This window comes from Bubalus bubalis, chromosome 20 (genome assembly GCF_019923935.1).
Source record: "Bubalus bubalis isolate 160015118507 breed Murrah chromosome 20, NDDB_SH_1, whole genome shotgun sequence".
NCBI lineage: Eukaryota > Metazoa > Chordata > Mammalia > Artiodactyla > Bovidae > Bubalus > Bubalus bubalis.
The window spans coordinates 50,856,226-50,926,592 of NC_059176.1; the positions used below are offsets into that span (position 1 = coordinate 50,856,226).

The following is a 70,367-nucleotide window of genomic DNA, read 5'->3' on the forward strand; positions in this document are numbered from 1 at the left end:
GTGTGTCAAAATGTCTATTAAAAAATGTGATCTGCACACTTCAGGTAATTGACATAGTGCCTGACTCTGCAATTTCTACATGTTTCTTATAAATCAGTTATTTCTATTTTATTTTAATCAGTTCATTATTTAATCTGAATAAGCAAAAACAGGGACGGCTGACCCTTGAAGAACACAGGTTTGATCTTTGAGGGTTCACTTATACGTGGAGTTTTTTTGTTTTTCCACTAAATCTTTTCAGTACTACGATGCCCAAGGTTGAATCCGTGGATATGGAACAGTGGATCCAGAGGGTCATTGTGATGTTTTGTGTGTATCTGGGAGTGCGTGGAAAGTGGGTGCCCCTAGGCCTGGTGTTCAAGGTCAGCTGTACATGGCACCTTCTTCTGAAGGTGGAAAAGGTAAAAAGTCTTCTTGTTTCCCAGTCACATCATTTCTCTCCCTGGAGAGAATGTTACCATTTGTAGTATGTCTTTCCAGATAACTCAATGCATACGCATTTATGTATACAAATCCTGCCCTTTTCTACAACAATGCATGACTGTCCTCCACATACTCTTCTGCCCGTCCCGCCCACAACCTCTGCTTTTTCACTTAGCAGATACATCTTGGCTTGTTTCAGGGCTAACACGCTGTTATACAGATGGACTGTAATTTCTTTAGCCTCTGTTGATGGGTGTTTAGGTTCCAGTCTCCTTCCATTACTCAGTGCGTCAGTGAGCGTGCGTCTCTGCCTACGCGCACCCACGTGGAAGCCTGTCTCAGCCGCACTGTCCACTACGGTAGCCAACGGCCTCAAGTATTTATTGGGTTGGCCAAAAAGTGTGTTCTGCTCTTTCTATGGCATGTCACGGAAAAAACCCCAAACGAACTTTTTGGCCAACCCAATACATTCCAATTAATTTGAATGAAATAAAACTGAACTCTCAGCTCCTCGCACATGGTCATGCTGGCCACACTGAAAGTGATGGCGCATCCTGGAGGTGCTGGGGGTGCTGTGCTGGCCCTGTGGCCCCAGGGCACGTCCATGAGCCGGGACTATACTGCTCCACTGAGGGAAATACCTCAGTGGGAACTGTGAATTCCAGGCACAGAGGAGCACTGACATATGTACACTACCACGTGTAAAACATAGCTCGTGGGAAGCTGCTGTGGAACACAGTGGGCTAAGCTCCATGCTCTGTGATGACCTGGAAGGGCAGGATGGAGGTGGGGCTCGAGAAGGAGGGGATATATGTACACATGGGGCTGATTCATGATGTTGTACAGCAGAAATGAACACAACATTGTAAAGCAATTATATTAAAATACCAAAACCAGAAAAGCAATGGGTCTATCCAGAGTAGGAAAAGGAAAGAACAAAGGAGGCCGGGGAAGGCGTACACGCATTTTTTACAAATGGACACATCAGAGTCAGGTTGCAGGCACAGGCGATTGGAAAGTGGTTTCTTCTAAAGTGCCCGGTTATATTCTGCGAGCATCCAGGTACCTGAGTTTTGTTGTTATTCAGTCACTCAGTCATGTCTGACTCTCTGCGACCCCATGGACTGCAGCATGCCAGACTTCCCTGACCTTCATCATTTCCTGGAATTGGCTCAAACTCATGTCCACCCAGTCGGTAATGCCATCCAGCCATTTCATCCTCTGTTGCTCCCTTCTCCTCCTGCCCTCAATCTTTCCCAGCATCAGGGTCTTTTCTAATGAGCTGGCTCTTCCCATCAGGTGGCCAAAGTATTGGAGCTTCAGCTTCAGCAGCATCAGTCCTTCCAGTGAATATTCAGGACTGATTTCCTCTAGGATTGACTGGTTTGATCACTTGAGTGTTAAACAGGCTTATTTTGATGGTGACGGTACAGCTCAGTGTCAGTGACTGACCTTGACCGAAAGGAGGGAAAACATTGCATCTATGCTGAAAGAAACTACATTTGCCTTTTCGCCTGCAGAGGAGAGGAGAAGCAAGGGGAGAGGGGAGGAGAGGCTTTCTTCATGTAGCCAGTCCCAGGCCACCAGCTTTGAGCTGCAGACAAACTCATAGCAATAACCGGAGGCCCTGCTGCCAGGAAACAAGGAAGTGTGTCACACGTGCTAATGCCAACACTCTGCTTGTGCAAACCCTCAGGACCCAGGGCCGGGCTCTGTCTTCTTTGCCCAGGGGAAGTGCAAGCACATGGCCACCTGTGTCTCAGGCCTGGCAGGCTGGCTTCAGACAAGGGCTTGTGCCAGCGGGGACAAGGCAGCCTGGCATTTTGGGTGAACAATAAAGCCTTAAGTGGTCAGTGAAGATGCCTTAGTGCCCCCTGAGGAGGAGCCACTCTCTGAGGCCAAGACCCCATGATTAAGAGGTGATAGTTTAAGAGGGGCTTCCCAGGCGATGCTAGTGGTAAAGAACCCACTTACCAATGTAGGAGACGTAAGAGATGTGGGTTTGACCCCTGGGTCAGGAAGATCCCCTGGAGGAGGGCATGGGAACCCACTCCACTATTCTTGCCTGGAGAATCCCCATGGACAGAGGAGCCTGGCGGGCTACAGTCTACGGGGTCGCACAGAATCGCACATGACTGAACTCATGCGTAGTCTGCTGCTGCTGCTAAGTCGCTTCAGTCGTGTCCGACTCTGTGCGACCCCATAGACGGCAGCCCACCAGGCTCCCCCGTCCCTGGGATTCTCCAGGCAAGAACACTGGAGTGGGTTGCCATTTCCTTCTCCAATGCATGAAAGTGAAAAAGTGGAAGTGAAGTCACTCAGTCGTGTACGACTCTTAGCGACCCCATGGACTGCAGCCTACCAGGCTCTTCCATCCATGGGATTTTCCAGGCAAGAGTACTGGAGTGGGGTGCCATTGCCTTCTCTGATGCATAGTCTAAGAAAGCACACATTCACTGGCTTCTTAGAGCCTGGACCCAGCAGGGCCCTGGGGCTCCCAGCAGTAAAGCTGTGTCATCTTCCAGGGCACCCTGACAGCAGCCCCAGCCCAGCTGGCTCCTAGGTCTCCGCTGTTTCTGGTCTGAGATCAGTGATCCTTTAAGGTCTCCAGCGTGCTACTTGTAGGCACTCTTAGTATTGTCCTTTTCAAAGCCCTCTTGGGAATAACACTTCCTAAAACTACAGTGTTAAGGAGGATTTCACTTCTGGAATGATGGAGACCACCTGTGCTTCCTCTTCTCCACATGCCCCTCCTGAGCTGTTCCACACCCGCTCCCTCGGAGGCATGCCCTCCAAGGATGGACCAGAAGCTCCTGTGTGTTCTGGTTCTTGTTGGATTCAGCCCTTGGGGATGTTGGGTGGTCAGAGGCTGGAGCAGTCAGGGTGTTTCTTCACTCTGCCTCTGCGGGGCCGAAGTTTTGGCAGAGGCTGCGTTCCTGTGACTGGAGCTTTGGCCAGGCTCGGGGGACGGGTCCTTCTCCTGCCCCTGCTGGTCCTCAAGGGCTCCAACGTGCTTATCCCCCGACCCTGCCCGCACTTCTGTAAAGTGAAATTGTTAGTTGCTCAGTTGTGTCTGACTCTTCGCGAACCCGTAGACTGCAGCCCACCAGCTCCTCTGTTCATGGAATTCTCCAGGCAAGAATACTGCAGTGGATTGTCCTTTTCTTCTCCAGGATATCTTCCTGACCCAGGGGTTGAACCCAGGTCCATCTGAGCCACCAGTAACCCTCTTTTGAACCATCTGCCTCTTGCTCTGATTAACTGCTCCAGGCCCTCATGAACCCTGTGTTTTTTAAGCATCGTGTTTACATGCAGTTTTATGGTGAAAAGTGTTAACTCCCTCCGGCAGTGGCTTTAACACCAGAAACCTTCAGTTGGGTTCCTCAGTCATTGGTCACAAGTTATCCTTCATAGGTCCTTCTCAGGCTGGAGGAGGCAGCAGGGAGACACTTTCCTCCTAAATTCACATCTAGATCATGGTCTTTCTCCCTTCTCTAGCCAGTACAGCACAGCAGCTTTCCTATTTGAGAGGGCGTTTGTGGACTTACTACACGGAGCTCAGGCAAATCGCAGCGCTTGGCTGGCTGGGCCCACGTGAAACCTGTCAGAGGTCAGCAGGCCCTTCCTGTAGACTCTCCTCTGAGGGTCGTGCACCTTTTCATCTCCTGTGATGCTTTCATCCTTGGTCCTCTTTGTCCGAGGAAGGAGGGGTCTCTCCGGCTGGGCCCCTGGAGCCCCCACCTGTGGCTTCTGTGTGGCATCCAGCAACCCCAGAGCCCAGGCTGAGCAGGCAGTGCTATCTGGTGGGGCCGGCTGAGCTCACCTGGGTGGGGACTCCCTTTCCTGCACTTCTGTCTGGGCTCTGTGCTTGCCCATCCCACCATCCACACTAATTCCTGTTTTATACCACTCTCCCTTCCCTCCTTCAGGGCCACACAATCTTGGGTGTTCGGACTGCTGACGCCCATGGAATGCGGACAGATGCCTTGACTGTGGGGAATGTCTGATGGTTCATGCTGGTTTTTTTTTTTTCACACGTAAGGGTTGACATCTTTATTTTTAAAATTTGTATTGGAGTATAGTTGCTTTATAATACTGTGTTGGTTTCTGCTGTCCAGAAAAGTGAATTGGCTATATACATTCCCTCTTTTATTGGATCTCCTTCCCATTTAGGTAACCACAGACCATTTAGCAGAGGTGATGGTTCACACTTAAGAAAACCCGATCCCAGGGCAATTCTCCTGTATTGTTAGGGCTAACTTTAGACGTTTCCATTAACAGTGATACCTACTATCAGAATACTCCAGAGGTAGGGGGCAAAAACCTCTCAATTTGCGGTCATATTACAAGTTAATAAGCAAAGTTGCTAAAGAGCTCTGGAAACCTTGGTTTAGGGGCTAACAGAGGAAATACTTGAAGCCAAGGAGGAAGGTGTCTGGTGCTTAGTTGCCCATATTTACATCTGACTCCTTCCACTGAGGGTCTCACCTCAATTCACAGTCTTGTTTTCAGGAACTGTGGGGAGGTTTAGGTCTGCAATGCTGGAAGCAAAAAAATTAACCAAAAACTCACAAATTACTACAGATGGTGGAAATAATTTTATTTTTTCAGAAGAGAAACAGCATTTACTGTTGGGAGTCTGGGTCAAGCTGCCCTTTAACTCCCCTTGTGTCCAAGAGAGGCACGGCCTCACTTCTAGCCACGCCGCTCTCCAGTCAGAGGAACAAGCAAAGGCCGCCAAGTAAGGAGGTGAAGCTCTCCCTTACTGCCTCAGGGTCTCAACGAGCCCTGCCTGGAGAGGCTGGACAGTGCGTTTTCCACGAGGCCCAGCTGGAGGCAGATGGTGTCAGGTGCAGGCTTCCTGGCCCTCACAGCCTTCGCGCCTTCCTGGGGCGGCAGCCGTTGTGTGGGATGGGGGTGTTGTCTGTGATTGAGATCACTTCCAGGCCCCCCATGGTCAGGCCCTTGATGGCAGACTGGAAGGGGCAGGAGGAACAGGAGGATGGCACGGACCAGAGACGATGCCCCGGTGTCCAGACAGGGCTCGGACAGGGATGAGGGGTTGCGCCCGCAATCCAATCCCCTCCTCCCAACCCCTCCCCCAGGCCCTCAGCGCTGCCCACGTCCGGTCCCACCTGCCACGCCCCACCCTGCCCTTTACAACCTAAAGACAAAAACTACTGTAAACCTCAACACGTCTTAAGCATTACGCTTTTGTAGTTCTCTCTGCCTGGAATGAGCCCCTCACCCCCAAACTCATAAACACACCTGGCTAGTCCCTCGTCATTCTTGAGAAATCAGTAGAAATGTCACCTCTTTGGGGACACTTTGGTGATCACACCCAAGGGGCTCCCAGCACCTGGGGCACAAGCTTCCCCGCTGTACCCACGAGTCTGTCCCGAGGGACTCATTTGTGACAGGCCCCAGGGACCCCCTTCCCGTCCCCAGCAGGCACTCAGTAAGTGTCTGGGAAACTGAAACTATGTGATCAGGGCTGGCCTGGAGAGGTTCAGTGGATCAGAAGCAACGGAGACAAACTTCAAGCCATCAGGGAAATCCAGTCCCTCCTCTGCTCCCACCCCCACTTCTCTCACTAACTGAAGGACGAAGCGCACAGGCTGGACTGTGAAGAAGCGAAGTCACCAAAAAAAAAAAAAAAAAAAAGAAGCGAGGTCACTTACCAAGCGCCCGGGCCCCAGGCCTTTGACCACAACTCGGACGTGGGTCACGCCTTTCCCTGTAGCTTTCTGGAGAGAAGCAGCAAGTGGTTAGTGCTCCTGGGAAAGAACTGCAACAACCGCAGCCCTTGCTACCACCCCCTGGAGTGACAGGGTTATGAGCTCCAGGGGACAGGCACCCACACAGGCAAACAGGAGAGGACAGGGAAGGAAGCAGAGGGCTGACGGCTACGGTGCAGGACACACCAGCGCAGTCAGCTGGGGGCCCTTTCCGCCCGGGACGGCACTGCCACCTAGTGGATACTTCAAAATATTGCTCAGATTGTTCTCCGGATAAATGCAGAATTTCAGACCACAACAATCCCTGGATTCCTGGCTGAGCCTCAGTATCCTCTTACAGCGTATTTTTTAATCATTTTAAATCTTTCATTACAGTTGAAAGCTTTCTTTCTTGATTATAAAGGCTGTTTATTACAGAAAGTCTGGAAAGCTCACAGAAGTCACTCAACCCACCGTGCGGAAGCCACCGTGAACACGGACATTATTTCCTAAGCGTATATAACGTGCCCATTTAGTGGCCGTTGGTGGCCTCTTGATGGCCACTAATACAGTGCTGTCAGTATTGCGGGCGTGGCGCTTTGTTCGAGGGTCAGGTCTCCCGCAGGGGACACGCCGGGTTTGGCAGCGTGAACCTGTGGAGCCTGTCACAGCGGCCAGTGCACAGGCTCTGGGCCCAGACCTGGGCGGTCAGTTCAGGGAACCTGACTGGCTGTACGGCTCTGAGCAAGCGACACACTCTGAATTCCAACTGACTTAAAAACGTGGGTAATACTGAGGGTCTTCAAGGATTCAAGATAATGAACATAAAGTATCTGGTGTGTAGTAGATATGCTCTGCCCTGCTCAGTTGTGTCCGACTCTGTGTGACCCCACGGACTGTAGCCCACCAGGCTCCTCTGTCCATGGGATTTCCCAGGCAAGAATACTGGAGTGGGTAGCCATGCCCTTCTCCAGGGGATCTTCCCCACCGAGGGACTGAACTCGTATCTCCTGAGTCTCCTGCATTTGCAGGTGGATTCTTTACTGCTGAGCCGTAAGGGAAGCTTGTATAGTAGATGCTCCATAAACACACACTAACAGCAAGCACCCTGCCAACTTGCTTCTAGAAAGATCTGCAGCAGTTCATGCTCAGTCTAGTCCTGCAGAAGCATCCTCACCACACCACACCTTCTCCAGATGGACTCTCACCACAACCCCACCCCACCCAGCCCTCTGGTCTTTAAATCCAGGAGGCCTTGGGAGACTTCGGCACCTGGCCCCTGCTCCTTCTAGCTACCCTCACGTTAGGGGACCCGACACGAGTTGGCAAACTCGTGCTTCTCAAGGGCTAGTGCAAGGACAATCCTCCTCCCGGTGATCAGCCGTGCAGAAAGCGGAGCCCAGCACAGAGGGAGCCGGAAAGAACACGCATGCACGCGCACGCGCACACACACATACACCTACCGCCGCGGCAGCTATGCCTGCTGTCTGTGCTGCGATGCCCGTGCCTTTCTTGGCATTCCGAAACCCCTCTGTGCCACAGGAGGCGCGGGCAAGGGGCTGGTGAGCGGCCGAGACCACCTGGATCTGCGTGCTGGGGACGGAGGAGAGGTGTACAGAATATGATGTCTGTTCAGGGGAGTGAGAGAGCACCAACCTATGCCCAGACAAGCCCCAGTGAGCAAGGAAAACACCATTTAGCTGCTTCCACCCTGAGCTTATCAGATTTTGAACTCCAGTAGGAGGCGTCAGGAAAGGTCAGAATCAACCCTTAAACCTCTGAAAACTGACAAGTCGCAAACTCTACAAGAAGCTATTATGCATAGAAAGTCTGTGTTCCCCCACCTAGATTCATGCTGAAATTTGAACCCCTAATGTGATGGCTCTGGGAGGTGGGGCCTTTGGGAGGCAATGAGGTCATGAGGGTGGAGCCCTTTTGAGTATCAATGCCCTGTCAGAGGGACCCCAGAGGCCTCAGCAGTCTCTTCCACCATGTGAGGACATGAGGAGAAGCTGGCCACCTGCAGCCTGGAAGAGCTCTCGCTAGAACCTGACCCTGCTGTCACGCTGATATCTGACCTGCGGCCTCCAGACTGTGAGAAATAAACGTCTGCTGTTTCAGCCACTCAGTCTGGTAGTTTGTTGTAGCAGCCTGAGCTGACCAACACCAGGGCCATGATCTGAGGGCGCTGAGTGTCATCCACAGGAGGGGTGGCGTATTTTCCCCCTCACATCTTCCCTGCAGACAACGTTTAAAGTGGATTCAAAATCCTTTTTGGCGTTCTCCAGCCCCCCACCTCCCCAATAAATTGAATTTTCACATCGCGTAATTTTTAATGACTTTTCATCGTTAAAGTTTCAAATATACTCAAAAGCGGATACAATAAAGTCTGAACTCCCCTGGGCTCACCATTCAGCTTCAACAATTAGTAACTAACATCCAATCTGTTTTCATCTATAAACTTTGTTTCTTCTACTCCCCTCTACTCTCTACTAAGGGATTATTCTGAAGCAAATCTTAGACCCATCATTTCATCTGTATTTCAGTATATATCTCTAAAAGATAAGTAGTCTTCAACAAGTTAAATTAAAACTAAGAATAACTTCCATAAATCCCTAGACTTGCTTTCCACTCCCCCCTTAATCACCACCTGGTCTCATGGGATGAAAAGCCCTTGAGAACTCACAAGCAGGGGAAGTGGAAGGTGGTTATAAGGTGACCTGCTGGAACCAGCCCTGGGCTGGGGCCATCTGCTGTGGGCCTGGCTACGGCTGCCATTTCCCTCCCACGGCTTCTTGGGTCTTCTACACCAAACAGAAGCACAAGAGAATTGTTTGTTCCCAAGACAACCTCAACAGAGCTCTACAGAGTAGGCCTCTCTAAAAAAGCAAAGACACAAAGAGAGCTAGCCTATACCGTTATCAGCCTGAGAAGAGAGGGACACCCAGGGGCTCTGACTCTGGGCTTGTAAGATGACAGCTGAAACGCGTCCTACGGCACCTCACCTGGTGCCTCACCTCTAGCCCTGACCATCCACCGTCTTTTGTACTGTCCTCTAAGTTGCTTCGCAGGCCACTGCTGACCAAATACCAACCCCACCTCTAAGTGCGGGCTGGTCTGTGAGGATGTCACTGATGTCAGCAAGCTTTCCGCTGCCAACACACAGTTGGGAACTTCCCCGGCACCATCTGAAAGCCACACAGAATGCGAATCTTCCAACCTCGCTCAGCCCCACAAAGGCAGAGACCTGGTCCACAGTGGACCAAGGCCAAGTACTTTAAGTCGACCCTTATTTGGAGGTTTCCCTTTGCTTAGTTTGTTAGTAAATCCTATATTCTGAAATAATCTCCCTCATTTATTAATCATCCATCCCCAGTACCAACACTTAACAACTACACTTTCACAGGAAGACCTTCTGGCCCTAAAATATACTCTAGCTCTGTAGCAGAACCAGAAAATACAATTCCCAAGGATAGCAAAGGAATCTTTAACAATATGATACAGGCACCCAGTTCACATTTCCATTTATTCTGAATCAACTTTATAAAGAGAGAGGAGATTTCCCCAAACAAGAAGGAATACTGGGTGGGGTGCTGTGCACCAGGACCCATGTGACTTGCCTGCCCCCCTGCAGGGGAAAGAAGCCTCCCCTCAAGCCCTGCCCAGGAGTCCCTTCCCCACTTACTTGTTGTAGGATGCTTTAATATGTGCGATTGGGATCTCCTCGAATTTCTTTCCTGCCCACCTCAGAGAGCTTTCTTGTCCTGGAATTGGAGGGTAAATGCTGCAATTAGAAGAAAAATTTTAGGTGAAGTTGTTCTGATATTTTTCAATTAAAAAAAAAAAATCACATAGTTTAAAAAAAGCCAGCAGCACAGACAAACTGGTAACAAAAGACAGTAGCCCTCTGCCCCGACCTGCTGCTGAGGTTGCTGCCCCAGCCCTTCTGGTGCTGCCAGAACACGGTATCTGTGAACACAGTCCTTCAGTGAGTGTTTCCCCGAGTTGCTAACTCTGGACACAGCTAATGACTTTCTGCTGGAAAGAGAACTTAATCCATACTCCCCATCCTCCCTTATCTCTTCTAGCATAATCAGATCACTCTTTTCTGTCCTCTATAAACTATTCTTTCTGCAATTAAATAAAACATGGGCTTCCCTGATAACTCAGTGGTGAAGAATCTGCCTGCCAATGCAGGAGACACAGGTTTGATCTCTGATCTGGGAGGATCCCGCATGTCTTGGGCAACTAAATCCATGCGCCGCAACTATTGAGCCTGTGCTCTAGAGCCCAGGAGCCGCAACTACAGAAGCCTGAACACCCTAGAGCCTGTGCTCCACAACAAGAGAAACCACTGCAACAAGAAGCCTACACAGGACACCTAGAGAGTAGCTCCCACTGGCTGCAACAAGAGAAAGGACCATGTAGCAACAAAGACCCAGTATAGTCAAAAATAAATAATAAAATAAATAAGTAAAATTATTTTAAAAATTAAGTCAAACCTCTATTTCTTGCTGTATCAACCACAGATACCTCGACTATCTTTGTTAAAAACAAAGACAAAATAAACTTACAGTAATACTTATAAAGATCATTGTTGTTTGAAAAAAAAAAAAAAAATCCAGTATCCCCTAGAGTGGAGGCCTGCAAATTTTTCTGTAAAGGGCCAGAGAGTAAATATTTTAGGCTTTGCTGGCCATGATGCTTCTGTTGTAACTACACAACTTTGCCACTGAGGTGCAGAAACAGCCACAGACAACAGTGAGTTAATAGGTGTGACTATGTTCCAATAAAGTTCTATTTATAAAAATCACTCAACTGGCCACAGGTGGGTGGGTAGGGGCCAACTTGCCAGTCCCTACCAAGACCAGTGGATATCAGGCTGGCTGAATGGCAGGACCGTGTGACTCTGATGCTTCCACTCTGCCCTAGATTTCTGGATGGGACCTGAGAATCCATTTCTGAAGTAGCCCAGATGAGTCAGATGTGAACTCAGGGGTTCAGCATACTGGTCCAGACACTGCTGAGTTGAAGATCCCCCTGCTCCCCACCCGCCAGTCTGCTCTGTCCTCTGGCTATCTCTTGCTCAGGACTCTTCATTTTCAGGTCGAGAAACAGTACTGATAGGGGAACAGGGAAGCCAGGCCTTGGGCTGAGGGGCTTTACCTTGGTTCAGAGTTTTGCTCATCACCTGTGTTTTTAAATTCCAGACTCAGGCAAACCTGCTGCTGCAGCCTGCCCGCGTGCCCAGATCAGATCCGTGTTTGTACCTGCTCCGCCACCTGAACTACAGTGGGCTCTGATCCAGAGAATACTATTATCTGAGCACCATCCTGTCTACTGGCTTTCCTGGAGATATTTAACAAAACAAAACTGTAACACTGTTGGGTATTCAGGAATTACAAGTGTATTCCTTCCTGCTCTGCCTGATCTTAGAGATGATTTAGCATCTCGGCAGGTTGCCAGCTTATCGGCTACACGCTGAGACTAACTGTGGAGGAGGCTCTGTTGTTATTTAGTCAGTCGCTCAGTCAGTTGTGTCGGACTCTTTTCGACCCCATGGACTATAGCCTGCCAGGCTCCTCTGTCCTTGGGATTTCCTTGGACAGAGTATGAGGCTCTGAGATGACATTAATGTTTAAAACCTTAGAAGGTCCCCATTAATAATTTCTTCTATGGACTTGCAGGTCAAACACTTAAGCCTTCTGAAGTCTGAACACGCCAGCATTGTGCCTTTAATAGGGCAAGATTTTCCAACTAGAAAGGATCCAGAGCTTGAGCCATTTAACTTAGGGTGCAGACAAGATCAAGCTTTTAAGCTTTCCACGTCCAGTGAACAAGTGGTTCACCCCAAGGCAGCCCAGGAAAGGGAAAGACAAAGCTTTCTGGTGCTGCTCTGCTGGCTCTTCACACCCATCCTCAAAGCACATCTGCGCACACAGCATCTCTTTCAAACGGCTGACAGGGACTGAAAATAGGAGGCACAGGTGGCCAGAGGAAAATACACAGGAGTGCCGACCATCCTCTCGCCATGTCATGGTTTCTTGACCTCGGTGCCACTGACATTTTGGGTGGGGGATTCTCTGGCGGGGGGGCTGTCTGAGCACTGTGGGTGCTTAACAGCATCCCTGGCCTCTACCCAACTAGGTACTGACCCTTAAGCTGTGACAACCAAAAATGTCTTCAGATGTTGCTACAAGTCTCCTTGGAGACACAGTGGCCCCAGGCTGGGAACTGCTGGTTTACTTTAATGACTTCCAGCATCAAGTGGGCCCTCAGTACAGCTGGCAATCACACAGCGCATCCCCTGCTCAATTGCCCATTCACTGTCCTGGATGACTAGTTTGTACTTTCTTTTGTCCCCTCAGATCTTCAACTCCTTCCTGCTTCCTCGCTGCCAGCTGATGACCTTCACAAAGAAATAGAAGCAATCAGGCTTTCCTTCAGCTCCCACTGCTGAACAGCTGTGCCTCCAGTCTCTGCCTTGTCTCCCGTGATGACACTCCACCTGTGTGTCTGCCCCTCAAGGACAGCACTCCGGCAACGTTCCTGCTCCAGCATCTGCATTCTTCCCCCTCTCCACCGCATCATTCCCATCGGCAAAACATGCAGTCATTTCCCCAGTCTAAAACCAAACAGAAGCCTCTGGATGCCAAAGCCTCCTTGAGCTCCTGCCCGTTTCTCTATCCCCCCCTTAAAGGACTGACCATACCTGCTGCTTCTTCCTGTCTTCTATTCTCCCTGAACCCACACCATTCAAACCTTAGCCCCTCATACTCCACCAAAGGTGCCCTAGTCAAGGTCACCACAAATTCACAGTATTAAGCCCTACGAGCAGTTCTGTTATCAGTCTATGGACTAGTCAATCATATTAGTAGCATGTGATAAAGCTAATCTACTTTTGAATTACAGGAAAAAAAAAAAAGTCTCTCCAGGTTTTTTTTAGTCTCTCTCTGGAGGGTCCTTCTTTCTCTTCTGCTGATTCCCCAAATCTCTAAAAGCCAGAGGCTCCAGGGTTCAGTCCTTAGACCTCTCCTTCACTTTACCTTCCCTTTCTCTCTTGATGATCTTGTATCTTATGATTTTAGACATCATCTAGGGAATTCCTTGGTACTCTCATTGCCAGGGGCCCTGAGTTCAATCCCTAATTGGGGAACTAAAATCTCAAAAGCCGTGTGAGGGAAAAAGAAATCATCTATGGATTGTCTTCCAAATGTGTATGTCTACCTCAGATCTGTGCCCTGAATTCCATTTCTAATTGCTAATATTGTATCCCCACTTGGATGTTAATTAAACATCTCAAATCTACAATTCAAGCTCCTGCAGTCTTCCCCATCTTCACGACAACTCTATCTTTCTAGTTGTTTAGGCCAAAAATTTTAGAATGTCCCTTCAGTTCTCTCCTTTGCTCATACCTTACATTAACAAATTCTGTTGGTTCCACCTTCTAAGTGCATCTGTCTGACCATTTATACTATCTCTACAGCTGCCACTCTGGTCCCTGCCAGCATCGCTTCTCACTGAGATTATCTCAGTAGTCTTCTGATTGCTTAGGAGACTTCTCCCATCTTCCATCCTCGCTCTCCTACAGTTTAATATCAACGCAGTTGCCAAAGGAATCCTTTAAAATGTAAGCATGAGCATGTCAACCCTCCACTTAGAATTCTCCAGTGACTTCCCTTTTCTCTCAGAATAAGGTGAGGTTGTCTCCTCACAATGGCCCACAGGGGACAACAGGATGTAGCCCTGCATGCCTGACGCACCCCTCACCCTCTTCTTCTCACCACTCATTTTTACTTTTCACTCCACTGCGGCCTTCTTGCAGTGGAGTGAGACCTGCTCAGACACTAGACACACTCCTATAATCCGTCATACTTCTTTTTCTTATTTTCTATTTACTGCCCCCTATCCCCTCAAATTTAAGTTTCACCAGAGCGGGGAGTTTTGTGTGTTTGGTCATTAATGTGTCCCCAACATCCTGAACAGTGTCTGACATTGTTGAGTGACCACAACAGAATCTTCGCTTCAATTCCTTTGGCAGCTCCCCACTGCCCACAGTAGGGAGTGGGTAAAAGCCCACTGTATCTTGTAGTTTTAAACATCATCTATGTGATGAGTCTTCCAAATGTCTATGTCTGACTCACATCTGTCCCTTGAACTTCATCTCTAATAGCCAATATTGTATCTCCACTTGGATGTTAATCAAATATCTCAAACTTAAACATACAAATCCAAGCTCCTACAGATTAATGACAACTCTGTCTTTCCAGTTGTTTAAGTGAAGTCGCTCAGTCGTGTCTGACTCTTTGTGACCCCCATGGACAGTAGCCTACCAGGCTCCTCTGTCCATAGGATTTTCCAGGCAAGAGCACTGGAGTGGGTTGCCATTTCCTTCTCCAGGGGATATTCCTGACCCAGGGATCGAACCTGGGTCTTCCGCGTTGCAGGCAGACACTTAACCATTTGAGCTACCAGGGAATCCCTTCCAGTTGTTTAGGCCAGAGGTTTTAGACTGCTTGTTATCTACAGATAAGGCTCTTAGCATTCTGATTCCTTCTCACCCTGCTGGCCTCATCTACCATCACACACACACACACACACACACACCCACACCCACACCCACACCCACACAGACTTGACTACACAACATTCATACCGCGTGCCTTACACAGACTGTTAACTTTGCATAAAGTGACCTTTCATCTTTTCCAGCTGAGCTCCCATTCAATTCAGCTCTTAGCATCACATTATCTTCCTGGCACTCTTGTCTGATTTCCTCAGAAGTTAGACACTCATTCTTTCATACTTCAAAGCAACCAGCTCTTACCTCCAGTAAACTACTGATCAGATTACGGTAAAAAACGTGTGCATGTTTGTCTTTCCTGGTTGACTGTGAACTACTTGTGCGAAGGAATGATCGTCTGCATTTGTACCCTCAGAACCAAGCAGGTTCCTAGTAAATGTCTGCTAAATGCATGTGAAGTACAACTAGCACACAGAGGCAGCGTCCCTGGCAGGAAGCAAGATGCCAGTTGCTGGCGGAGGCTGAGTACAAAAACCATCCTGGACCTTAGACCAACTCTAAAAAGCGCATAACAACCTTTACCTTACTACCCCTTCCGCCCATTTTGTATCGGAGACCCTGATCCCATGAGGGAAACAAAAGTGGTGATATTTATTATACACCTTCGACATCCACTCATTCATCAAAAGTTCACTGATCCTTACAACCTTTTCCAGTATTCTTTCCACTTTAAAAGGAAAAAGCTGAGGCTCTAAAGTTAATCTGCATAAGGTTCCACAGTGACAAAGAGCTGGGAATTCACTGGGGTTCTGACCCTGGAAGGTGGTGCCAGTCGCCAGAGGGCTGGACCTAAGTGGCCCTTACCTGAAGCTGCTGCGGCTCGGAGCTGGAGCCGGAGTCTCCGCCTTCTCAACCTCCTCCTTGGCCGCTGCGTCTTGCATCTGTTGGGCGCTCATGTGGATGGTGGGGGCCGGCACTCCGGCCACGACCCTGCGGAGAAAGAAAGCTCAGGGAGGTCCAGACCTAAGCGAGTCCTAATTGGATTCTATTAGTCCAAGTGGCTCATGGGACACGGGCAGGACCGCATTCCCCGGTGACTGCAGGCTCGGAATGAATCGGAAGGAATCTTACCTGGTCGTCGGCGGCCAAGCCCATGGCCGCAAGAGCCAGGACCCAGCGTTTCTTACAACCTGCATGACTTAAAGTTGACCTCAGTCAGCTCCCGTCCGCGGCGACCGCGGGACTTGGCTCTTCCCGTCATGCCGCTCCCGCGCTGCCTTGTGGGAACATAGGATTGGCCCAAGACCTCGCCGGGAACCGCGGTGCGTTGTGGGAAGTTTGAAAGATGGCGGCGCCCACAAGGCGCACTGTGTTAGGGCTGGCGAGGTGCTGGCGGCGGTTCGAGAGCCCCTGGAGTCTGGGTTCTCGTAGCTTGACCCTTGCGGCTGCACCATCGAATAGCGCGTCTCCATGGCGCCTGTTGGGTGCGTTGTGCCTGCAGCGGCCACCGCTGGTCTCGAAGCAGTTGACCCCGATGCAGGAAGAGATGGCAGCCCTGCTACAGCAGGTGGGTTGAGGTGCGGGTTGTGGCTTCTAGGTGCATTTGGGGACGCAGTAGAGGTACGCTGGCTTGGGTTTGATCCTGGCCCCACCACTGATTAGCTTGTGTGACTTTGGGCAAGTCACTTCACTTCTCTGAGCTTCGGTATGCTTTCCTGCAAAATGGTACCTACCTTCTGGGTTCCTGCGGTACGTTGTACGCGTTCAGTAAGAGGCACGTCGTTTTCATTGATCTCTGTCGTTACCTTCGGCAGCTCTCTGGAGAGGCTCTTCTTTTTTTCCGACACATACAGGTGCGATGGTGAACTAGACGGATTCAGTCCCCATCATAGGTGGTTGACAGTTTGGAGAGGAAAATAGCTTTGTCATGTGATGAGCGTAAAGAAAAGGCAAAGGGCACATCCGTAAGATGTCTGTGATAGAGTCTGTTTATGTGAGGGGCAAGTGAAGAAACATGGACAAAAACGGTGTATTGGCAACGAAGGTCCTAAATCCCTATAGGTAGTGATTATATTATGTCTACCTAGAACCTGAGGCGTTTTTGTCTTAGCTACTGAGAGATACAAGCTTCATTTCTGTGCCTTTTATTTGGCTTGTTAACTTACTCTGCAAACATTTAAAAATCACCTTTTAAACTTTGTATAGACACTGTGCTAGTGGTAGGGATGTGGTGGTGAATAAGACATAGCCCTGGTTCTCAGAGGGATTCAGTTTGGTGGAGGGGGGTGTCAATCAATAACCAAATAACTACATGGTTATGGAATCGCAGTCTCTGGTAAGTGTAATAAAGGAAAACACAGGGTACTGTAATAGTGTTTAACAGGGATGTTAATTTGATTTTAATGGAAGGTGTCAAGGAATATCTTTTAAAATAAGTGATATTTAAATTGAGATCTGAAGGATGAGTAGGAATCTCCCAGGAGAGCATGAGGGAAAACATTCTAGAAAGAAGGAATAGTATCTGTAAAATGCCTGAGGCAGGATAGTCCATGGAGAGTGAGATTCTGGGCAAAGACTGGCATGACTGGAGGGTGGTAAGTGGGCAGGAACTGCCTGTCCTAGTCCTCTCTTGGTTGTGGCAGTCTTGATGTTTGAACACATTTTAATATTTCAGGAAATGCAGCTCAAGCCCACAGGGCAGTTTTCCTCTGTTTTCTTTGTGGTGTTTTGATCGTGTGTCTGGTTATGTTGGGGGTAAACTTCTGAATCTGTCAAGTGCACTGTAACTGTGTTTTATTGTTTTTCTTTTCTTTTAATTTTCCCAGTTTGGGGTAGATTTTTGCTCTTTTAATTTTCCCAGATTGAGATAGAGAGAAGCCTGTATTCAGACCATGAACTTCGTGCCTTGGATGAAGCTGAGCAACTGGCCAAGAAAAAAAGTGACCTTTATGAAGAAGAAGATGAGAAGAATATATTGCTGGTGCAGGACTTGGAAGACATGTGGGAGCAGAAATTCCTACAGTTCAAACCTGGAGCTCGAATAACAGGTTTGTGGTCTCTTCAGGCCAGTTAGAGGTAGGAGGGTGGATATTCTGATTTGCAAATAAAGAATACTTGCTTACTCTCTGCTTTGTGTTTTAAATAATAATTTCAAACGATAAAACTTTTTAACATGGGAGAACAATTCTTTTCACAGTTCTTCACATCCATCCTAATATAATATTTTAAAAGTCTGTGTTATTTTTGAGTGGGGTGTATGGTTATTGAGGGAACTCTCCAGGTGGCTCGGTGGTAAAGAATCTGCTTGCCAGTGCAGGAGCTACAGGAGAGGTGGGTTTGATCCCTGGGTTCGGAAGATCCCCTGGAGAAGAAAACGGCAACCCACTTCAGTATTCCTGCCTGGAAAACTCCATGGACAGAAGAGCCTGGTGGGCTACAGTCCTTGGGGTGGCCTAGAGTCAGACACGACTGAGTGACTGAGTACACATGGGTGTTGGGACAGCTGTGTCTCAGTTAAGCCTCAGGAATGTTATCTGGATTTAACTCCTGGTTTGGGACTGAGAGTAGGGGAAGTTAAGCCTTTCCCACTCATTTCCTGTGTTTTATCTGAAATCCCTCCCAAAGCAGGGGGTTAAGTTCTCTTATTCTTGTTTCACAGTGAAAACTGAAGTAGAGACTGGTTAAGTCAGTTATAGTGTCAAAACCAAAGAATTAGTAGTGTCTGGGAATTGCTTCTTTTCCAAAGGCTCAAAGTATTTTGTGTTCTGCTCTTCAAAGGAGAAGTGCAGCTTTGGGTTTCTTCTTGTTAAATTTTAGTTTCCTCAAGATTATGGGACTCTATCCTGAGAGAGGTCAGAGTTAGAGAGATGGGGTCAGGGTTCTAATTTGGTTATAAGTTCTTTGAGGGCAAAGATTGTGGCCCTGCCTTACAGGAGGATCCTAAAACCCTAATCTTGGATCTGGCAGAACATGCTCCTCCTGTCTCCTGTGACCCCCACATCTCTTCTGTACAGACGCTGACGTAAAGAATGACCGAAGCTCGCTGCACCGGAAGCTTGACAGGAACCTTATTCTGTTGGTCAAAGAGAAGCTTGGAGACCAGGATGTTTGGATGCTGCCCCAGGCCGAGTGGCAACCCGGGGAGACCCTCCGCCAAACAGCTGAACGAACCCTGGCCACACTCTCAGGTGAGCTCTCTGCCTCACTGCTAAATCCCGCAAGACACACTCCAGACTCAGCCTCAGGATTTGCAGGCTGACTGTGGGCCTGGCTTTTAATAGTAGGCTAATGGAAACTTGGGCTTCCCAGGTGGCTTTGCGATAAAGAATCTGCCTGTAATTCAGGAGACCTGGGCTTCGATTACTGGGTTGGGAAGATCCCTTGGAGAAGGGAATGGCAACCCACTCCAGTATTCTTGCCTGAAGAATCCCATGGACAGAGGAGCCTACCTGAAGAATGGAGAGTTTCAGCCTCTGCTCACTAAAGCTTGTCTTCCCAACAAAGTGCAAAACATTCACCTCTCAGTTTCCAGTTTTGCATTCTTTAAAATTTTTCAATTTATAAAAATAGGTGATTCTAGTACTTTTTCTGGCTTAAGTGGCCCAGATCTTTGGGGCCCAGTATCATAAAATATTTTGTCATCATAGCTATGCGAGATCCTGTTGCTTTAATAGGTTCTACTCGCCTTCCCTTCAGTGGCATTTCTGCCCCTCCACTTGGAGCACCAGTGAAGCTATTTGTTCCAGCGGGATCTGGTGATCAACACTTACAATAAAATGTGCTTCAGTTTTTATGGCACTCAAAGTTTCATTTCTCATTGTTCGTGGTTTCCTGTCACAAAATTGATTAGGATTAGTTATATGGTTTTCTCCTTTCCTACATTTTTGATTCTTATAATTGATGGATTCTTGAGGAAGTGGATTTTCTGTGTGTGTGCTTCTACATAGTATGAATCTTTTCCTGATCTGTTTTGCACAGTCACTCCTTTCCCCTCTCCCTTATTAAGGCAGCGTTTTTGTGCTAAGGATTTAGAGGATGTGGAATTTCTTTAATTCTGTCACATCTAGAGCATGGTCTGTCGTACTCCGTTCTCTTCTCATCTCATAGTTCAGATCCTGAACAAGTGTTGCAGAACCTGATTTTAGGTGACCCACTGCCTTCTCAAATTGACTTTGAATTTTGGGTGTCTCACTGAAAAATTAGATTTTTCATTCCTTGGCCATCTGGTATCATTTTGAGGAAGATCCCTTGGTTGGTAATTATCTTTTGCTCCATATTGCTCAGCATTTGACAATATGTGTTGTCCCTAACAGACCTGTGATTTAGATTCTGTCCCAGGGCCCAGCACAGAGACAGCCAACCAAGAAACGCTCAGACTTTTCTCTGAAAGAGGTTCATTTGCTTAACGTAAAGCATCAGCGTGAAGGACAGTTCACACATCTAGGGGCCTGCAGAAACACCCTTCGGGGACAGAGGTCGAAGGTGCTATCCCTGTGCTGTTCCTTGCCCCGTGGAGGTTTTAAAATTTAGTTCATTCAGAACTGATGCTCCTGCCAGTCTCAGCCTGCTTCTCTTTTTGTCCTTGCAGCCTTGCTTGTTGGCAGCACCACTTAACACGTTCACCCAACTAGACACCTCAGAGTCATCTTTGACCTCATTCCGGTATCCCCTAAGTTCCTGAGTCCTACCTGGTCTGTTGTAAATAGTCCCATCTTTTGCCTGCAGCTCTTCAGGGAGTCATTTCACTTCCCACTAGATCAGGGCTTCTGAGCCTTGCCTTGGCACTCTGGAAATTTGGGGCAGGATCATTCTTTGTGGGGGCTTCTGTGGTTCTGTCTAGGTTATTTACTGCAACATCTCTGGCCTCTATCTGCTTGATTGTAGTAACATCACTTTGGTTGTTCCTAGTGTAACAACCAAAAATGACTGAATACTGCTGGAAATTACCTGGGGTGTGGAATCTCTGGTTGAGAACCGCCACTCTGGAGTACTGAGGTAGACACCACACAAGCCCCCTTCTTGCTTTTGTGTTGTTGTTTTCAGTGCCGCCAGAATAAGCCTTCTTAAACACAAATCCCTTGTCACTTCTCTGCTCGAAATCTTAAAAGGTTTCCCATAAAAGCAGACTTCTGAGCACGGCCTATGCATACTTTTTGCTCTGGTCCCAAGCTCATCAGTCTTCCGTCTTGCTGCACATTCATGTATGTTCTAAGTTCAGACCTAGCAAGACTTTTGAATAATGTGGTGTTTCTTGTGTCCCGGCTTTGGGGCCTGCCTGTCCAAGACAAAGCTTTGGTCCTACCTAGTCCGACTGCTTGGTTTTTAAAACTCAGCTCGTCCCTTCTGCCTTCCGTGGTGGAAGCTTCTGGGTAGAGAGCTCGACTCCTCCCTCTAGGCTGCTGTAACACTCACAGAGTGCCCTTCCTCTGGTTATACAGCAGACACTCTCTCTGTGCCTACTTGTTGCTGGTCACTGTCCGGGCAGTGGGGTCACAGTGATCTACAGGACGCTACCTGGGCCTCCTGGGGGCTTATGTCCTAGGGAAGAAGATGCTCTTCATTCCATTGCTGTTTAATTGTTGATTAACAGACGGTTTCTTCTCAGCTAGAATTCTGAAAATACGGATAGGATTTTGTCCTTTCCATCATCCTGGTTCTCAGCAGAGTACCCGGCACAGAGCAGGCACTTGCTGAATGTTTGCTGTTGTTCGTTTGCTAAGTCATGTCTGACTCTTTGCAACTCCATGGACTGCAGTACACCAGGCTTCCCTGTCCTTCACCATCTCCCGGAGTTTGTTCAAACTCATGTCCACTGAGTTGGTGATACCATCCAACCATCTCCCATCCAAATGCTTCCGAGATCAGACGAGATTGGGCGCGTTAGGGTGGTATGGCCGTAGGCCCATCCAACCATCTCATCCTCTGTGGGCTCCTTTTCCTCTTGCCCTCAGTCTTTGCCAGCATCAGGATTTTTTCCAGTGAGTCGGCTCTTTGCATCGGGTGACCAAAGTATTGGAGCTTCAGCTTCAGCATCAGTCCTTCCAAAGAATATTCAGGGTTGATTTCCTTTAGGATTGACTGATTTGATCTCCTTGCAGTCCAAGGGACTCTTCAAGAGTCTTCTCCAACACCACAGTTCAAAAGCATCAATTCTTTGGCGCTTAGCTTTCTTTCTGGTCCAGCTGTCACATCCGTCTGTGACTACTGGAAAAGCCATGGCTTTGACTAGACGGATCTTTGTTGGCAAAGTGATGTCTCTGCTTTTTTATATGCTGTCGAGATTTGTCATAGCTTTTCTTCCAATGCTGAGTGTTTAATGAGTAAATGATACGGTAGTGTAAGCACACAACTACTCTTCTGGCTCTGCCACCAGTGTGAGTACTGCTAATGAGACATAAGCAGCCTCTGTGTGCCCCCTTGATCCTGTCCCGCCAGCAGCCTGTGTGGCCGCAGGAGAGGGAGTGAGATGGTGGTATGAAATGGGAAAACAGGAGGGGCCTTTGCTGCACTCCAGGCTTCCTCAGCCATCACGCAAAAGTTGGTGGCTGGGTTTCTTCCCAGGACCGTTGAACTCAGATCCTCAGCTTTTTTCTGCTCACTCACAGTGCTCAGTTTTGCCTGCTGGGCACCATGTGGAAAGGGGCTCCCCTCCTCTTGGTACCACGCTTTCCTCCCTTGAACAGTCCTGTTGCCATAACGAAGAGTGAAAGGATATATTGGTTTCTTATAGGTGCATAGAAAATAAAATAGGTTGATTTATTTCAAATTCATTAAAATCATAAATAATATGAAATAACTAAAATGACGAAGGAAAGCTCAGGCAGCTTATAAATACAAAAAAGTCAGAGTCTGTTCCTTTCCATCTGTTTGGCATACTTCCCAGGTATTTCTGCAAGATGGAATTCCTAGAAGTGAAATTAATGGTCAAGGATGGACACATCTAAGATTTTGCTAAGGTACCACCAAAGTGCCCTGCAGAACATACTTTAAAAATTTTTCCTTGTCCAGTCAGTAAAAAAAAAGATCTTTAGATTAGCGGTCTCCTTTCTTTTTTGTTAGGTAATGTGTTTATTTGGGTTAGTGGCCACTGGTTAGAGTGGCCATCTCTGCATATTTTTCACGTGGCTATTGGTTCTTCTTTTTTCGTGAACTGCTTATTTAGATTCTTTGCTCATGTTTATAATGAACCGTCTTTTTCTCCCTGTCTGATTTAATTTAATCCATTTCCCCAGGTGATAGAAAAGTAATATGTATCCATTGATTTAAGTGGAAAATTCAGAAACGTGTAAAGAATCACGCCAGTGTAATTCCACCACCCATAGATCCCCACTGCTGACATTTTATATTGTAGGTGAGCTCACATCATACGTGGATACCTCATCTAATGCTGATAGTGTTGTTACTGTTTTTAATATTGACAAAAGCCATTCATTGTATATGGTGAAAAAGTATCACAGTGTCTGGTAAATGTAGAACTGTAAGAATAATAGGTAATTTTCCCGTCTTAGAGGCAACCGCCATGAATAGTTTTTTTGTGTATCCTTCTAGCAATTGCAAGCACATACTTATTTCATCTGTTCCTTTTTTCCATGAAGTGGGCTTAACGTGTACTTAAACATGTACATATATATACACACACATGGTTACGTACCTTCCTTTTCTTATACACAGCTTTTAAGCATATCTCTGTATCAGCAAGTGAAGACATATCTTATACTTGTAACACCAGTGTAATGTTTCATATTTGTATGTACTGCAGTTTGTTTAACCAGTCTGTCGCTTTTATTAAAAAAAAAGCTGCAGTGAACATCTGTGTACAAATAAATATATTGAGGAGGGTGAAATTCTAGAAGCAGAATTGTTAGATTAAAGGGTTTGTATTATTAAAATTGATATCTCTTGCCAAGTAGAGCAGTTATACTAATTATATACCACGTACATTTGAGAGAACCCAGTTTTCCTTTATCCTTGACGAGCAGTGTACTGCTCAAAGTTTTTGAACTTAAATAGTAATGGTATGTCTTTGTTGTTTTAGTTTGTATTTATTGAGTTATTAATGAGTTGAGCATCTTTATGAGTTTATAGTTCATTGATAATTTATCTTCATGGGAACTTGTTCATATGCTTGGTTCATTTTTCTTTCAGAGTTGTTGGCTTTTTCCTCATTGATTTCTAAGTACTATTTAACACTCATATCTTAAGATGCTCCTTTGTTCAGTGTATTGAAAATATTTTTCCTAGTTTGTCATTATGTCTGTGACTTTTTTATGCTTCATTTTTCTATACAGAAGGATTTTAACTTTTATGTAAACAAATATGCCTTTTCTTTTTTGCATTTTGTCTTGGTTAGGACTTCCCCTCTCAAAAATGATACAGAAAGTATCCCACATTTTTTTTTTAATGGTACTCTTATGGCTTCTTTTTTCTTTAGTGAAGAATTTTAAAATACAGAAAAACTCAGAAAATATTAAACATCCATGAAACCATCACTCAAAAATGAACAAACCTTTTGTGAAAATTTTAACTTTGTGTTAGATCTTTGATCTGTAGGGTGTCAGTTTGGATATGAGGAGTGAGGTTGTGATCCAGTTTTATTTCTTCGCTAGCCCATTCTCCTGGTTTCATTTAGTAATTGATCCATTATTTCCTTATCCTTTGAAATGCTGTGTTGGTGTTGTTAACCCATTGTTATAGATTGCAAAGATCCTCCATCTATCTTTGCCTTTTAACTTTGGTTTTCACCTTGCAGCAGTCAAATTGAGACTTTTCTATACTTTCCATGTGATACTCTCTTTAAAAGGGCTGATGAACTTTGCTTTACAGATACAAGTGTCTTGGTCCTTCGTCAACAGATGGTGAGCGGGCTGAGTCTAGAAGCTCAATGCTCTGACTCCCAGGTAGTGCTATTTAGGTTGCCTTGCGGACTTCAGTCTGAGAGCAGTAGCTTGGCATGAGGAATGCACCCAGAGAATCTGGAACCCACGGGCCAGGAGCTTTTGTCTTGAAAGGAGATGAGGGTCTTCAGGACCGACCCTAGTCCTCATCCTCGGGACGGCGTTCCTCTCAGGCCAGAAGCAGCTCTCACAGAGACCCCCCGATGCTTTCGGGCACCAGGGTAAACAGGTGGGTGTGTCCTCATCTTCTACTTCTGTTCCCCGCTCCCCTCCTCCTCAGAAAACAACCTGGAAGCCAAGTTCCTGGGAAATGCGCCCTGCGGCCACTACAAGTTCAAGTTCCCCCAGGCAGTGCGGGCGGAGGGCAGCCTCGGGGCCAAGATCTTCTTCTTCAAAGCCCTGCTGCTAACCGGAGACTTTTCCCCGGCCGTGGAGAAGGGCCGTCACGTGTGGGCCAGCAAGGAGGAACTGGGTGACTATTTGAAGCCAAAATACCTGGCCCAGGTTAGGAGGTTTCTCTTGGACCTCTGACGGACTGAGCTGCCTGTGGACAGTGCTCGGACAGGTCTGCGGTCGGGCCTCAAGGACGTGGTGCAGTGTTCTCATCTCTACGGGAATATCAGGCGGCAAACTAGGTTCTGAGAAATAAATGGGTTTACCATTGTGTGGGTCTCAGTTGATTTATCCTTTGAGGACTGTTGTCTTCTCCTTATGAAGAGAGAGCCATCTCTTAGGATGTTTATCCTTTTTCTCCCGAGCTCGTGATTGAGTAGTATTGCATTGCTTCGTAGTGAATCAGTTGGCTTCGTGGGCCCAGGAAGAAAGAGCAGAAGGAAGTGAATCAACTTTCCTTGAGCTTCTGTGAAAGCCTCTAGGTCCAAGAAAAAAAAAAAAAAAAAACACCTCGTGCTTTGTAGTTTCTTAGTCATTTTCTGTTTTGTATTTCTCTTCCTACTTGATATGAAAATGTATCAATTTAGCCGAGGAAACGATTCCTTCCTTGTTTTCTGTTTGCTTTGCTTCCTTCCCCCTCCCCTCCCTTCCTTCCTCTTGTCATTTTTTTTTTTTAAAGGCATTTTCTATTTAAGCAATAGAATTGCTGCTTATATAATTTGAAACAGTCATGTGAAGTGAGCAGTGTCAGCCTGTTACCTGCCATCTTGGGGTGGGAGTCCTGGTCAGGTGTGACTGACTGAGAGTTGCTGCAGGTCACTGATGGTGCAGGAGACTGCTTCTCCCCTGCCTCTAGGCTGGGGCTCTGGACCCCTCGCCGTGTTGCCTGGGTCACCACTGGGCCTGGTGCCTGGCACATGGAGGGCACTCAGTGAGCATTTGCTAAATGAGAGGAGGGGAGGGAGGGTCTCAAGCGTGCTTGTTTCTGGCCAGAATAGTGGTCCCAGGAACAAGACTGCAGTCCTGGATCCTATTAGGCTTCCTGGTTTCCTCTCAGAAGGCATTCTGGGTTAAACAGACTGGCCTCTAGCAGTCTGCACGCAAGAGGGATCCTGGGAGCCTCTGGTTTATACCCAGTGGGTCAGAAGCACAAGTGAGCACTTGGAAGTCCAAGTGCTTAGGTGCAATTGACACCTAAGAGGGAGAGAAGGGGTCTGGTAGGATGGAAGCCCTTAGCCTGTGGGATCCACCGCTTTCTTCAGGTAGATAGGGTCAGAATTTAGTTGAATTTTTGGACATCTAGCTGGTGTCTGAGAATTGCTTGGTGTGGGGAAAAAATCTCACGCTTTCGAGTTGATCCCACAATCTTAATGGCCATTCATAAGATGGGCTGTTTTGTTACAGAGTTGTTTCTTTAAAGGGAAACAGCATCTGTAAAATTGGTAAGGGGAGAAACTGTGTCATGTCAACCTGAAATTATAGGTTGGTTCCTGTGAGGTTTCCCCAGTATTTTGAAGTGATCAGGGTCAGGGTGGAATACCTTAAGACAAAAGCTAAGAATTTTATAGAAGTGCCTTCCTTTATCACAAGGAGTGTCTAGTTTAGTAGCTTCAAGACATACCATGAGCTTTCCTACTCTGTTAGACTATCTGGGGGAAACTAGGTGGGAAGGAAGACCCTCCCCCTCCACCCGCAACCCTGCTTTGTTTTACACAGTTGATGACGAAGGCCCCATCCTGCATCACATTTTTGATTTTGATGGAACTAGTTTATGCTGGGACCCTCCCCACCCCCTCTCCTCCCATCCCAAAGAAGCTACTGTATGTCTCTGGAAGAAGAAAGAAATGTCAGGATTTGAGGCTGCAGGGGCCCAATGCACATGGCAGTGGGGCTTTAATTGTGTTAGTGTGGTGTGGGACTTGATTCCGGTTTGTTAGCACCCTGGCTACAAAATTCTATAGATGTTGTGTGGTCTTCCCCAACCTCCTTAGCTCACGAGTCCTGCTATTTTGGGAGTGTGATTTTGCAGAATGCAAATGTTTTTGACACTATATTAATAGTAGAAATGACCAGATATGCTGAGTGCCAGCCTGCATCTTCCATTGCCTGCCAGACATAACTGAGAAACTTTCTAGCATGTTCTTGCGGGGGAGATGACCAGGGAACAAAGTAAAATACATGTTCTCTGTATTTTAGAAATCAGTGAGAGGAGGAAAGAATACTGTGTGTGATATGGGTGTTAGGAGTTGCAAGTTGAGGTGTGTGCTCTGAGTAGAGAAATGCCACTGGGGGTGTGTGTGTGTGTGTGTGTGTGTGTGTGTGTGTGTAACATGTAAAACAGAGGGTGTGTGTGTGTGTGTGCGTGTAACATGTAAAACAGACCACCTCACTAGAAGACCTCTCTAGAAGTTTAGCCCCACCTGGTCATTTTCTTGCCCAATGATTTCCAGTCACTTCTGTTTCTCCCCCTTCTGGGGGCTACAGAGAAAATACCACCACTTTTGTCAACTCGTTTTCCTGGTGATGTAGCCGCAAGAGTCACCTCCTGCTGGGCACAGTGGAAGGGCCAGCGACCCAGTTATTAAGAACTCACAGGAATTTCCCTGGTGGTCCAGTGACTGAGGCTCTGCTCCCGATGCAGGAGGCCCCAGGTTCGATTCCTGGTCAGGGAACTAGATCCCACATGCCACAGGATCACATATGCTGCAACTAAGACCCACTGTAACCAAGTAAATCAGAAAAAAAGAACTTATAGATCGTCAAGCTGCAAGCACTCGCAGCATGTAAAAGCCTGTTTGCCTGAGATGTTGAGGCAGCCTCAGTCCCCTAGTGTCTTCTGCTTTATTTCCCAGAAGCCTGGATTGTAACCAATCATTCCAGGCCAGCAGTCACCACCCACCTGCCTTGGAATGTCAGCGCGTAAGACTACAGGACATGAAGGAGGAAACTAGTCTTGTCCTTGATTGCAGAAGTATCCAGAATAGGTGCCTCTGTGAAGGGTCCAGACAGTGAGACACTGCTGCAGCTGAGAGGCTGGCCCTGGGAGGTCCCCTGTGAGTCGGGAGGGGATGGCCAAGGAGGACATCACTAGCCCAGAGCAAGGAACAGGTGCGTGTGTACTCACACACACACACCCCTGCCCCAAAGCACACACACACACACACCCCTGCCCCAAACCACATGTGCACACACACCCCCTGCCCCAAAGCACACACACACACCCCTGCCCCAAACCATCCTCGATGAGCCAGAGGAGCCAGCAACATGTTCTGTTTAGAGGATTTGGCATCATAGATGCACCATTGATCACTGAAAAAATCAGATGTCCGGGTCTCATATAGCTGCTAAGTGGCTAAAGAAGGGACAGAGATAGGGGACAGGACCACCCCCCCCCTCCCCACGGTCCCCCACCAGGCTCTGTTTTGGTCCAGAAGGGAGAAAATGGTTCTAATAGTGTTAGAAGAGGACGTTTTGAGGACGACAGGACTGGTAAAGTTGAGAACACCCTGGGGCTGGGGGTTTGGGAAGACGTGTTGGGAAGCCTTGGGGTAGCAGGGCTGAGAGGAGGAGACGGAACACCCCAGAATAAGCTGGCTGGAGGCAGAGGGGTGAGGCGGGGCTTCAGCAGGGTGGGGTGGGCTCTCAAGCGCATGGGCTCCACAAGGTGGCAGGATTCGCCTGACAACCGCTTTGTCCCCCACAGCCTGACCAGTTCTGGCCTTGGAGAGGCCCCGGCGCTCTGTCCCCTGGGGTGAGACATGCACTGGCCAGGGCAGATGGGGTGTGTTCACATACTCTGCCTCGCCTGATCTCACAGCATCCCTGCCTGGCAGCTTCTCTTGTGTTTTGATCAGCAGACAAGCCTGGGAAGGTGAAGGAAGTCTGTGAGGGTCTCGGTGCCAGTGTGTGGTGGAGCCATTGAACCTAGAACTTTGAGATTCTAAAGCCCACTGCTGCCTGTGTTACCTGGCTGATTACCTCTGTGTCAGAATTCCCACACCTGTCCCAAAGGGGCAACCTACTGCAGGCCCCCAGGCCCCTGGAAAGGCCAGAACTAGGGCAGTTTGGGAGAACGTGAAGAGGATTTGGAGGGGAGAACGATGAGACTGAAGTTTTAGAGAGATTGAAGTTACTGAGCTTGGAGAAGAGAAGGACGAGAGTCATGGTCCTCGAGTGCATGTTAATTACGCAGGGGAAGTCAACCAGTCTCCTTTGAGTTAGAAGCAATAAGCTCGGAATGCAGCGAGGGAGTCTTTGGGAAATTACAACATGGGAAGAGTTCCTTGACATTTAGGATTACTAAACATTCAAATGAATTCCTGAGACATTCCAGTCCTCATTCAACAAACGTGTAGAGGAGGTGGCTTGACTGCCAAGCACTGGGGATAAAATGGTGATCAAAAGCCTCCTGGCCATTGTGTCCTCTTGATGGTTTAGGGCTGAGGTTGGGGGCAGGGGACAGACCCATCAACCAGCAAAGGGTGTCGTGTCACAGAAGGACATGCATGTGCTGGGCACTCACTCAGCCTGGTCAGGGCCTCAGAGAATGCCTCTGGACTGACAGATTTGGCTAAGCTGAGGCCAGAAGGATAAGAAGGAGTGAGCTGGGGAAGGAAGAGGGGAAGGGAGCTCCTGCCTTCTGAGGCCTGAGAGAAATTCTATGGGGCTGCATGTGGAAATTATTTTACAGTGTTTGACATCCTTAACTGTCCCAGACAGTTTGAGTTGTTTTATCTGAAGGCAAGAAAATGAGTTCCATGATCTCTTACTACAGTGAAGCCGCATCTGACCTGGGGGTTGAATTCCAAAGTCAGTGCCTAGGGAATTCCCTGGTGGTCCAGTGGTTAGGACTCTGTGCTTTCATGGCCTTGGTCCCCAGTTTAATCCCTGGCTGGGGAACTAAGATCCCACAAGCCATATGGGGTGGCCAACAAAACAACAAAAGAAAGCCAAGTGCACAAGTCACAAATCATATACAATTAAAGTTACTGTTGAACTGTCCCTTAGAAAAGTATCACATATATGACTGACATGGTCTGTCGCGGGAATCCAGCATGGCCAGTGTTTCCCCAGTGATGGAACCCATCATGATTTATCTGGTTGAGCACAAGATGAACCAGTTGGCTTGTGTTTAGGTCTCTATAAATCGCTAGGGTTTCCATTCCTGTCACTGAGGGGCAATTGACTACAGGTCTGTTCCCCCCACCAGGAAAGGCCTGAATTGGGGCAGTTTGGGAGAGGATGAGGAAATTCAGAGTCATACTCGGTGTTATGACATGCTCACACATAAATAGGCCTTCAGGACCCAAGATGGAGTTGCCTCACCCATCTAAGGCTCGCTGCAGGGCGGGAGCCCTGGGAGCAGTGAGCTCATCAATCGTGGGTGGAAATGCCTGCACTATTGACAGATTATTGGTCCCCTCTTTAAAAGTTTCAGTGTAGGGGACTTCCCTGGTGATCCAGCAGTTAAGACTCCACGCTTCCACTGCAGGGGGCACAGGTTCCATCCCTGGTTGGGGAACTAAGATTCCACATGCTGCATGGTGTAGCCAAAAGGTTTTTTAAAAAAAGTCCCAGTATAATAGTTTGAATTCATAAAAGTCAGATGTACATATGATGTGATTGTATGGTATTCATTTGGTTCCTAGTTCCTTTTTGAAGCTCCCAGTACACTCCCATCTGCAGCAGCTCATTATCACGCAGTGATGCTTATACCCAAATAACCAACATACCCAAAGGAGGCTTGACCTCAAAGGTGACACATTAGCATTTAAAAACATTTTTTTTTATTTTTAATTGAGGGATAATTGCTTTACAGTATTGTGTTAGTTTCTGCCATACATCAACAAGCATTTTTTCTTTTTTTAAGGTGAGAGATTTGCATTTTGGAAAAGTTCCAAGTAAAGCCAGAGATGAGACTGCTTAAGTGATTAAAGTTGGATAATTCTAACCTCAGCCAGTAAGAATAAGTGACGATCATAGTAAGGAGTGTAGATTTTATGTGTGGCACACAAACTGACTGAAGGCAGGTCCCAAAACTTCATTGCAGTTTGGTTGCATCAATAAAACACAAATTTAACATTTTCCTTTTTTAAAAAAATAAAGACTTATTTTTTAAGATGGCTACTTTGAAGCAGGTGACACTCATTTGGATGGAAACATAGTAAAAAAGTTTGTTTCTTGTAGTCGCCTCTTACATACAGCCTTCTCTGAACATCATTATTTTTACTCATTTTGAATGAAGAGTTTCAGTTACACATCTGTCCCCAGCAAAGACACATGGCCCCATCTTCTCCCATGTCCATAATGTCCATAGGGAACATCTCTGCTTTTCCACTCTCCCAGCCCCGCTCCTCAGCAGTCTCACACACACCTTGCATGTCTCACACCTCTGAACATTCACATCACCCAGCTCTGAGCATGCACAGCACATACCCACCTCCTTGAACATTCACAGCACACACACACACCCTGAGAGCTTTAAATATTCTTGTCACATATACACATACCCTTGAATGTTCACATCACACACAAACCCTTGGATGCTTGTTCCTATCACCCATTTATTCAGCCCCCTGAAATCCATCTGATACATACGTATCCTTGAACAGTCACACTGAAACACACACATGCACATTCCACACACACACACATGCCTTTGAAACTGATAGCAGAATACACTAATGCGCATTGTTGCACATTCACATCACACACAGACCCTTGAAGATTCACCTCACGTGCTGTTCACTGTTTAGGTCATTTGCCTATTTCTCTCAGATTTATTCCCTGCCCTTCCCCTGCTCTGCTCTGCAGTGTGTGTGTGTGTGTGTGTGTGTGTTGAGGGGGGATGCTGACCCCTGAAGATTACATTTTCCAACCTTTCTTGTCACTGGATTCCAGCTGGGTTTGGCCAATAAGAGTTGACCTGTGACAGGTGGGAGGGTGAAGGGAGAAGCTAGGCTTTTCCCCTCCTTTGCTTGGGTCGCTCTCCCAGCATCCCTCTGTGGTCCCCTCCCTTGCTAGCCGCCTTCTTCACGATTCCAGGTCCTAAGGATGGCAAGGGTCCTGACAGCACCACCTCCTTCCTCTGTCCCTCCAGCTCTAGGGGTGGTGGCAGCTTCTACTCTTGCTAACCTCTGCTTCATTTCATCATCCCCTGTTTTAGTTTTCCAGTCTTTCTGACACTTCTTTAACTAGCTCTTGGTATTAAATTCCTTCTTTGAGCTACCTGGCGTGGGTGACTTTTCCCTAACTGGACCCTGGCCACTGCTCCACCCTTTAAAACAGTCTCATCCCTGACCGACACTTTCCTCCAGCCGTGCTTGTGTCTGTGTTGGTTGGTGTCCTGGTACAGAGTAGGGCTTCAGCATTTGTTGAATGCATGGGTGCAGTGCCCCTTTCCTGTTCCAGGACTTTTCTGGGGCGGAGCTTGTTGGACCCCTGAACTAGGTGGCTCGGGGCACCCTCCGCCCTCTCTAGATAGACTGTGATGACCACATTTAGCACAGCCTCATAGAGATCCAGGCCATCTCAGCCAGAGCCCATTTGGAGAGTGGAGGGTGAGTGGCCTTCAGCTGAGTCGTGGAAGCTGTCATGAAGCCTTATGATTTTTGCATCACTGGGCCAGATGTGGTATCAGAAGCAAGGGGACTCTCCATGCCTGAGATAAACGGAGTGGAATGGGAGTGTCTGTCCCTCACGATTTGAGTGCACCTGTGGTCTGAGAAATGCCCTCAAATGTAAATTCCTAGTTCTGAAACTGACTTGGGCAAGCTGTTATTTGTCTCAGGATTCCTGCTTATAGAATCATGAGGGACCATGACCCATCACTTACTTCCGTTTATAAAATGTCTAAGGAACGATTTAGTCTTGAACATTAATACATACCCACGTATATTTCTCATCTGCAACCTAGGGAAGTTGGCTTCACAAGACTGGAGGCTGCCAGGGGTTGGTGATTGGTGGTCGGGGTGGGTCTCAGGCAGTACTTATGTTGTCCACAGGGAGGCGCCACACACAAATTCATACACAGCCCGGGACGCAGCTCCAGCCCAAACGGCCGCGATGCCCCTGGAGTCAGAAAGTCCACGTTCTTCCTCCCCAGAGCCTCCCGGCATGCCAGTTCCTCTGAGTAGCCCTCCGCCTATAACAAATTGAGTTGAAGCATCGAAGATCACTGCGAATATGCAGTGACAGGGTGAGGCGGAGTCATTAACACATTAGAATGAGCTCGTAGGATTAAACAGAATCACGAAGAGGGTGTGGGTACCCGGGACAGGTATAATTTGAAAGGAAAGACAGAACCAGGAAAAAATAAAGTAATAACAACATCCAAGCATTTTCACACATACATGATTCAATTGAATACAGTTTTACTTTGAACTGACTGACATGCTGTATTTCCCTGTCGTCCAGCTTCCTGCATTTCTGTGATCCTTACAGCATGCCCCAGGACAGCAGGGCTGTGGAGCTGGCCCCCATTGATGGACACAGGGAACCGGGAGCCAGGGAAGTGGAGTGGCGAGGCCCTTGTCGTATACCTACTCAGTCGCGGAGCTGGAATGTCAACTGGGGTCCTCATGAGCCAGTAAGGATACCCCTGGGTACTGGAAACAGTTAATGGGGTGATTACCTGCCTCAGGGTGGTTGTGATGGATCTGTCCGTGAGACATGAAGGCAGTGCTGCCCAGAGTCACACGTGGCAGGCAGGAAGCCAGCGAGCTCCTCAAATCACCCATGCTTCGGTGTCTCTCTTTGTGCGTGTGCATGCTGAGTTGCTTCAGTCGAATCTGACTCTTTGCAGCCCTGCCAGGCTCCTCTGACAATGAGATTCTCCAGGCAAGAATACTGGAGTGGGTTGCCATGCCCTCCTCCAGGGGGTCTTCCTACTCAGGGATCGAACCTGCATCTCTTCTGTCTCCTGCAGTGCCACCGGGGAAGTGCCTCTCTTTACATTCAGATAACAAGGCCCAGAGGGAGAGTCTCTCATCTCAGGCCTCATATAGAGCCAGAGGCACAGGCAGGAGACCCAGGGAGTCCAGACTTCCAGCCCCAGGCTGTTTCCCAGACGCCACGTGGGGTCTTCCTGGCTCCAGTGTGAGATATGTTACTTCTAGAAGCCTAGGGAACTCCCCTCCCGCTCTCAAAGGCCAGGCTCTGAAGAGCCGCCACGGCACTGGTGACAGCCTCCCCTCTGGTAGGGCTCCCTGCCCTTACATCCCCCACCCAGGATTGCTCAGTGTCTGGGGCCTGTGGGGGTGGGAGAACTGGACTCTTTGCACAGCTTTCCCTGGGATTCCAGGATAAGGCATGCGAAGGAACACAGGCTCATCCACGTTTATGGGTATGTGGAAATATAAGTGTAGTCATCTCCCCTGCCATCTGGTCTTGGCCCTGCTGGCCAGGACCTCCATGAGGTCTTTTCAGGCCCTGCGCGGGCCTGGGCCAGGGCTGGATGTGTTTGTCGGGCCCGGGGCCAGTCCAGGATTTTCCAAGAGTCCTGGTAGGGTTTCTACCCCCTGTGCCAGAGAGAGGAAGGCAGGGCCCAGCAGCTGCAGCTCAAGGAGGGATGCGGGAACCCATTCATTACCGTTACTACCACAGATGGACGGCCCACCTGCTCATGTAATGAAAACTCAACCTTGCATTTTCGAAGGCCTCATTAGGCACATTTCTGAGTCTGGGGGTTTGAGGGGAGGAGGATTTTTCTCAAGATTAGATGCAAAGATCTCCCATCCTCCATGAGAATGGAGATAGCTTGAGAGATAGAAAGTGTTTCTGAGTCTAGCCTGCCCTGCCTTCAAGGAATAGAAGTCAGGTTTTCTGTAGCTGGTAATTTGGGTTCTGCTTTCTATGGCTTCCCCTATGGCTCAGATGGTAAAGAGTCTGCCCACAATATGGGAGACCTGGGTTCAATCCCTAAGTCAGGAAGATCCACTTGGAGAAGGGACTGGCTACCCACTCCAGTATTCTTGCCTGGGGAATCCCCATGGACAGAGGAACCTGGAGGGCTATACAGTCCATGGGGTCACACAGAGTCAGACATGGCTGAGCAACTAACACTTTCATGGGCCCAGAGTCCACTGAAGCTTTTGAGGGAGGAAGAGAGGAGGGGCTGTGTCATGGAGGGGAGAGGCAGCTGGACTCTGGCTCCAGATAGCCAAGTTTGAACTTAGCTCTGCCCTGCTGATGGCTCTGCGGTTTGGGGCAAGTCATGCGACCTCTCTGTGCCTCATCTCAGAATGGGGTTACACAAAGGACATAGCTTGTGGGGTAGCTGTGAGTATCGAATGAGTGTGTACGTTTACTATAAATACATTTATTATAATAAAACAGAAGGGTCCCTGAGTCCAGAGGCCGTCCCGAGTGTGAGGTTGTGGCTGATGCTTAGTCCGTGCCAGTGGTGTGCTGGTGGAACAGGCCCTTGGAGGTGGTGGGCAGTGGGCCAGGAGTGTTGCTTTGTAGCGCTTGCCACTTTCTGTGCTGTAAATAGGGCTTCCCAGGTGGCTCAGGCGGTAACGAATCTGCCTGCAATGCAGGGGACTGGGGTTTGACCCCTGGGTCGGGAAAATCCCCTGGAGGAGGAAATGACAACCCACTTTGGTATTCTTGCCTGGAGACTCCCATGGACAGAGGAGCCTGGTGGGCTCCCATGGACAGAGGAGCCTGGTGGGCTACAGTCCATGGGGTCACAAAGAGTTGGACAGGACTGACTAACACTCACTTTTTTCGCTTCGTGGTATGAATCCTTCTACCTGGCTGGTTTTGAACCACCACTGTGGTACCACTAAATAAAGGATTGGGGAGGTGTGCTCATCGTTGACTCTTAGGCGTTGGTACAGACTGGTTCTGGCACAGCTCTGGTCCAGGTCTAATGGTGTGATCAGGCTGCTTAATAAATATTAAAACTTTCCGTACTGGTTGGTAAATAGCCACTGGCTCAAGAGTCCTCCTACCACTCTAGCAACCCTGGCCTTCCCCTTACAATCCTCCCAGAGCTCCCACCGGTCCATTAACTAAAGCAGTTATGGGAACCCTTTCCTGTGATTTGGCCAGTGTCAGTTCTGATTGCTCGAGGATGTGCCAGACCTGTAGGTAAATTATTTGGTATCACACGTCTGTAGCCTGGGGGTGTCGGGCCAGTAAGCTGAGTCACCCTGGCTTGTGGATGTGATGCCTGGCCCACCACGCTCAGGTACCTTGTGCAGCCCCATCCCCACAGTGCTCCCCAGCACAGCTATAGGGACAAAGGCAGAGCCCTGCATCTATCTGGAGGTTGAACTGGGGCAACAGTATATATCTCTGTTAAAGATGGTTTGCTTCAATGATTAAAAAATGTAATCAATATGACCTGCTTCACCAGCTCGGAATGCAGATGCTATCACATTTCTTTTATGTCTTCAGTTAAGTGCTTGAGCAGTCTGTTTTATTCAGGGGCTATCTTTTGAGAATTCCTGCCCCAGTGAATCACTGGCTCAGGATGAAGGAAGAAGGCTTACTTCTAAGTGCCAGGCAGAAAAACAACTGGAGTCTGACTAGTCTGCTCACAGGCTGTCTTGGTAAGTGGCCGCTGTGGTGCCCTCCCTCAGGACTCCCAGCCTAACCTGTGTGCCGAGGTAGTTGGATCTTGGGGTAGTAGGGACCCAGACAGGTGGCAGAAATGAGTGTGATGGGTTGTGGGTGACAATAGAGAGCAGTGGGGATGGTGGTGAAATGGCGTGTGCGTTCCTCCAGCCAGTTGTGGCCAAATAAGGACCTTGTGTTGCCAGATTTTCTCATGCTTTCAAAAGAAACGGGATACATGTGGGGTTTTATTTTTGAGGCATAATGTGCATGCAATAAAGTATACAAATTTTTTAGCATATATATACATTTTACATACATAACCACTGTCCATATGAAGATAGAGAATATTTCCATCTCTTAGAAAGTTCCATTGTGCTTCTTTCTAAGTCAGTACCTACCTCTCCTTCACCAAAGGTAACCATGACCTCTATATCTGTAAGTTAGCTATGTTTAATCTTGAACTTCCTACGATTGACATCTTACAGCATGTATTCTTTTGAGTCTGGTTTCTTTTGTTCAATATAGGACCCTTGAGATTTTCCATCTGGCATGTTATCAGTGAAAGTGAAAGTTGCTCAGTCGTGTCTCACTCTTTGTGACCCCATGGACTATACAGTCTGTGGAATTCTCCAGGCCAGAATACTGGAGTGGATAGCTTTACCCTTCTCCAGGGGATCTTCCCAACTCAGGGATCGAACCCAGGTCTCCCACATTGCAGGCAGATTCTTTACCAGCTGAGCCAGCAGGGAAGCCCACATGTTATCAGTAGTTCATTCCTTTTTATTGCTGAGTACTAACAAATGCCACAATTTGTTTACCCATGTCCCTGTTGAGGGATATTTGGACTGCTTTTACTTCTTGACTACTGTGAATACAACTGCCATGTGCCTTCAAGTATAAGTTTTTTTCTCTGGACACAGGCACTCATTTCTCTTGGGTTTATTGCATATATGTGTGTGTGTGTGTGTGTGTGTGTGTGTGTGTGTGTGTGTGTAATAGATACACACAGCTTGGAGTAGTATTGCTGCTGCTGCTGCTGCTAAGTCACTGTCGACTCTGTGTGACCCCATAGATGGCAGCCCACCAGGCTCCCCCATCCCTGGGATTCTCCAGGCAAGAACACTGGAGTGGGTTGCCATTTCCTTTTCCAATGCATGAAAGTGAAAAGTGAAAGTGAAGTCGCTCAGTCATGTCCAACCCTCAGCGACCCCATGGACTCCAGTCTTCCTGGCTCCTCCATCCATGGGATTTTCCAGGCAAGAGTACTGGAGTGGGGTGCCATTGCCTTCTCTAGTAGTTTTGCTAGGCCATAGTATAAATCTGACACTTAATTAGCGATGGACAATTTTCAGGACTTCTCTGGTGATCCAGCGGTTAAGAATCCGCCTTCCAATGCAGGGGACATGATTTGATCTCTGATCAAGGAACTAAGATCCCACATGCTGCAGAGCAACTAAGCCCATGCGCCACAACTAGAGAGAAGCCTGCACACTGCAATGAAGGATCCTGCGTATCACAACAAAGATGTCATGTACAACCAAGACCCAACACAGCCAACTAGATAAATAAATTTTTAAAGAAGAGAAATGGACAATTTCCATAGAAGTTATGTCAGTTTACATTTTCACCAGCAATGTGTGGGTGTTCCAGCGACTCTGCATCCTCAACAGCACTTTTGGCCATCCTAGTGGGAGTGTAGTGATACCTCGCTGTGGTTTCAATGCGTATATCCCAATGACTACTGATATACAGCACCTTTATGTGCATCTATTGGCCATTCGGTATTTTCTGTTCTGGTGTTCCTTTTTAATTCCTTGACCTGTTTTAAAATTGGAGTGCCTTATTTTATTGGGCTTCCCTGGTGGCTCAGATGGTAAAGAATCTGCCTGCAATGAGGGAGACCCGGGTTCGATCCCTGGGTCAGGAAGGTTCCCTGGAGAAGGAAATATATATTCTGTGTTCTTTATATATCCTGAACACAAGTCCTTTGTCAGATGTGTGCTATGACTATTTTCTCCCAGTTTGTGGCTTGCCTTTTCACTTTCTTGGTGGTGCTGCTACTTTTTCCTTAAATGTTTGGTAGAATCCATCAGTGAAGCCATCTGGGTCTGAAGTTTATATAAGATTTTAAACTACAGATTAAATGAACAAAATGAAATAGGATTTCCTCTTCCCACATCAGTTTCAGTGGTGATTTTCAAGGGATATTTTTCATTTCCTCTGAGTTGTCTAATCTATTAACATAAAGTGGTTCATAATATCCCATATTATCTTTTCAACATCTATAGGATCTATAATAATTTTCTTTTTTATTCCTAATATTAGTATTATGTTTAATCTCCTTTTCCTTGATTATTTTTATTAGACATTAGCCAATTTAATTAATCTTTAAATAACAGAAGTTTTTACTTTTTGAGATTTCTGTTATTTTTGTCTTTTTAAAATTTTTTGTTTATTTATTTTTGGCTGCAGTGGGTCTTCGTTGCTGTTCACAGGCTTTCTCCAGTTGTGGCGAGCAGGGGCTACTCTCTAATTGTGCATGAGCTTCTCGTTGCAGTGGCTTTCCTTGTTGCGGAGCATTGGCTCTAGGGCTCAGTAGTTGCAGCGCATGGGCTTAGCTGCCCTTTCGTATGTGGGATCTTCCTGGACCAGGGATCGAACCCATGTCCCCTGCATCGGCAGGTGGATTCTTAACCGCTGGACTACCAGAGAAGTCCTCCTTTCTTTTGATTGTTTGCTCCTATATTTTATTTTCTTTCTTCTATTTTGGGTTAATTTTGTTCCTTTTTTAGCCTCTTGAGGTAGAATCTTTGGCCATTGTATACATTTATTCTTTTTTAATAGGCACCTTTTAAAGCAATAAATTTCCCTCTAAGCATTATTTGGCTACATCCCACAGATTTTAGCATGCTGTTTGTTCAGTTCAAAAATATTTCTCATTTCCTTGGGATTTATTCTTTGATGCCTGGAGTTTTGTTGTTATTGTTTGTTTTATCTTTTAAGAGTGTTACTTAATTTGTACATATTTAGAGACTTTCAGGTTTTGTTTCATTGATGATTTCTATTTTGATTCATTGTGGTCAGAGAGCATATTCTGTATGACTTTAACCACTGAGATTTATCAAGGTTTGCTCTGTCTCTCAGACTGGATTATTTTGGTGACTGTTTGGTGCAGATTGTAGTCGTTGAATATTGTTTTCTGGGAATATTAATTCGATCCAGCTAATTGATAGTGCTGTTCAAATCTTCTATATACTTCTTGATTTCTTGACTAGGTGTTCTATTAGTTGAAAATATTCATCTATGATTGTGAATTTGTTTGTTTCTCTCCTTAAGTTGTGTTAGTTTTTGCTTCATGTGTTTTGAAGCTCTATTATTAGGTGTATATGCGGTGTATATGCATTTACAGTTGTTGGATCTTCCTGATGAATTGACTCTTTTATTATTATAACATGTTCCCTTTATTTCTAGTAATATTCCTGTCTGGAAGAATATTTGTCTGATGTGAATATAGCTATACAAACTTTCTTCTGATTAACATTTCTATGGTATATCTTTTTTCATCCTTTGCTTTCAAATTATGTCTTTAAAATGTGCCTCTTACAAATAGCATAATTTGAGATTGATTCTTTATCCAGACAATCATTTTGTAAAAAAGTTGAAGTGTTTGGTATATTTACATTTAGTGTAATTAAGGATATAGCTGGCTTTAAGTTTGCCCTTTTACTCCGTGTCCAATTTCTATCTCTTTTTTATATGTTTCTTATTTTCAGTCTTCTTTTGATTAATTAATCAAGCATTTTAAATTATTCCTTTTTATTCTTCTGTTGGCTTTTAAATTGTACTTCTTTATATTATTTTAAATGTCTCTTCTAGACATTATAATATATATTCTTAACTTTTTCACATTTAATAAATTTTGTAATTAGTATTAGTGTTATTCCATTTAATAATGTAAGAACCTTAGAAAGTATGATTCCTTTACTTCCTTTCCCACCATATGTGTTATTTTTAATGTATTTTACCTATACCAATATGTAATATACTAATATACCCTCTCCACCTACAGTATAGCACAGGGAACTCTGCTGAATGTTATATGGCAGCCTGGATGGGAAGGGAGTTTGGGGGAGAATGGATAGATGTATGTGTATGGTTGAGTCCCGGAGCAAGCTCCTGGAGTTGGTGATGGACTGGGAAGCCTGGCGCGCTGCAGTCCGTGGGGCTGCAAAGAGTTGGCCATGACGGGGCGACTGGACTGAACTTAGTCGCTTTGTTGTGCACCTGGAACTATCACAATACTGTTAATCAACCACAGGTGGCGCTAGTGGTAAAGAACCTGCCTGCCACTGCAGGAGACAAGAAACACAGGTTCCATCCCTGGGTGGGGAAGATCCCGTGGAGGAGGCCATGGCAACCCACTCCAGTATTCTTGCCTGGACAATCCCATAGACAGAGGAGCCTGGTGGGCCACAGTCCATAGGATCGCAAAGAGTCAGACACGACTGAAGAGACTTAACACGCATGCATGGATACTCCAATATAAAATAAAAAGTTAGAAAAAATATTTACCCTTTCCCTTTTACTCTTTATTCCTTCCTGAAGATCTAGACCTCCATTTGTACCTCAGTCAGAGAGCTTTTTGTCATATTTCTTTTGGTGCACTCTGCTATTGGTGAATATTCTCTTCTTTTGTTTTTCTGAAAATGTCTTTATTTTGCTTTCATTTTTGAATAATATTTTCACAGCATATAGAATTATAGATTTTTTTTCTTGAAGCAGCTAAACTAGGTCATTCTATTGTTTTCTATAAGCCATATTGAGATATTTTCTGTAAATCATACGGTTATTACTCTAAATTTAATGTCCCTCCCTTTTCTGGCTGCTTTATAATTTCCTATTCATCTTTAGTTATCGGTGATTTGACTATTATGTCATCAGATGTGCTGTTCTTTGTATTTATCCAACTTGACATTCACTAAACCCGAATCTGTAGATTGATGTGTTCCATAAACTTTTGAAAATTTTGGTCATTTTACCTTCAGATATTTGTTTTACCTCAATTCTCTCTTTCCTCTTCTTGGACTCTGGTTGCATTTATATACACTGTTTGATTTGTTTTTCCCACAGCATTCTGATGCTGTGTATTTTTTCCTTCTTCTTTTTTTTTTTTCTCTTTGTGTTTCAATTTTGTTATTTTCTTGTTGATCTTTTTTTTTTTTTTAATTTACTGGTCTTTTCTTCTTCTTTGTTCAGTTCATTATTGAGTTACTTCTTTATTTCAGATTTTTTTTAGTTCTGAAATTACCATTTGATTCTTCTTCAGAGTTTCTGTCTCTGATGAAATTCTCCATTGTTTTACCCATCATGTTTATACTTTCTACTAATTTCTTAAAATATTTATAATTGTCATTTCAAAGTTCTTGTCTGTTAATTCATTATCTAGGTCATCTGTAGGTGTGCTCCTTTGGACCATTTTTTTCTTGATTAGAGTTGTCATCCTTCTTTGCATTTATTGTATTTTGGGGTCAAAAGCTAGATGTTTTATAGAAAAGAACAGTAGAAGGTGAAGAAGGTAACATTTATCCCTGGAGAGATGATGTCCTTTCTTCTCTCAGCAGTAAAACAGTGGTTTCATCATTGGTTTCAAATGCCTTAAAGATAGGACCAGGGCTCTTCTCTGGGCCCTAAATAGTAAATGACCTTAATCTCTCTCTCTGATTCCCTTTCCTGCTTTCACATTTTCCTTCTGTGGGAGACTTCTTGCTTTCTTTCCAGCCCAAGTCCACATGCTGCGGCATAGTTGATAAACATCCTGTGGGGGAGGATTGGCAGCTAGTGACTGCCATCTCTACCTGAGGGCTCAATCAGAAAAATCCAATTCATTATCCCAGCCCTTCTGGTCATTATGAGTTAATCTGGTTTCCTCTTAGTTCAGCAAAGTACCCCTGTCTATTATAAATTTGCTTCTCTGCCTGCCCGTGTTTCCAAGAATAAAAACAGCCGCTGGTCTCTATTCATTTATGAAAGGCTTGTCTCTGTCTAGAATTTAGTTCCTTTAGATCTCTCTGCATCCTTAACTCTTTGTTGGGTTTCCAATATATAATTTTATGGTTTATTTGATGTTTTCCCATTGTTATGGTGATAGTGACTGTCTTCTATGACCTTCTCTATTGATTGGAAGCCCAGATGATTGTTCTTTTAGTGTGAAATCATCTCATTTTCAAGGTAGCAAAAAATTCCAATATTTAAAAAATGTTCTGCAGGATGAAGGAAATACTTTTGCGGGCTAACTGCTTTTTAGCCCATAAGGGCTAAAGGCTGTAGGTTTGTATCCCCTGATCTTAAATAATTCACCATTACTGATGAGATAACTGAATTATTGTAATATCTTATTTGTCTGAGAAATGCTTTGAGATTTTTGTTAAATCTGTCTGTACTTAGGGAGTCTTTCATTCTTATATTCTTCACATATCTCTCAAGTGTTACAATAGGGGAAAATGTGAAGAATCTGATTGATAAGGCCATTGGTGCCCATGGTCAACAGTCCTTCAACCACTTAAATCCTTGGATCACAGCACGCTCTGCTTTGAGTTCAAATAGGATGAGATCTTTTGGTGGGGGCGGGGGGCAAGGAAAGAACTGTAGTTGCTAGGGTTGTGTGTGCGCATATGTGTGTATGCAGGGCTGGGGGTGGGGAGCACTTGGGAAAAATAGTTAGCTGCATAGGGCCAAATGGTAGTCCAGATTGTCAAGTCCAATGTAGTGTATAATTTTAAAGACCTGGGCAGAATGCAAGGCTGCTCTTTTTTCCGAGTCCAGTGAGAGCCTGAAGCATGAATCAAGAAGTCTGTCAGAAGGATCCAAAAGATAGAGAACAGCCTGAAGGGCAGGGGCCGGGAAATGAGCCATATCCAGTGTAAGTAACACACTTCATTTCAGCAGATCTCATGTGATATTAATAAAATCATATATATATATATTTTATCTATCTCATTGTGAAAAGTTAATCTTACTCTTCTCAGATATAACCCTTAATGAGCTCTATGATAGAATTCTTGACAGAGCCTATCATTCTCCATTATTTGAAGTTCTGCCAAAAGTTTTCCCCTGGGGTCTTAGAGGTGATCATTGAAAAATCAGGAACTCGTTCTTTTGAATATGGAGGGCAACAGCAGGAGTGAGAGGTGAATAGTGTCTGAGATCACTGTGATGCTCATATTCACTACATATTTCCTATCTTGGGCCCCAGTCATCTTGATATAACTCAAGTTGCTATAACAAAATACCAAGAACTGGGTATTAAACAACAGATAAATATTTCTCATGGTTCTGGAGCCTAGGAAATACAAGCTCAAGGTGCTGGCAGATTCAGTTCTTGGTGAGGGCTTTCATCCTGGCTTGTGGACGGCTACCTTCTCACTGTGTCCTCATAAGGTGGACAGAGGAAGTTCCGGTGTCTTTTTTTTTATTTTTAAAACTTTTATATTTTGTATTGGAGCATAGCTGATTAACCGTAAGATATGCAGATTTGATCCCTGGGTTGGGAACATCCCCTGGTGAAGGGCATGGCAACCCGCTCTAGTATTCTTACGTGGAGAATCCCATGGACAGAGGAGCCTGGCAGGCTAAAGTCCATGGGTCGCACAAGAGTGAAGTGATTTAGCACATAGCTGATTAACAGTGTTGTGATAGTTTCAGGTGGGCAGCAAAGGGATTCAGCTATACATAAGTTATACATGTATCAATTCTCCCCAAACTCCCTATTTTTTAAAAAATAAGAGCACTAAGCCTATCATGGGGGCTCCATCCTTAATAGCGCATCTAAACCTAATTACCTTCTAGAAGCCCCTTCTCTTAACAGCATCACATTGGGAGTTAGGGATCCAACACATGAATTTTGGGAGACACAAACATTGAATCCATGGTACTTATTGACGATGGATATCACACTATCTCTTTGTCTAGTCTGTTCTGCAACATTTTCTTTCCTTCAATTTGTAGTCTTTGCTGCATGTCTTCACTGTGATTGTTTCACTTCAGCGTTAACAGTTTATTTCATTGCTTCTCTAAAGTTGTCCAAGCAGTTTCTTTGTGGTTTCTCAGAGTTCTTGTATTTGATTAGCCATCTTTGCTCCTCTTGAAAATTTAAAACATTTAATTAGTTATAATAAATAAATGTACAAACATGCACATTTTTGATTAAGCAGAGAAATGCTCAAAAGAATGCAATTTTGTGAATATTTTTATATATTACGTTAAGAGAAAGATGACATGTTTAGCACAGCACTTTTTAGAAATTCAAAGGTTAATTTAGAAAATTAAATAAATACATGGAAAATGCATATCATTCTTATAAATAGTTTTATATACAGTTCCAAATAGATGACACGCATTTAATATCAATATGTAGAAATTCTAAATTCAGTTTAGAAATACCAGGTAAACAAATGTTCAGAAGCATATCAGTTCTTTCAAAGGCAGTCACCAGATGGATAGGCATATTTTTCAGTGGCCGTAGTCATTGTTTAAAAATATGCACGATCAGTAGAATCTTGGGGAAATAAGCCTTTTTTATATGTCAATAAATTATTAGGTTCATAACTCAGCCCTGCTTCGCTCCAGCCTCAGTAGAGGCCTGAAGAGTAGCAGGAGGTGGGGGCACTGACAGAGAATCCATCAGGTTGCCCAGTACCACAGTTCTCAGCTCAGCATTCATTCCTGCCCCCAGGGCTTAGTCCCGAGGCCATGTGGTCTGACAGCAAGACCATCTCCAGGTATGTAGGGTTGGAGACTCTGATGACCAGCTTACTGGGTGGGCAGTGGCTGATTGTGTCTGAATCTAGCTGGGCTGGGCCAGCGGGGACCCAAACCGTGGTGCTGATGTCCTCTCCTTGTTCCCCTGGGTGACCGCACAGTGGAGAAGAAAGAGCCCATTCCTTAGGCTGAGAAGTCCTGTTGTGAGACTCTGCTCCCATATTTAGCAGCTGGACAAGTCACTTACTAGTCAATAACCTATTTAGCTTCCGTAATCTTCAGTTTTCTTACCTATAAAGTAAGACTAATGATGCCTTTCTTACAGGACTTTAGGGAGGATGAAATTAGATAATGGATACAAGAATGCTTGCTAAATGGTATAATGTGCTGCATACAGTGCTAATTAGGTCTGCTGCAGATATTCATTTCAATTCAAGAAGCAGGTATTAAGCACTGCTGTTTACCAGTATTAGGTCTTATATTAGGCACTTCAAGGAGGGAGAATGATGAATAAGAATCAGCCCTTGGTAGGAAGATAAGATACACCAAAAGTAGCTATGATGGAATTATTATTATTTTTTATGTGGATTTACATCTGCAGTGGAAATGTACTTTTTTAAAGCCACATATGCAGTTTAGGGTAGGCAGTTTAGGGTAGGCAGTTTAGGATAAGTAATAGTGGACATGTGTTATTTTTCTCTCAAGTATTCTTTCCCTATTTTCTGGTAATAGTATCCCCTGCCCCGATTTTAATCTGGAAGCCCGCCTCTCTGTGTCTCTAAGCCCATGTGGTTTGAGTAGACTCTATCCCTGCCAGGGGTAGAGTGTAAGGCTCAGTCTTAGACAGCCAGTGCATTTCATCTCCCTGCTGACAATGATTGTTTTAGGAACTAGCATCTCTAGACCTTAGAGATGAAGAATCAGGTTTCTGTGATACTCTCTGAGTGACTGGATCCAGCTGTGCCTGAAGCCAGCCTGCTGCTGCTGCTGCTGCTAAGTCGCTTCAGTCGTGTCTGACTCTGTGCGACCCCAGAGACGGCAGCCCACCAGGCTCCCCCGTCCCTGGGATTCTCCAGGCAAGAACACTGGAATGGGTTGCCATTTCCTTCTCCAATGCATGAAAGTGAAAAGTGAAAGTGAAGTCGCTCAGTTGTGTCCGACTCCTAGTGACCCCGTGGACTGCAGCCCACCAGACTCCTCCATTCATGGGATTTTCCAGGCAAGAGTACTGGAATGGGGTGCCATTGCCTTCTCTGGACTACCTCTCAGCTTTTCAGCTACAGTATCACTGAATTCTCTTTTGGCTTAAAATAATTTACATGGGGTTTTTGTCCCTCCTGACTCATAGCAGGATGCCTTGAAGAATCCTCCAGTAGGCTCTTCGCAGAGAAGACCACACAAGGCAAGTATTTCACTTCATGGTTGCCCTTACTGCTACGGCTCTTCCATATACATACCCTCACCTACTGAAGACCATGAAGCAACATCAGGACCCAGATATTTCTTTCTCCAATTTTCCTGAGGTAAAATTGACTCAGAATATTGTATAAGTGTGATGATCTGATATATTAATATGTGTATATTGCAAAATGAGTACCTCAGTAAGGTTAGTTGACACACCCATTACCTCAGATAGTTACCATTTTGTTGTTGTTGTGGTGAGAACATGTAAAATCTCTTCTTTCAACTTTCCTTTGTACAATGCAGCGTTGTTAACTCTAGTCACCATGCTATATGGTAGAGCCCGAACCTGCTCATCTTATAACTGGGAGGTTGTCCAGTGTCTCTCGATTTCCTCTTCCTTCCAGCCTCTTGCAACCACCAACCTACTCTCTGTTTCTAGGAGTTCAGCTTATTTATTTATTTATTTTTAAAATTGAAAAACTTTTAAAATTTGTGGCACATGGGATCTTAGTTCCCCAACCAGGTATTAAACCCATGCCCCCAGTGAAAGCGAGGAGCATTAACCACTGGACCGCCAGGGAAGCCAAGCTCAACATTTTTAGATTTCACATAAAATTGGGATTGTGCAGTATTTGTCTTTCTCTGTCTGACTTACTTCACTTAGCGTAAGGCTCTCAAAGTCCATGGAAGATTTTCCTCCAAGGCATCCATGGAGGCCCTTGACATCCATCCATGTCAAGATTTTCTTTTCTCTCTCTCTCTCTCTCTTTTTCTTTAAATGGCTGAGCAAACCTTTCAAGAGGGTGCTGGCCTGCTGTTCGTGCAGGTGTGCCTGTCCTGGGACAATGACTCGGCCCCCTCTCCTGGGCAGTGTAAACTCTTTCTGGGTGTCATTTTCTGCCCTCTCCATGCCCTCTTTCAACCAATTCTGGGCCCTGGCCTCATGCAGGGAACTTTTCTGACTAAGTAGGGGAAGGTATGAATCATCTTCTCTTTTACATCCGACCCTACTAACCCAGCCTGAGATGTTCATCAGCCAGAGAAGCTGGAAGGGCAGACAGTGTAAGTTATGTAGGTGCAGCAAGCACGCGTGTGTGCCTGTGCTCTCAGTCGGGAACTCCGTGACCCCCGTGAACTGCCCACCAGGCTCCTCGCCCATGGAATTTTCCAGGCGAGAATACTGGAGTGGGTTGCCATTTCCTCCTCCAGGGGATCTTCCCAACTCAGAGATCAAACTCGTATCTCCTGCGTTGGCAGGCAGATTCTTTACCACTGAGCCACCTGGGAAGCCAAGGTACAGAGAGAGGAAGTGACTTATCCACCTTCATTTAGTGAGCTAGTTTCAGCGTCAGGACAAGCAATCAAGTCTCTGCATTTCAAGTCTGGCCCTCGTTCTGCCACTGTGTGATGAGTTGTTTTTTTTTTTTTTTAACATTCTGTATATTTCCATGGGACACCCTAGATACTTTTAGACCAGTGTGGTCTGTCTTGATATTTACACTCCTAGGGAGCAGGGATGATGCTGTTCAGTTGAGTCATAAAGCTCCTCTGGTTTGGTACCCTGCTCACACAAGAGTGTGACAAGAGTTTCTGACGGCAGGCTGAGGATGGAGAGGTTGGGTGGGCTACGGGCTCAGGTGGACCAAATGCCAGGCTGGTCAGTGGGGAGACACAGGATGGACCAGTGTGGCGTGTGGGTGGGTCAACCCCACAGGGACTCAGCTGAGTTCCTCACCTACCATAGGGACTTCCTTCTTTGGACTCATCGTTCCCCCCTGGGAAATGGGACCGATGCTTTGCTCTCATATCCTTGTCAGAGAATAAACTTGAGGGCAAGCTGTCCTGGTGGAGAGTGACCTTTTGGAGGGCCAGTCTCCAGAGGATATGTGACAGCATGTGCACCTCAGCCTGCACAATCTACTTATCTACAGCACCCCCAGTCGCTGGAAGGGGCTCTCTGTTCCCGTGGCATCCTTCTCCCCGCTTGACCTCCGCTGATTAGACCAGGGGTGGGTGGATGGCCCAGTCTGATCTGTTTTCCTCTCCCAAGAATTTGGAATCACGACTCCGAGGAAATGGGTTGATGAACTGTGGGCGCTGAGTGGGGAGGGCCTGTGGAGTCAGAGATGAATCAGCCACACACAGAAGACCGTGGAAAACCTCCATTGTGGGTGAGCCTGAACCTAAATCCTTAGACAAAGCCCATCCATGGAAAGGACTGAGCGCATGGTCAGGCCACTCAGAAACAGGGGGCAGAGGAGGGGGAGAGATGCCCTGGGTGATTTTCAGCTTCCCTGAGAGTTACTTTCACTTCCTGCTCAGTATTTCCTTGGCTTTCCCTGGCAGCCCCTCTATCACTCCCTCTGCCAGTCGGGCTCATTGGAGGCATTTCTGTTCCCTGTGGCCAAGTGACCCCTGATAAGGACAGTGTCTCACCCATGCCACATCCCCAGCTCTTTGCGGCAAACCCCGAATGTTTGCTGAATGCAAATATGGGCAACTGAAGCTGTGGGACTGCAACAGAGGAGCGTTCAGCCACCCAGTGGGCTCAAGCTTCTTAACTGGACAGGGGCGCTGGGGAGGGTGAACCGCTGAATGTTTCTAGGATATTCCTAAGGGAGGCTTGTTTCCAGGACAGAAGACAAATAGCTGTGGCATCCCCCAAACAGGTGGGACTTGGGTGTCATGCTCTCCAGTGTTCTTACCAACACTTTTAGAGACCTTGGGCCTCCTCTGTGCCTGAGACCTGGGGTTCTCAAGTTGCTCCCTGTTCCCCTTGGGACCCCTAATCTGTCTTGCCTCAGTTGTTTGAGTATATCTGTTAATTGCAATCTCATTCTCTCTCCTCCTCCTCCTTCTGTTTTTTCTTTTTTTTCCTGATATTGAAAATCTGCATACCTACCCATTAAGGAGTCTGTAATCCAAGGTGACAGATATTCTGTCCTTCAGCCCCGTGTCCCCAGGGCCCAGCCTAGCTCCTGACCTCCAGTTGCTTCTCCCCAGGGGTGGTACCTATGTCTAGCAACCTGTTCTATGCATGTTCTATGGCACCTACCATGTGCCAGGAGACTTTGTGGTGTTGAATTGGAAGGGGGGGGGGGAACATACCTGATATAATCAGATGCTCTACAAGGGGGCCTTAGGATTGTAGAGCTTCAAGTCCTTGAGGGAGTGGAGAAGAAGGGAACGGAGGTCTGGGAGACAGGCAGGGCTATGGTAGGAGGTGGACAGAAGCAAAGACACGTTATGGGCAACTGAACCAGTCAGGCTCATCTGACTGCTGCAGCAGAGAAGCTCAAGATGCAATGTCTTAACACAATAGAAGTTTATTTTTTGCTCAGATAACAGTGTGTGTGTATTTGACAGGTGGCCTCCCATGTGGTAGTTCAGGCATTGGTTCTCCTTCCATTTTGCAGCTCTTCCATCCCCAGGACCTCAGAATACTCTGCTGGGTGGGACACTTGATATCCAGCTTACAGAGATAGATAGACAGAGGCAGGGAGACAGACAGAGAGAGACAGAGACAGAGGGAGACAGAGAGAGAAACTTTTATGGGGGCCCCTTGTGGGTCAGCCCCAGAAGTGTTATCTTTCATTTCCGATCACGTTCCATTGGCGAGGTTCGCAGCTATGGAGACAACTGCCACTGAAAAGTTGGTTTATTGCTCACAGTTCCCGAGAGGAGGGTCATGTCGGGCCGTGTAGGCCCACACGAGGATGCAGCAGGATCAGTCAGGAAGCAGAGGGAGGGCAAGGGGAGCACAGAAAAGCCTTCACTAGTGTTTTCAGTGGGGAGGAGTGGGCGTGGCAGGGTAAGCAGGTTTAGGATTGACCAGATTGAATAATTTTGGGGGGCTTAGGGTGTAGGAGCTGCCTCTAGTTGTCTGATGCCTGGCCCTGGAGTGATTAGGGCAGAGGGATGGTGTCCCGTAGGATGAGATCCCGAGACAGAAGGGTCTGGGGCTTGGGTTTGGACTGGTTAGTCTGCTTGTGAGAGGTGTGCTCTTGGGAGAGTGTACTGTCCTGGGAAATCTGTTTACTCCAGGAGGGCACTTTCCCCAGGGTCAACAAAGACATCAGAATAAAAGGGCCTGCTTAATTCAGTGACTGGGGTTCCCATGTGGCTCAGTGGTAAAGAATCTGCCTGCCAATGCAGGAGATGCAGGAGCCTTGAGTTCGATCCCATGGACAGAGGAGCCTGGTGGGCTACAGCCCATGGAGGTTGCAAAGAGTCAGACATGACTGAACAACTGAACACACATGCACAATTCAGTGACCACACTTAATTGTAAGAAAGGCAGGGAAATATCAGCTAGCTGTGTGCCCAGGAAAGAGACCAGTTTTGGTGAGCACATTTAGTGTCTCCGTCTGCATTTAATTAAGCCAAAAGAGCTTCACATTTGGAGTTCGAAGATGGGGATTGAGCTCCTGACCCTGTGGCATGGAACTGTGTGAGCTTGGATGAGTCACTTTCTGACAACATCAGTTCCATTAGCTCTCAAAAGGAGAAAATAATTAGAACTACATCTCATGGCAGTTGTTATACAAGATGCTTTGGGCACACTCCAGAGCGCTGTTCAAATGCTAACTGTTTTCTGTGGTCTTTCCAAGTTTTCCGGGGGCCCATCGTGGCTCTTGGAGACAGCCCTCTGCTGTCATTTAAGTGCAGGTCTGAACCCCACCCCCGCCGTCATGCTTGGAATGGGACCAGAGAAGCAGCTGGGATGACCTGTTTCCCCAGAGCCACGTGCAGAGGGTCTTTACAAGGATGCCCAGGATTAGCAGATGTGGCCGGGGGATTTCATGCCATATCCAGCTGGGAACACGCGCGGCTCAGGGAAAGATGGTGATTAGTGACTCTGCCAAAGCTTTTTAAAAATGATTCTTTTTCCCATTTTAAATCAGAACATGCTCATTAAAGAAACAGGGTTAAATATAGAAAAATACAAAGAACAAGGCACTCCTCGTACCACCACACAATCACTAGTAACATTTTGTTTCTGCTTTTTTTTTTTTCCTTTTGGTGTTTTCCCTCTGTGAAATGGCTTTCAATTCATTTATTCTTAATCAAAAATTCAGTCTGATTCATAGTACATACAAAATTCAAAAGTTACAGAAGGTTATGCAGTGAAAGAGAAGTCTCCCCCCACCCTCCCAGTTCCCTTCCTGGAAGGCGGCCTCGGTTACCAGCCCCTTGAGTTTCCTTCCAAAGTTAATCAATGCACATATAAGTATATGCATGCATATTCTTTTATTTTTAAACATATATTCTTGCATGGTATATACCCTCTTACTAAGTTGCTTTTCCCCATAATAATGCATCTTAGAGAATGCTCCACGTAGGTTCATAGGAGCTGCCTCATTCATTTTAAAGGCAGTATAATATTCAGTTGTATGGATTGTATCATAATTTATTTAACCAGTCTGATGTTGAAGGATATTTAGTTTGTTTCCAGTCTTTTGAATTTTTCACAATGCCTCAATGAATATTCGTATACATATGTCATTTCATACATGGGCAAGCATACCAGTAGGATGATCTTCTGGAATTGCAATTGCTAGATTAAAGACTACACATTTTAAATATTATGGTTTATTGCCTCTATAAAGGTCACATGCATTGCAAGCGCATAGAAAGAGAATGTCAGTTTCTTCACATGCATGCCAACAATCTGTTAGTAAGCTTTGTCAAGTTGGCCAACCTGATAGGTAAAAATGATATCCTATCAAATCGTTTTGTATGTTTAAAATCCACTTTGCTCCAGTTACTGTTAACTATTTTATCTTGTCCATGTTTTCCTATTGGACTGCTGATCTTATTGATTTATAGAAGCTCTTTATATATTAAGGGAATTAAACTTTTATCTGGGATATATGTTGCACATGTTTCCCTCAGTTATTTTTCTCATGACTCTTTTTCATAAAGAAAACTTATTTTTTGTTGGTATACTCAGTCTTTTCTATCATAGTATCTGGGTTTGTATCACACTTTAAAAATGTCTTTCCCACTCCAAGAATAAATTTTACTTTATACACTTTAACCTTTTTTTTCATCAGTAATTTATTTTGGTGTACGGAGTATGACTGAGATTAAACTTCCTTTTTTCCTGTTAGAGATGCAGATTATCCCAACATTGTTTATTGAATACTACATCCTTTGTTTTACTGACTTGAAATGTCGTACTGACCATGTTTGATATTTTCCCTTGTATTTGCGTATGTTCTGGGATCTGAAATCTGTTGCATCGATAGGTTCTCTAAAGGTAAAATGTAGACTGAAGGAGGAGTGGTCAGGGAAGGTCTATTTGAGAAGGTGATGCTTCAGCTCAGGCTGGCAAGGCCTTTCAGATGGAGAGAATTGCAGCATGTGCAAAGGTGAAGACTTGGTTGCATTAGAGGAACTGAAAGCCTGGTGCGCTGGCCCCTAAGTCAGGGAGCAAGTGGTACGAGATGAGGCTGGAGAGATGGGGAGGGGCTTGATTAGTCCCCGTGGGCCATGTTGAAGGGTTTGCATTTATTCCACACAATCAGGAGCAGTTGAAGGGTGTTAAGCAGAGGAGAGACACAGTCCATTTTACATAGTTTTTTGTGGGGGGCGCTGTGCTGGGTCTTTATTGCTGCATGGACTTTTCTCTAGTTGCAGTGAGCGGAGGCTACTCTCTAGTTGTGGTGCTTGGGCTTCTTGCGGTGGCTTCTCTTATTGTGGACCATGGACTCCAGGGTGCGAGGGCTTCAGTAGTTGTAGCACGTGGGCTCAGTAGTCGCAGCTTCTGGGCTCTAGAGTGTGGGCTCAGGAATTGAGACTCACAGACTCATTGCCTCACAGCACATGAATCTTGCCAGACCAGGGCTGGAACCCATGTGCCTTACGCTGGCAGGTGAATACCTTACCACTGAGCCAGCAGGAAAGCCGCTACATAGGTATTTTTAAATCTCTCTTTTAAAATGTTTAAGATGTTTGTTGGATGAACGAAGCTCCTAGATGTAAACTTCATTCTGCAGGGCCCGTCACTCTTCAGTCTTGGGGTTTCCAGCAGCCCCCAGGCCCTCCCACCCCTCTCTGCCTGACTGTGCTGAAAGCAGTGAGACTGGCATATTAGCAAGTAATTAGCTTTTAATTAGAAAAGCATGGCTTTGCCTTCATGAAGGGACAAATACCTTTAAAAATCAAATCACTTTAATTGAATGAATCTTTTAGCAGATAGTTCTGAAAATTCTAGTCCTTTCATTAGGAGCCCCATCGAGCAAAGGCATTTGAAAATGCTCAGTTAATACAGCAGTTACTGGAGCATTGTGTTGAATATATGTAGTTGTTTGATCATGAAGGGCAGCCCAACTCTTGACCAGAATAGCGCTCTTCCCTGATGCTCAGGGCCTCCCTTGTGGATTCTCTTGAGTGTTGCTACTCAAAAAAACAAACAAACAACTGCCCCCCGCCCCCCCCCCCACCCCACCACAAAAGATCCCAAACCAGCAACATCAGCATCCCCTGGGAGCTTGCTGAAAACGCAGGATCTCAGGCCCCAACTCAAACCTCTTGAAACACAATCTCTGGGGTTGAGGGCAAGAAATCTGTGTTTTACAAAGCTCTCCAGGAAGTTCCTAGGCACATTCAACTTTATTTTCAGAACTCAGAAGGTAACTAAGAAGCTTTGTCCCATCAGCCTGTGGAGAGAGGATCCCCATCAAGCCACCCTCTCACAGACCTTGTAATCATCCATTTGCTCTACAAACAATTATGGAGCAACTAGAGAATGCCAGGCACTTCCTAGGGAATGCGCGTACAGAAGAGTTCTTGTCCTTTGGGAATTTTATCTAAGAGGTTTTTTTTTGTTTTTGTTTTGGTTTTTTAATGACGTGGAGTCATTTTAGAGGGAAGTCCGGGATTCCGTGGCATCCCCAGTGGGTGTATCTGAGGTGAGCTTTCCATTCTTGGGGGTATTTTCCTATGCTTTGGGGGAGCCACCTCTTTCCTACCCTCAATCTTTTATGTTTCAGGAAAAGCTAGGCCCTGCTCCAGATTTCCAGGGTGGTTGAGAGTCATAGCCCAGGTCACAGAGATTGCTCATATCATGCTTAGTGATGGACGGCATTAACCACAACTAGCCCTGCTCCTTCCGCTCCGTGCCTGCCTCCTGTTCTGCTGACACCTCCTCCTGTTGTCTCCCTGAGGCCTGTGGATGGTCACGGTTGCCCTGTATGTGCAGCACCAGCTCTGGTGAAGGACCAAACCCCCAACTAGAGCCAGTGAGGGGCAATGAGATTTGGGGGGATTTCTGAGAAAGAGGCTCCCCCCGTCCATTGTGAAGTTGAGTCAGTATGAGGTCCAGAGCTGCTGCAGGCTTCTGCAGTAGCTCAGTGGTAAAGAATCCACCTGTCAATGCAGGAGATGGAGGAGACACAGGTTCCATCCCTGGGTCGGGCATGGCAACCACTCCAGTATTCTTGCCTGGAAAACTCCATGGACAGAGGAGCCTGGTGGAGTCCACTGGGCCACAAAGAGTCAGACACAACTGAAGCGACTCAGCACACTTGCACGCACATGCACACCAGAGCTGCTGCAGTCCCTGGTGACCCTGAGGGGAGAGACTGTCTGAGAATCAAGACAACTCATGAAGGAGAAGAGAGTCAGGCTAGAACACAGTCACCCTGGTGACACTGTTTAAGCCCTTGTGCCAAGCCAGGCCTGAAGCTAGCTCGCCCCCTGGAATTCTCAGACATGTGAGGTAACAAATTTCCTTTTTGCTTAAGCCAGTTTGAGTAGGGTTTCTTATCCTTGCCACCATAGGAGTACAGATTTTCCATATCAGAACAGAATTATAATACTGTAAATCAGTATTTATCTTATATGATGCTGAAATACTAGCATTGCTACTGGTATTTTAAAATTAAGTATTTAAAATTCATTTTTAAATAATCAGTGAAACTAAAACCTTAATAATGTCAAATATAAAATATGTGTAGCCATATTACAAAACATCAACTAAAAGTGCTAAAGTATTAACATTACACAAACATTACTAAGCTCGTCTCATGCTCAGCAATGGACGCGTTGCCCACAGCGCCCTGCCCCTTCCGCTCCGTGCCTGCCTCCTGTTCTGCTGACAGCTCCTCCTGTGGTCCCCTGAGGCCTGTGCATGGTCACGGTCGCCCTCCATGTGCAGCACCAGCTCTTCTGTTTTCTCTAAACCCTGCTCACCCCTTTGTAAACTGCCCTTTTATTAAACTCCTCTCAATTATCCACTCTGAGTATACCACGTGTTTCCTAATACACGTCTCGACTCCAAACCAAAAACTTCAACTGGGGCTTCCCTAGTGGCTCAGCGGTTAAGAATCCCTTGGCCAGTGCAGGAGACACGGGTTCGAGCCCTGATCCGGGAAGATCCCACGTGCCATGGAGCAACTAAGCCCGTGGGCCGCAACTGTTGAGCCTGAGCTCTAGAGCCCGGCAGCCACAACTAATGAGTCCCCGCACCCTAGAGCCCGGGCTCCACAACAAGAGGAGCACCACAAAAAGCCCGCACCACCACTAATTGTGAGTAGCTCCTGTTCTCCGAGCAGCAACGAAGACCCAGCACAGCCAAAAAGAAATAAATTACAAAAAGTGCTCACTGAAGTGTGCTACCTGATGCGGCTTGACGGGAAGCTGATCAAGGCAGACTCTCTGGGGGAGAAACTTTGTGCACTGCTTTGGAGGGATGAATAGGAGTTAGGCAGGAAAATGGTGATACAGCTCATCCCTCCAGACTGATCCCTGGGCTCGCCTCCTCCAGGAAGCCTTCCCTGATCCAGAGGAGTTGGGGGATGACAAGGAAGATACGCCTATCAGAGACAGCAATACGTTAGGCAGTACATACCAGAGGGCTGAGGGCTGCAGGTGTGTCATAAGGTGTGAACATAAGGAGGAGGGGAGGTGAACAGAAGGCCAGAGGGGTAGGCAGAGTCCAGGGCCCCTCTTTGACAGACATATGATGTGTTCTGTAGTATCTGGCCAGATCAAGGATGATAATGAGTCACCCATGGGGTGAGGACCATGTCTTTTGCTTGGATGTTTGAATTGGTGCTCATCCTTTTTTTTTTTTTTTAATAAAATATTTATTAATTTATTTATTTTTGACTGTGTTGGGACTTCATTGCTGTGCTGGTTTTTCTCTAGTTGCAGTGAGTTGGGGCTGCTCTCTAGCTGTGGCGCTTGGGTTTGTCCGTGTGGTAGCTTCTCTTGTTGCGGAGCACAGGCTCTAGGGCATGCAGGCTTCAATAGTTGCGGTACATGGGCTCAGTACTTGTGACTCCTGGGCCCTAGGGGACAGGCTCAATAGTGTGGTGCCCGGGCTTAGTTGCCCCAGGGCATGTGGGGTCTTCCCAGATTAGAGATTTAACCTGTGTCTCCTGCATTGGCAGGCAGATTCTTCACCCCTGAGCCAGCGGGGAAGCCTGGTGCTCATCCTTGGTGGGAGTGGAGCAGTTTATGGTTGGTCCATGGGTTTCCCAGAAGCCCAGGAAGACCCTGGAGGGACCCTTAGTTAGTCCAGAAGACTTCTCTTTCTAGAAGGAAAAGGGAGGGGATCCTCTCAGCTCTGACCAAAGGATTTGGCCAGTGAGCTCAGGAGATGTTTCTTGATGAAATGATTGTGCCACTAACTGTACATGGAGGGAACAAACAGCTGAGGCTGGGGATGGAGAGGAACCTCGGTTCTAAAACTCTTATCAGCAAATCATGCCAAAAACAGAGAAAGTCATCTCCAAAGACCCTGGTTAATTAATGGCCTTGAAGGATGGCTTCTGGCTGTGTGCTTAGACACAGAGGTGAGCTTGGGAGCCGAGGGCTTCCTAGGACAGCCGATGACTTTCTGCCGCCAGCTGTGCGAGGAGGTGGGGCAGTGACTCCATGAATGGGGGGTGGGTCCTGACACTTACAGGACACTTTCTCCCATGACTCTCTACACCTGGGCCAGAACGGATATGAATACTCAGTTATGCTCATCTGAAACACAGGTAGACTCAGGGATACCACAGTTTATTTCTCTCTGACATGTGAAGGAGACAATGGGGCAGGAGAGGAGAGGGAAAGGAGATAGCCGTTTAATCCAGTGCTTACCCATGTGAAAAACATGAACTAGGCTCTTAAAAAATAAACCTCACAAACATCGAGAGGCAGGCATTATTTATGTCTGTCTTATAGATGATAAAATTTAGAAGGAAGAGGTTAAGAAAATTTCCCAAAGTCACACAACTAGTAAATGGTAAAGCCGGGATTTGAACCCAGGCCCACCTGACTCGAAAAGCCATACTGAGCTCTTTTACTGAGGGCATACTTGTACCAAAAATCGACATTGATGTTGTCTTTGATTTAAGAGCTGGACTGTGTGTGCTGATCCTGAGGCTGACTGGGGAATGTTGGGCAAGGTCTTGAAACTTTCTGTTCTTCAGGTTTTTGTTTTTTTTTTTAATACAGACTTAAATTTTTCTTTTTTTAAAAAATTTTTGGCTGCACTGGGTCTTTGTTGCTGTGTGCAGGCTTTCTCTAGTTTTGGAGAGCTGGGGCTGCTCTCTAGCTGTGGTGTAGGGGCTTCTCATTGTAGTGGCTTCTCGTTGCAGAGCAGGTTCTAGGGCACACAGACTTCAGTAGTTGTGATGCACGGGCTTAGTTCCTCTGTGGCATGAGGGATCATCCCAGACCAGGGATTGAACCCATGTCCCCTGCGTTGGCAGGTGAATTCTTAACCACTGGACCACCAGCAAAGTCCCTGTTCTTCCAGTTTTGCAGCTACAGCTAACGATGGGTCATTGTGTGGGGGCCTTCTTGCTCGGTCAGCCATGGAAGAGCATCTATTTAGAGGCTATATTGCAGACGGTCTCCAGAAAGACTTATAAGGAATGGCAAGCTTTCCTTTGTCTTCTGTGTCTGCCACCTCATTCCCTGGATGGGGACAGAATTTCTCCTGGGTCATGTCCTGTATTGATTATTTCCTTGTGCAGGTCTTTGATTTGTTAATTTAGGAAAGACTGAGGAGCGAACCAACATTTTTGATCGCTGTCATTCCCTCATCTCTGCCATCCCCATTCAGCCTCACTCTGTAAGCATAGGCCTGAGTGATTTCCAGGGCTTCAGCCGAGGGTTTGCTGACCCCTCTGTGGTTTGGGGCTTGCCCTGTGCCGTGAAGAAGTGATGTGCTAGGTGCTTTTACAAATATCTCATAGACATCCTGCCTCAAAGGCTTATGAGGCAGATCTTTTCTGGATCTAATTTAAAGATCTGGAAAATTGAGGCTTAGAGAGGACAAATGACTCTTTAAGTGATCACTCATAAGGGTTGGAAGAGAGCTTCAAATGGCCAGACTTTGCTTCTAAAGGCCAGAATCTACTTCTAAAACCACACTGTCTTTCAAAGTGTATCTTTTAAAGCGTACTTGTATGGGTGCGAGTATGAGAACATGAATGAGTGAGTGTGAGTGAGTGTGTGTGTGTGTATGCAAAACTTTCTGAGACACAGGTGGACAGAATAGAAGCCCTGAGTGGAGTGGCTCCTGACCTAGAGCTGCTTGATGGGACAGGATGAGGATTCAGGTTATAATACAAAGAAATTCCAGGATGGCTGGCTTCACGTTCCTTCTCATCAGAGCTGGTCCAGGCTGCCGTGTCAGGGACGAGCAGAGAGAACCCGAGCCAGGGCAGGGTGGCCAAGCATCTGGGGTTTATGGAGAACCCTCTGTCCTGAAAGGGGGTGGGGAAGATGGCGCTGAGCATCCTCCTGAGCTCCGAGACATTCCCACGACTGCCAAGTGGTTACCAGGGTGACCGGAGAGCCACAGGACCCTGGGCTTTCTCCTGGCGGGTGTGGGTGGGTACACTGGGTGGGATGGTGGTCAAACACCAGGCCTCTCCAGTGTGTGTGTGTTCAGCAGTTGACAGGAGCCATTTGGCTGGGCTTCATACTCACAAAGGGCTCAGATATGGGCTCTTGATATTATCCCCAAATGAGGTTATACACGCAGTCCGAGATCCGCTGACAAGATGGAGAGGAGAAGGCATCCATCATGCACTCTGAGCACATCGCATTACTGAGGCCCACAGCCTGCAGTGCCCTGGGAATTAATAGTTCATAAATCCAATCATTATTTGGTGGAGGACACAATTATATTGCATTTAAAACACACCATGATAATTTGTTACATGTAAACACTTAGAACAGCTGCAAATATGGGGACTTGGTTGTAATTTCTCATTCTTTAATATCCTAGGAGCCCCCAAAACTGCAAGTGGTCTGGATCTCTTGTGACTTCTGAGGACCCCTGAGTGTGGGTGTTTATGTCATTGAGATGGAAGATGCTTATTTGTGTGAAGGTGGGTGACAGAATATGTTCATGAGCCTGCGAAGGGGTGTGCGTGTGGGTCTGTGTGTGCATATGAGCATGTGGGTCTGTGTGCTTGTGACAGGGTGTGTTTGTATGCTGCTGGGGGCCTGGAGTCGGACCACTGTGGTCTATGGGGACTGGTGGAGGAAGGAAGCTGTCAGGGCCCTGCAATCCTAAGACGTCAGGGGCATAACTTGATTTGATGACTTGGCCTGAGTAACCCTCTCAAAATAGAAAAATCAAGGACCCAGCGTGGAGGCAGCCTGTCTGGGTTCGGGCTGCTAATGAGGACTAACAAGGGTTGATGGAGCCCGGGGGCGATGGGCTGAGATGGCCCCAAGCTGCCTGGCACCCTGGGCCCTGCAGCCATCCAGGGCTGCCCAGGCCGGCCTAATGCTATAACCCATGGAGATCCTTTCTGATAAGGGCTGAGGGAAAGGGAGAGAGCAGCGTCGCAAGCCACGGCAGAAGGACAGACCCGACAGGAAGCTGCCTCTGTGGGCTGGCCAAGCTGAGATCCCTAAATGGAACTTTCTGGAGGGTCCCTCAAGTACCTGTGAGGGGTTCTTACCTATCCTTTGAAAATATGTTACATAAATATATGTTGCTTTTAGGAAATTTGGAGATATAGGTTATCATAAAGAAAAAAGAGGGGCTTCCCTGGTGGCTCAGTGGTAAAGAATCTGCCTGCCAATGCAGGAGATGTGGGTTTGATCCCTGGGTCGGGAAGATCTCCTGGAGAAGGAAATGGCAACCCACTCCAGTATTCTTGCCTGGGAAATCCCACGGTCAGCGGAATCTGATGGGCTACAGTCCATGGGGTTGCAAAGAGTCGGATATGACTGAGCACAGAGCACTGGTAATATGAAAAATGCATATCTTGAAGCATTAGACTACACTCAGCATGGGAGGATGCTCACGTCTAGAAGGGGAATTGGGGGAATTTCAGCAGCCTTGTGCTTCCATGTCACTCCTGGGCTCAGTGAGTAGAGTTGGCCAGTCAGAGCTGCACTATTTAAGTTTTTCTCTCTCTCCCTCACCCTGGGCTCTGTATAGAGTTGAATTCAGAGAAGTTAAATGCATGTATGATGTGACTCCACTGTATACCTCTTCGGTCTTTGCCCATGCATATGAATACATCTACATGACTGACTGGTTGGTAAAAGCAGGATCATACTTTATATGCTCTTCTCAGCTATTAGATCCTGGAAATCCTTCCATGTAACATCCATATCATCCTTTTTCATGACCTCCTCTTATGCCACTGGAGGAGATAATACCATAATTTGTGTAATTATGTAATCAATCTCTTATTGCAGGGCATTTACTTTCAAACTTTTGTTATCCTAATAATTTCTGCAATAAATTTCCTCCTGCAGGAATCTTTGCTTTCCAATCCAATTAGTTTCCTAGAAGAGATGTTCTCAATGAGGAATTCTGTGTTCCACCTACTTACCAGTTTAAGTCTTTGGCCCCAGCTCACCTGCTATTTTCACTCTTATTCAGGGAAAAGGAAGAGCTCAGAAACATTTCTCAGTATACCAGAAAGAGGTGGATTGGTCCTCTGTCTGCGGTGAAGGGTGTGCGACAGTGGATCCGATCTAAACTCCTCTATTAGTCTCACCATCTTCCATCGACCTCAGGTGCCCTATCATTTGCAAATGGGATGAGTTAGGCTCAGGTTATTCCTGGTTTCCTTGGAGCAAGAGAGATGATCCATTACATTTATGGAGAAGTGATTTATGGATTTTGAAGCAATTTTATGAATTTTATCTTGTTGAAGCTTCACCAGGCAGGTTCTATTCATTCTTCATTTGGCAAAGGTGGGGATGAAGGTCCAGAAAAGTTAAGGGAGATTTCCAGGTGTGCAGATAATCAGAATTGGGAACCAGGCTTTCTGAATTTTAGTTCATCAAACCAAAAGTGCTTCTGGGATCCCAAGGTGGAAATAGCCAGGGTCTTAGTTTGCAGGTTGTACCGGTCACTGTCCCTCTCGTAGGCGAAAGGATAAGCCAGACTTCTTGGCCAGGAAGCTGTTGTTTCTGCTGGCCCAATATCCGTTCTCTTTTCCTTTAGTAACATACTGAATTTGATTTGAGAACCACTTTTAGGTTTGTCGTTGCTAACTTAAAGTATATGCTACATTAAAAAAATTTTATTCATTTGTTTGGCTGCAGTGGGTCTTAGCTGTAGGCTCGTTAGATGCAGGATCGGTGGTGGCAGCGTGCGGACTCCTAGTTGCGGCCTGTGGGACCTAGTTCACTGCCCGGGGATTGAGCCCAGGCCCCTGTGTTGGGAGTGTAGAGTCTTAGTCAATGGACCACAGGGAAGTCCCAAGTACGTGCTCCACTTAATCTGGCAGTCCTCACCCCCACCAGGTGTTACTTCTCCACTGGTGTTATCACTTCAATAGTTTGTTCTTCTGTTCTTTAAGGCCAGGTGCTTTTTGGTGAAATATATGGGGAGAAATACATGAGAGAAACACATCCTGCTCTTCAGACTTCATCTTGTTTTCACAGTTCAGGGTATGCGTATCACCTGCGTCTGGCACATTCTGTCCCCTAGGTAGCAGCTGATTCAGTGATGAACATGTGACCCAAATGGGATCAGTAAGATTCAATCTAAGGACTTATTTTTTTTGGAAGTGAAATTCTCTTCCTACTTGATTTGGAGCTGGTAGGAGCCACTGTGGGAGGGAGAACCTGCTTCAGAAATCTCATCTGAGGAGACTCAGGGCAGAGGAAAGCAGAGCCAAGAGATGGAGATGGAGACAGCAAGCTCTTGATGACATTTTAAAAATACTGAAGTAGAGTTAGTTTACAGTGTTGTATTAGTTTCAGGTGTACAGTAAGGGAATTCATATATATATATGTATATATTCTTTTCCATTATGGTTTATTGCAGGATATTCAGTGTATATCCTGTGCTATACAATAGAACCTTGTTTATCTATTCGATATATAATGGAGGACAAAGGAGCCTGGTGTGCTGCAGTCCATGGGGTCACAGAGAGTTGGGCACGACTTAGTCACTGAGCAGCAACCGCAGCGACAACAGCAGCAACACATGTAGTGATTTGCATCTGCTAACCTCCCACTCCAAGCCCATCCCCCACCAGCCTCAGCAGCCGCACATCTGTTCTCTATGTCTGTGAGTCTGTTTCTGTTTCATAGAGAAGTTCATTTGTGTCATATTTTAGATTCCACATGTAAGTGATATCGTACGGTAATTTTGTCTTCCTTTGTCTGTCTTCCTTTGTTTAATGTGATAGTTTCTAGGTCCATCTGCTGCTGCTGCTGCTAAGTCGCTTCAGTCGTGTCCAACTCTGTGCGACCCCATAGACGGCAGCCCACGAGGCTTCCCCATCCCTGGGATTCTCCAGGCAAGAACACTGGAGTGGGTTGCCATTTCCTTCTCCAATGCATGAAAGTGAAAAGTGAAAGTGAAGTCGCTCAGTCATATCCGACTCTTAGCGACCCCATGGACTGCAGCCTACCAGGCTTGTCCGTCCATGGGATTTTCCAGGCAAGAGTACTGGAGTGGGTTGCCATTGCCTCTCCATCTATGCACCCGCAAATGGCATTATTTTATTCTTTTTTATGGCCAAGTAGTATTCCACTGTATATAAGTACCACATCTTTATCCATTTAATAACATTGTTTTATACTCTGGAAATCCTGCACCTGTTGTGACCTTTTGCTTAACCCCTACAGAAGCAACAAATCGGACCTCCACTGCTCCAGAGCTTCTACCGTAACTCCTGCAGAACTGCTAAGACCTCATACTTGCTCGTACCCTCACTATTCTCCCATCTGCTTTCCTGGTCTCATGCTGAGTCATTTGCTTGAAGGAAGCTAGTTTCATGTCTCTACCTTATATATTTGTTTTTTAACATGTCTCATTTTATTTGGTATTGTACCCATGATTTAAAAAAAATTGATGATACAATTAGTAATATGTATTTTCTGCATATAACTTTAGAGGATCCATATCTTTCTGAGACCATTAATAATCCAGGAATTTCTTCATTGTTGTTACATGGAATGTAGTGTAAATTAGCTCACATTCTGAGTAAAGTCACAAAAGTATCAGCTGTGAACTTGCTTTATAAACACTAGAAAGTCATAACTTCTCTGATCTCAGATCTTTCCTGTTACACACAAGAGGAGTTGACCAAATCTCTAAGGCACCTTCTTAACTAGATATATTTTCTAATATACTCCTGTAAAGTGTTTTTACTAATTAAATTCCTTAATATACAAAAGTAGATCTCGTAAAACAAGTGAAAGCTGCAAAGTGAAGAAGAGTATGATCAAGTCTATACCTTAGTTAAAAGGAAGCCTGGAAAATGTAGTTTTGGGATTGTATGTTGAAAAGGCAGTCCTTCCACCATGGACATGTTCAACAGTTACAGATGTTACTATGATCTACCCCTTGGCTGCCTTGCATTCCTATGTACCCTGTTTTCATCTTTACACTTCCAATCATAACAGTAGCAGTAACCTGTGCTCGCTTGCTGCTGCTGCTGCTAACTCGCTTCAGTCGTGTCCGACTCTGTGCGACCCCATAGACGGCAGCCCACTAGGCTCCTCTGTCCCTGGGATTCTCCAGGCAAGAATACTGGAGTGGGTTGCCATTTCCTTCTCCAGTGCATGAAAGTGAAAAGTGAAAGTGAAGTCGCTCAGTCGTGCCCAACTCTTAGCGACCCCATGGACTGGAGCCTACCAGGTTCCTCCGTCCATGGGATTTTCCAGGCAAGAGTACTGGAGTGGGGTGCCATTGCCTTAATACAACTATTGCTAGGACAATCAAAATGTACTTCCTCAAAGGGAAGACCCAGAGTTCCATTAGTTCTGCACCTAGATACAAGTTCAGGTTTTCTGGGTGATGACCATGTCTCCTCTGGTTCAGTCATAATATCATATTGATATTCTGTAACCTTTGGACCAAACTGTAAACTCACACAGACTACGTAAATATTAGAAAAAAAGGGGATGGGAGGAAAAAGAAACTTTATTACATACTCAGCATGTACATGACACAACAGGCAAAGAAGCAAATGTGACTAGCTGCCAGAGAACTTATTGACGCAGCCGGCCTCAAGCCTGTGATGGCGTTTGTCATGTCCTTCCCCCGGTGCCCATTTATGTTCCCTTTGTCCTCAGCAAAAGAGTCGGCTGGCGGCTGTGGCTGTTAATCTGGTGGGGTGACCCGATCTTCATTCTTGGGGAATCTGAATACCTACAGGCTCTGTCCATATGGGGTTAGAACTGTTAACTTTTTATCACTGAATATGGTAATTTTAGACATGCCCCAGGGAGTCCCTGGGTTTACAGAAATAGTCCTTTCTGCCCTCATGTGTGACAGCAGTCTACTTTGATAATCTGGATCAGTCATTTTGTCCAACAGGGCATGATAAGTCTCATATGTCCATGTGAAAGTCTCTGGTTCCAATTCATTGGGCCTATTATTGTGTCCCCTGGTTAAAAAAAAAAAGTATGCTTCTCATTGGTTCAAAGACCTTTAAATCACTGGAGCCCAAAGTCACAGAAGGCAAAAATTTAGCAAATGGTTCATTAGGTACCATGATGTGAGGAGCAACCCCCACCTCTTATTTCTAGAGGTGAAACAGTGGTCATTAACTTAAAGAATAGACTACATTGTTTATTTACTCTATTTTTGACTGTGCTGGGTCTTCGTTGCTGTGCGCAGGCCTTCCCTAGTTGTAGCGAGCAGGGGGCTACTCTTCGTTTCGGTGCATGGGCTTCTCATTGTGATGATTTCTGTTATTGTGGACCACGGGTTCTCTGCACACGGGCTTCAGTAGCTGCAGCACTTGGGCTCAGTAGTTGTGGCTTGCTGGCAGGAGGGTGCGTGGGCTTCAGTAGTTGTGGCATGTAGGCTCAGTAGTTGTGGTGCTTGGGCTTAGTTAGTTGCTCCATGGCATGTAGAATCTTCCCAGACCAGGAGTCAAACCCATGTCCCCTGCACTGGCAGATGGATTCTTATCCACTGTACCACCAGGGAAGTCCCAGAATGGACTACATTTTGTAGGGCTACACTTCGTGAGCTTATTCCATAGCCTGCTTCTTGTGAACTTCCTCCTCAGTGGAAACCACCAAGTGTTCCCACTCTGTCCATTCTGAGAGGTCCATCCACGTGCCTCTTCTCCAATACTCCTTGTCACCAATTCTCCGATCTAGTTTTCTCCAAGCCTGATCACACCGTTAACCACGGCCTGTGCTACCTAGAAGATCCATGACCCAGGTTATCTCTCTTTCCTATAAGGTGGAACATGAGATATACTCTTAAAAGTCTGCCCCACTGGGAGACATTCTTTTCCTTAGTGTTCTATAGAACTATCTCTGTGTGGGGTTATAGTCCATTTTCATCTAAAGCCTGCATATTGTGCAGAACTACCTGAAAATCAGGCTCTAGTTTTTACCTTTTCAGTCAGCTGGTCATATGGAACACCTCTTAAGGTTCTATGCATAGGAAGGTATGCGAATATGGAGGGAGTAGATGCCCTGGAAATATAATTCATGCAATTTTCCTGTATCTGTTGGATAAGCTAAGTTTATACATTATTGCCATTTCCATCTGATCATGAAGTGTTTTGGGATACATTCTAATGCTGGCCAGCCACCCCTAGTTAGAGACGGGTAACTTAATTGTGAAGCCACCATTTTTCCCATTGTTTGAAGTTTTTGTCTCTGCCAGGACCAATAACAAACCAGGGACTGTTGAGGTGACATCACCAAGATGGCGGCGGGGTAGTTCCTGACTTTGCTCTCCCTTGAAAGAAGAACAACTAACAAGTATTCATGGACAAGACACCAACGAGAGACTCTGAGAACCATGCGGTGAGGTCTCCCCTGAGCCTGTGGTTCCTTCACTGGGAAAAGAGAGACCAAGGGGCTCCCCCAATATTGTGGGTCTTGGGAGCCCCCACTCTGGTCTGACCCTTTGGGGATTACAGGGGAATCTGCAGGGCTTCATCAGTGGATTTCTGGTTGTGATGGAGAATGGTGTAGGGTTTGTAACAACCGGCATTTGGATCTAGGTGGACTGAGTTCCTCCCTGCAGAGCACAAGCAGCAGCCCCACCATCGCTTTGCTTATCTGCAAAACCAAGTCAGTGGTGCAGTCCGGCCAGGAGAACAAGGGCCCGGCCCTGCCAGAACAGCACAGCTGGAAGCTGTGTAGCCCATACCACGAGCTGGTAAGGGAACATCCACCCACTTGAAGGCCAAGGCTTTGTTTCAAAGCCCCAGATGGCTCAGCTGTGGTTCTCATATAGGGGCTGACTGCAGGTTCTACAAGGCTCTCAATGGGCCACAAATCTACCAAGTTATGAAGACCTAGTGGCAGAGCTTTGCACAGCATCCAGGGCCAACCAGAGCCTTCTCTTGCTTGTCTTTCCCACAAAAGCTGGCAGTCTTATGGGCCATGTCATGAACTGGTGAAATAACCGTGGCGGGACTCACATCCAGCTCCAATAACCTTTACTTCCACAGGCTTCTGCCATAGCAGTGGCACACAGTGCTACTGTGTTGCCAGGGACTAGTGTCATCTCAGAGGGAGGGTTGAGGAGTCCCTCCAAGTTCTAGGAATTCCTTTTTATCCCTCTAGGGTACAATTTAATGTGTGTTCTGAAACATAATTTGTGTCTTTTTGGTAAACAGTCAGGCAAAAGTGTTATGGCACAAGCTTATAATGTTATTGTGTGTGCATGCTAAATCGCTTCACTAGTGTCCAACTCTTCAGGACCCTATGGACTGCAGCCCACCAGGCTCCTCTGTCCATGGAATTCTCCAGGCAAGAATACTGGAGTGGGTTGCCGTTTCCTGCTCCAGTGGGTCTTCCCTACCCAGGGATCGAACCTGTGTCTCCTACATCTCCTGCATTGTAGGCGGGTTCTTTACCACTAGCGTTACCTGCGAAGCCCTATAATGTTGCTACATAATTCTTTTTTTAAATTTTTATTTTTTTTCCTTTATTTTATTATTTTTTTTACGTAATTCTTTTTTAATAGTACCCAATCTCCTTTTCAATCAGAAACTCTGATCTGAGACTTGGCTGAGAAGCAGTGAGTTTCTATAATAGTGGCTCAAGTCAATCTTCTCTGCTTACTAATAAGACTAGCTGTTTATCGTTGTTGTGCACATAGAGTAAAACCTCAGGGGTAACTCATTTATTTAAGTCGTAGAGGCCTAATTATCTCCAAAGATCCCTATAGGTAAAGACAGCTATTTTGTTCCTCTAGTTCTGCTTCCTTGGTGGCTCAGATGGAAAGAGTGTGCCTGCTGTGCAGGAGACCAGAGTTCAATCCCAGGGTTGAGAAGATCCCCTGGAGAAGGGAATGGCTACCCACTCCACTATTCTTGCCTGGAGAATTCCATGGACAGAGGAGCGTGGCGGGCTATAGTCCATGGGGTCACCAAGAGTAGGAGACCACTGACTGACTAACACTTCTCTGGTTCTGCTGCCCATTATGGTAACTGCATCCGCCTTTTCTCTGGGATTTGAGTCCATGTACTAGACCTTTGTCATCCTAAGTTTCCATCACTGTCACTTGAATCAAGGAGCTCGTTATATTGGCAACATTTCCTACCTCTACACTCTACCTACAGTGGTTAGTATGATTTTTACCTAGCGCGATTTAAAAGGGTATTGGTGCTCTTCATCAATGCGTTTCCCAATACTATAATGAAGAGATTGTCTTCTGAATGCTCTTGTGGGTTATTTTAGGGGTGCGAGTTGTGAACACATGATAAATCTGTTCTTATATTCTTATCTCCTCAGCTTTTTGGATTCTTTCCTCTATGTTCTATCAAGTTCTTTTTGGCATCTCACACTCATGTAGGTTACTGTTGACTTTAGTTTTAGTCCATCAACCAAGCAAATAAATGGAATCCTTCCCAGTAGTGTGAGTCAATATTTTGCATCCAGAGTCCCTTGTAGATATTCACACATTGAAAATTTGACCTGATCTAAAATTATGTCCCTCTCTTCATGTTCCAGGTCCCTGAGACTCCATTCCCACACATATTCTTCATATTTAAAAAATTTTAAATTAACATCCAGTAAAATTGACTCTTTCGGAAGCATATAATTCCATGAGCTTTAACACATATAGAGTCATGTGATTACCACCACCATCAAGTTACAGAATAATTCCTTCACCTCAGGATCTTCTTTGTGCTGCCTCTTCATAATCATATCCTTCCCCTATACAGATGGAAACTGTCCATCTGTTCTCTATCTCTGTGCGTGCATGCTAAGTCACTTCAGTCTCATCCGACTCTATGTAACCCTATGGACTGTGAACCGCCAGGCTTCTCTGTCCATGGGATTCTCCAGACAAGAATACTAGAATGGGTTGCCATGCCCTCTTCCGGGGATCTTCCCTACCCAGGGAATTGAACCTGCATCTCTTGTGACTCCTGCATTGCAGGCAGATTCTTCACTGCTGAACCACAGGAAAGGCTCCTATATCACAGTACTATCTTTTTGAGAATGTCATGTAAGTGGAATCATGTAGTCTGTAGCCTTTTGGGACTTGCTTCTTTAATTTATTGTAGTGCATTTGAGACTCATCCACATTATTGTATGTATCAACAGTCTGTTTATTGATGAATTTTCCAGTGTATGGATGTACCACAGTTTGTTCACCCTTCCAGCTTTTGAAGGATATTTTGGTTGTACCTAGATTTTGGAGATTATGATTAGAGCTCCTATAAACATTCATGTATAGATTTTTTTGTGAATGTTTTTGTGTGAATGTAAGTTTTCATTTCTTTAGGGTAAAGCATCTGCCTACAATGCAGGAGACCTGGGTTTGATCCCTGGGTCGGGAAAATCCCCTGGAGAAGGAAATAGCAACCCGCTCCAGTAGTTTTGCCTGGACAATCCCAAGGATGGAGGAGCCTGGTAGGCTGCAGTCCATGGGGTTGCAAAGAGTTGGACATGACTGAGTGGGCACACTTTCACTTTCCCTATAGGGTAAATACCAGAGGAGTAGGAATGCTGAGTCATATGGTAGGTACAGGTTTAACTATAAGAAACTGCTAAACTGTTTTCTAGAGTGTATGTATTGTTTTGCATTTCTGCCAGCAAGGTATAAAAATTTCAGTTCCTCGCCATTCTTGTAAACTCTTGATATTGTTACTTTTCTGTTAGCCATTCTAATAGGTATGCTTTATTGATAACTGTATCCTTATTCCCATCAGATTAGATAGTCGTTTAGTCCTGTATTTCTTCAAAGATTTATTGCTGTTTATATTATTTACTATTTTGCCCAGTGTTCAACTGCAAATGACAGAATCCATTTTGCCA

The 70,367-nt window shown here is 46.1% G+C and overlaps 2 protein-coding genes and 2 long non-coding RNA genes across 7 annotated transcripts; 2 read left to right on the top strand and 2 right to left on the bottom strand.

Moving 5' to 3' along the window:
- Positions 1-5,002: 5,002 nt before the first annotated feature.
- MRPS11 (mitochondrial ribosomal protein S11) lies at positions 5,003-15,957 on the bottom strand. Of its 2 annotated transcripts, none has more exons than XM_006070049.3 (6): positions 15,796-15,957; positions 15,529-15,654; positions 9,826-9,924; positions 7,604-7,733; positions 6,105-6,170; positions 5,003-5,399 (listed from the first exon to the last, which is right to left on the bottom strand). In XM_006070049.3, the coding sequence occupies exons 1-6, from the start codon at positions 15,858-15,860 to the stop codon at positions 5,292-5,294; spliced, it is 594 nt and encodes a 197-aa protein (XP_006070111.1). In that variant the 5' UTR covers positions 15,861-15,957; the 3' UTR covers positions 5,003-5,291. The 2 variants fall into 2 exon arrangements, with proteins under 2 accessions (XP_006070111.1, XP_044788707.1); XM_044932772.1 differs by having other exon boundaries at positions 7,600-7,733.
- A 15-nt stretch (positions 15,958-15,972) lies between these two features.
- Positions 15,973-25,221, top strand: MRPL46 (mitochondrial ribosomal protein L46). 3 transcript variants are annotated; one of them, XM_025271066.2, is made up of 4 exons: positions 15,973-16,231; positions 17,525-17,711; positions 18,678-18,851; positions 24,487-24,826. In XM_025271066.2, exons 1-4 carry the CDS (start codon positions 16,010-16,012, stop codon positions 24,615-24,617), a joined length of 714 nt encoding a protein of 237 aa, XP_025126851.1. In that variant the 5' UTR covers positions 15,973-16,009; the 3' UTR covers positions 24,618-24,826. The 3 variants fall into 3 exon arrangements, with proteins under 3 accessions (XP_025126851.1, XP_025126852.1, XP_006070110.1); XM_025271067.2 differs by lacking the exon at positions 24,487-24,826 and adding an exon at positions 19,338-19,461 and having other exon boundaries at positions 15,974-16,231; XM_006070048.3 differs by lacking the exon at positions 24,487-24,826 and adding an exon at positions 24,838-25,221 and having other exon boundaries at positions 15,978-16,231.
- Positions 25,222-51,989: 26,768 nt separating this feature from the next.
- Positions 51,990-54,987, top strand: LOC123330754. Its single transcript, XR_006546858.1, has 3 exons — positions 51,990-53,596; positions 54,539-54,592; positions 54,674-54,987. It is a non-coding gene; the product is annotated as an uncharacterized LOC123330754 (long non-coding RNA).
- A 4,260-nt stretch (positions 54,988-59,247) lies between these two features.
- LOC123330820 lies at positions 59,248-61,750 on the bottom strand. The gene is made up of 3 exons (XR_006547009.1): positions 61,487-61,750; positions 59,616-59,760; positions 59,248-59,389 (listed from the first exon to the last, which is right to left on the bottom strand). It is a non-coding gene; the product is annotated as an uncharacterized LOC123330820 (long non-coding RNA).
- Between the last annotated feature and the right edge of the window lie 8,617 nt (positions 61,751-70,367).

Bases quoted from the DNA above. Each gene is read 5' to 3' on its own strand.
- MRPS11 (XM_044932772.1), bottom strand. From the start codon at position 15,860: ATGCAGGTTGTAAGAAACGCTGGGTCCTGGCTCTTGCGGCCATGGGCT. The intron at 15,655-15,795 runs GTAAGATTCCTT...CTTTCTCCGCAG, and splicing joins GCTTGGCCGCCGACGACCAG to GGTCGTGGCCGGAGTGCCGG. The intron at 7,734-9,825 runs GTAAGTGGGGAA...CTCCGTCCCCAG, and splicing joins ATTAAAGCATCCTACAACAA to CACGCAGATCCAGGTGGTCT.
- MRPL46 (XM_006070048.3), top strand. From the start codon at position 16,010: ATGGCGGCGCCCACAAGGCGCACTGTGTTAGGGCTGGCGAGGTGCTGG. The intron at 16,232-17,524 runs GTGGGTTGAGGT...TAATTTTCCCAG, and splicing joins TGGCAGCCCTGCTACAGCAG to ATTGAGATAGAGAGAAGCCT. The intron at 18,852-24,837 runs GTGAGCTCTCTG...CCTCCTCCTCAG, and splicing joins AACCCTGGCCACACTCTCAG to AAAACAACCTGGAAGCCAAG.